The 70,928-nt window shown below is 44.8% G+C and overlaps 2 protein-coding genes and 1 long non-coding RNA gene across 4 annotated transcripts in view; all 3 read left to right on the top strand.

Moving 5' to 3' along the window:
- The first annotated feature begins 16,297 nt into the window (after positions 1-16,297).
- LOC116626635 (zinc finger protein 709-like) lies at positions 16,298-22,553 on the top strand. The gene is made up of 3 exons (XM_032396056.1): positions 16,298-18,404; positions 18,606-18,666; positions 19,398-22,553. Exons 1-3 carry the CDS (start codon positions 18,260-18,262, stop codon positions 21,133-21,135), a joined length of 1,944 nt encoding a protein of 647 aa, XP_032251947.1. The 5' UTR covers positions 16,298-18,259; the 3' UTR covers positions 21,136-22,553.
- Positions 22,554-33,521: 10,968 nt separating this feature from the next.
- On the top strand, positions 33,522-53,026 carry LOC116626690. Its single transcript, XR_004298305.1, has 3 exons — positions 33,522-34,666; positions 51,179-51,386; positions 52,596-53,026. It is a non-coding gene; the product is annotated as an uncharacterized LOC116626690 (long non-coding RNA).
- Positions 53,027-67,984: 14,958 nt separating this feature from the next.
- Positions 67,985-70,928, top strand: part of LOC116626624 (zinc finger protein 709-like) — a 25,685-nt gene continuing 22,741 nt past the window's right edge. For both annotated transcript variants that reach the window (XR_004298300.1, XM_032396042.1), the window contains exon 1: positions 67,985-69,151. The gene's annotated coding sequence lies outside the window, so the exon portion shown is untranslated. The remainder of the gene's footprint in view (positions 69,152-70,928) is intronic.

Genomic DNA, 70,928 nt, shown 5'->3' with positions numbered 1-70,928 from the left:
CTAGACTCATTATTGCGTCTGGAGAGTCACGTTTAAGTGCCTGTGTTTGCAAAAAAGGATCAGAATTTTAGGACTGGACTTGCAGCACTGTGTTCGAAGGCGCGTGTTCCCGGACACGGCGCCTTCTGGCTGGCGTTAGGCTCAGACACCTAACCTCCGGCCCCGCTGTCACTCAGGCGTGAGGGGGCGAGGCCTTGCGAACTGTCCAATCAGCGGCGGCGGCGGCTAGGCGGTGGGTGGGGCGACGCTCCGCAACCACCCCGGACGTCGCTGCTCTTTTCAGCCTCCCTGGGGATCGCGGGTCGCCAGTATTTAAAGGTGCCACGTTGCTCTGGCAGCGTTTCTCTCGCGCTGTGAGCTCTACCGAGCGACGCGTTGTAAGGAGGGCCGCCGGGGGACCCAGGAAACCTAGAAATGGTGAGCGTGCCTCGTGGGGTGCAGAGACGGGCGCTGAGGGGCCGGTTGGAACCGGCCGGAACTGGCTTTGGCGGGACCCCCGCGGTCGTCTCTGGAGTCTGCGGACCCGAGTCGGTCGGTGGCGCCCCTGGGACCTCGGTCCCCTCCGGCGGGCGGCTTGGGTGCTGGGCCGGCAGCGGGGACCCTGGCGTCCGGGCTGCTCCGTCCTGTGCGCGGCGACTTCGGCCCCGGATCCTCAGGGCAGCTCTGCGCCCGCAGCCGCGTCTCCTCCGATTGAGCGGTGACCGCGGGGAGGGTCGTCAGGGGACCGTCGTGGCTCGTTCTCGTTCGTGCGTGGGAGGCGCTGTGGTCTGTGGGGTCCCCAGTCCGTTCTTTTCCCCCACGGGGGGCCCGTTTCCTCCTGAGCGTTCCAGATGTTTGGGAAGCAAGGTCTGAAACCTCTGACCCTGCCCCCCCAGCCCAGCTCTCCCTTGGGCAGGCAATAAATACCTACTTTTCCAGTTCCTTCCCGCCTTCCCTAACGCCAGCTTCCCTTTTCCATTTCACAGCATCATTGTCAACCGTTGATCCCATGGATGTATTTCAAACAGACCCAGTATTTTAGTTGTTGATTATTTAGCCACAGTCAGTGAATAGCTGTTTGTTTGGTTGTTTTGTTTTATTTTTTTGGTTTTTTTCCCTGTGTGGATATTTTACTTGAGAGAAACGCCGAGAATAATCACCTGGAACTACTTTGTATGAAATCCTTGTGCCTCTCCCCCCAGGATCTTTCCTGGGCACAGACATCCTGTGGGAAGTACTTTGGGTGGCGGTACCTCTTTGAGACTTTCCCGGGTGTTCTGTCCTGTCAGCACAGTTCCAGGTCAGCGCTGCCCCTCTCTGAGTAAGTCACTTTTAAAAGATTTATTCACTTTATTTTAGTCTTAGTTTTTCAATGTATAAAACTTCGTGTACTCAACAGAGCTTGAAACACAGTATGAAGTATTTCTAAAGAGGCAAGAAAGAGGTAATTTCAGAAAAATATGCCGGTACTACATTGCATGTGTTAAAAATTCTTGTTTCCCTTTTTTCCTCCCAGCGTGGCTAGTAATACTCTGAGGCCTTTTATTTTTAAGTGAGTTCAAATGGATTTTCAGGGCTTAGATTTGCAGACCAGAAGTGTTCAAGTATGATTAAGTTCATAAAAGTTACTTGCCATGGAAATAATAATTAACACCTTCCCCCCCCCAGGAATGCAAGAATTACTTGTGAGGGTTCTTGTTGAACTAGCAGAGTGCCTTGCAATTTTCTTCCCTCTTTCCCACATAAACACTGGGTTTGAGTGATTTTGCTGGACTCTTCAAACTGTGGGTTCATGTGATTTAAAATATCAGTGTTTCCAACTCACTTTTAGGGGGAAGCAGAAACCTGAGATTAGTGTCTCTAAGCTAAGACCCCCTTATTAGATCCTGTTTTGTTTTGTTTTAAGGTAAACTCTATCCAACGTGGGGCTTGAACTTACGACCCCCAAGATCAAGGGTTGCGTGCTCTACAGACTGAGCCAGCCAGGTGTCCCTTAAACTACGAGCCCCTTAAGCCCGCGAGGGCAAGTACTTGAAGGCCCAGTTGTTCTTGGATCCTTCTCCCAGCAAGTGTCCTACTTGCTCACACCCACCATGGAAAGAGCCCTTTATTCAGATTCGTGGAAATCTGGGATAGCGCTTGCATCAGTGGGTGGATGGGGTGATGAGGCAGTGATGCCTTTCAGAAGTTGTAGCTGTGTAGGTGTGCTCAGAGTATCAATTAGGTACATTGAGAACGTTTGGGAGTCAGGAGTTCTGTGTTCGGCATTAGGATCAGTGAATGGGGAGGTTCTTTGGGTCAGAAGCTTGAACTGAATGGAAGCCTGAGGAAGGGAGCAGTTCCCTTATGCCCCGGGGAGGGGATGGTGTGCAGGGCTCCCAGGGTTCATTCCCGTGGCTGCTCAGGTGCCCTTACCCTCCCTCACCAGGGCTTCTGTCTCCACCAGGAGAGTCTAGAATGTGGAACCTTCTGAATGTGGCTTTCCTTCTGTCCTGGGGGAAGTAGGCTGCTCATCTGTGCTGAGTCCAATATTTGTTTCCTGGATTCCTTTCCTGATCAAATGGTGCAGCCCTTTGGCTCTGGTTTCCCTCAGCACTTGGGCTCCTCAACTGTAAGTTGATTGAGAGATAGGGTAGAAAGCTAGAAAATTAGGGAAGCCAAATAGATTTTGTGTTCCATTTAGGCAAGAGAACCTCAAATGGGAGGTGATGTATTTAAGTTCTCAGGTACGTACTCCATTTTGGTGTGAGGAAAGCTAGAAGATTAGGGAAACCAAGAATTTGTGATCTGTTGAGTCAAGTGAACATCAAGATGTGAGATGAACGTGTTTCAGTTCATCTAACGTGTTAAGTCATTTTTCATTTTTAGATTAGTTTGTGAATGTGCATGTCCTGAGGCTACATTGTGAAAAAAGATGAGATGCCATGGTGCTGGGGGGGGGGGGCCCTTTTCCCGTACCCTTAGGCTCCCTCACGAGCTCCTTGGGTGTACTGAGTGAAAATCAGTGGGAGTTCATAGAGTTTAGGGACGACAGCACCGCATTTGTACATGTTGGAGCTCAGGCAGAGTTGCCCTGCTTTTCATGCCTTCCCAGCATTTGGAAAGCGGGGCTGTAGAACAAGGCTTTGAGTAGAAGTTTCTCCTCTCTTCTAAGTCTCAGGATGCTGGCCTCAAAGAGCTTCATAGTGGGTTATTGAAATGAGTTCAGATTAATGAAATGAAAGATGTTCTGTTTCTTTCATCAGGGATGAATATTAATGCATCTGTCTTCATCTTTTTTTGCCTTGTAGACTTCTTTTTAAAGAGCAGTGATGTTTACAGAAAACTTGATCAGAAAGTGCAGAGATTTCCCATATAACCCCTCTGCCTGGACACTGTCTCTCTCTCTCCCCCCCCCACTTCTTTTTTAACAAAACACATTTGTTTGTTTGTTTGTTTGTTTGTTTGTAATCTCACCCCCAACGTGGGGCTTGAACTCATGACCCTGGGATCAAGAGTCACATGCTCTTTCAGCTGAGCCAGCCAGGCATCCCTGGTGTGTATTTTATGTCTTGTATTACTTTGGTGCATTTGTTAAATTTGATGAGCCAACTTTGAAGTAGTTTACATTAGGGTTAACTCATATAATCTCAGGTCTTTAGCTAACATGAAAAGATATTTTTCATCATTTCTGTAATATATAGGATATTTTCATTGTCCTAAAAACCTCATGTGTCTCCCCCCCTTCATTCCCTGGCAGCCAAGGATCTTTTAGTGTTTTGTACTTTTATCTTTTCCAGAATGTCATATGCTTGGAATCATAGCGTGTAGCCTTGTCATATTAGCATCTTTCACTTAGGGATATGATTTTAAGTTTTTTGGCTTTGTAATCGCATTTATATTTATAACTGAAGGATATGTCATCCTGTGGATTTACCAGTGATTGTTTATCCATTTGCCTGTATTTGTTTGTTTGTGTTTGTTTTCTTAAGTAAACTCTGCCCCCAACGTTGGGTTCGAACTCACAACCTCAAGATCAGGAGTTACATCTCTACCAACCGAGCCAGCCAGGCATCCCCATTTGCGTATAATTTGTGCTGATCTCAGCCTGTCTGTACCAATTGTTGTGGTTGGACTGGTCCTTGTGGTTCCTGCTGTGCTCGTAAGACTCCCTTCAGCAGTAACCACCAGGAAACTTGGAAAAAGTTTTTTTGTATAACCTAGAGGATCTGGAAATTATACAGCACTCCCGGGGCTACACATCAGTGTTCCCAGCAGAGAGAGACAGCATACAGGCCTGTGTTCTTATTATTTTATTGGGGTGGGGGGGGATGGTCTGTGGTTTTACTGGCTCCTCATTATTGGTGAATTTAAAACTTAAGAACAGGAATTTAAATCACAAGAGAAAAAAACAAGTGGCCTGAATGGTCAGTTATCAAAATCAACCAAGATCTCTAAAACAAGGAGGTGGTTTGGCTCTTTATCTAGTCATGTGGCTGGCAATGTGTTTATTCTAGATACTGTCTTTGAAGTGAATGCCTCAGCAATCAAAGCTTAGGTCAGGCACTTGCATTACAAAAAAGACAAAAACCCCAAACTGTCCTGCCTTAAGTTACAATCCATCCGGTGATGCAGATGCATTAGAGTCGATGGGGAGGACATTAACTAACTGCCTGGTTAGCTGATCTGCTAAAAGTCAGGGGTAGGGTCTGTCCAAACCCAGAAAATACGCCTCTATGTAGGATTATAGTAGCAAATTCTGTAATAATTGAACAGGCAATAGTCTGAAGTCCAGTCTATAACCATTGTCCCAAACTTGAAGAGTCCCGCAATAAAACTAACTCAGTGATCTCTGGGGCCCTGGAAATCCTTTCAAAGAATTGGGTAATATTGTGGAATATTTTAACATACGGGCCATCTGGTGTAAGTAGGTTTGAACTCGTCCTGAGTTGGTAGATTAGTTCCACAGCTCGTTGATCTAGTTTCTTACTCCTGAGAATGGATCAGTTCAGTTGAAGGTTGGGTCTCATTTCAGGAGGCAGTGATGCAGGCGGGCTGCCAGAGTTAGGCCGGAGTGGTACAAGTGTTTGCGGCAGGTTTTATTAAGAGGTATTTCTGGGGGCGCCTGGGTGGCTCAGTCAGTTAAGCGGCTGCCTTCGGCTCAGGTCATGATCCCAGGGTCCTGGAATCGAGCCCCGCATCGGGCTCCCTGCTCAGCGGGAAGCCTGCTTCTCTCTCTGCCTGCCACTTCCCCTGCTTGTGCTCTCTCTCTCTCTGTCAAATAAATAAATAAAATATTTTTAAAAAGAGGTATATCTATGGAAATAAAAGAAAAACTGGTTAATGATTGGAGCAGATTATAATCCCAGTTTCTAAGTTCTGGAGGCAGCCAGTCAAGATGCTTCTAGATGTTGGGATTGAAGCATCTTTAGACGGAGTGAGGGCAGGCACGGGCAATCTGATAGATTTTCCTGCTTTACAGTTTGAATGTTTTGTGACCTTTCTGAGTGGCCCACATATCACCTGCACGGAGATTGACCATACGTATATGAGCTGTTGTAGTGGTTTCCCTCAAGTTTATATCAAATTAGCTTGCATGCATTTGGGAAGAGGGCAGTTTTAGTTCTCAGTGATTCCAAGTCAGAAGAATGGGTGAGGGCTCCTGGTTGGCTCAGTCGTTAAGCGTCTGCCTTCTGCTCAGGTCATGATCTCAGGGTCCTGGGATCGAGCCCCGCATCGGGCCCCTGCTCAGCGGGAAGCCTGCTTCTCCCTCTCCCACTCCCCCTGCTTGTGTTCCCTCTCTCGCTGTGTCTGTCAAATAAATAAAATCTTAAAAAAAAAAAAAAAAAAAAAGAATGGGAGAAAAACTGGAAACATCAGTTTGGAGAGTTGTAGCCAGATACTGGAGGAAACAGTTTAGCATCCAGTTCAGTTTATAGGTAGAAAACAAAACCTCAAAGACAATGAACATAACTAGAATCTAATGTCTATAAAGGTGTATTAATGACTTAATTTTTATCTGCATAGTCACCCCCATTGCTATCAAAGATAACCATAGTAAAACTAATTTGTTTGCAAATGAAGTCTAGTTTTAATAAATTTGGTCTGATGCTTACATAAGTGCAATAAGAATAGTGATTGACCATATAGAATGTCTTTTTTTTTTAAGATTTTATTTATTTGAGAGAGAGCACCAGCGAGCGCATGAGCAGGGTGGGGAGGGGCAGAGGGAAAGGCAGACTTCCCACTGAGCAGGGGAGCCACACACAGGGCTTGAACCTAGTACCCCGATATCATGACCTGAGCCACCCAGGTGCCTACAATGTCTTAAGTCTGCTTTGTTGGAACTTTTCATAAAGAAGCTCAGGTTGGACTTTGAAAAATCTCTTGCAGCTAGGAAGCCAAGCCTCGGACTTAACCCTCAGACTTCGCCTGCGACACGTATTGATTGGGGTTAATTCCCCGAAGTTCCTGCACTTGCCAGGAAGTGACCTTCCCTATGCACCTGCTAAGGCTGCTGGGATCCCTGTAAGGTACCAGGCCTGATTTTTCCACGGGGCTTTATTGGCTCCATAAAGTCAACCTTAGATCCTTAAAACTGTCTGGTCATATCTGAGACTATGTATGTGTCTGTTAAACATGACTTCTCAGTCAAAGCCTTGGTGACATAATCAGTGTTTTCAATTGTGTCTTTTTACAAGGAGACTAGACTGATTTTATGTAAATTAACCATATTGTAATGACAATACAAATACTCACTTCAAGTTTCTGAATTCTGGAGGGATCTGGTAGGGAGAAAAGGTGATTCATCTTTGTTCCCAAAGGTATACTTTACCAAATTGCTCTAAGTCATAGCTAGCTTAAGAGGAAGGGTTTCCTTATATCTAGAAAACAAAAGATTAAAAAAATCCCAGTATTTTATTTTATGTTTTAAGATTTTATTTATTTTTGGACAGAGAGACAGTGAGAGAGGGAACACAAGCAGGGGGAGTGGGAGGGGGAGAAGCAGGCTTCCCGCGGAGCAGGGAGCCCGATGTGGGACTCGATCCCAAGACCCTGGGATCATGACCTGAGCCGAAGGTAGACACTTAATGACTGAGCCACTCAGGCGACCCCAGAAATCCCAGTATTTTAAACAAAAGTCATAAAAATAATTATCCTTATCAGTTCACTCAGCCTGATGGAATTTTTAAAGATTTTATTTATTTGACAGAGACACAGCGAGAGAAGGAACACAAGCAAGGGGAGTGAGAGAGGGAGAAGCAGGCTTCCTGCTGAGCATGGAGCCTGATGCAGGACTTGACTCGATCCTAGGACCCTGTGACCTGAGCCCAAGGCAGACTTAACGACTGAGCCACCCAGGCGCCACCAGCCTGATGTAATTAATTCTTGCTCTTGATCCTTAGTTAGTAGATTTCCGGATCCAGTTTTTCCTTAGCACTGTAAATTCTTACCCAGTTCAGTGCAATGATCTGAAAGTTATCAGAAAATTGTATTCAAGAGTACTTGTCAGAGTCCTTTCCATGGATATCTCTGAGGATGTGACACTTTTGCAAAAGCATCAGAATAAAACAACTGTCTGTAAGTGACAAAAGACTTAAAAATGGCCATGGTTAAAGATCTGATGAGAGTTCGTTGTAATGCAGTTGCCAAGAAAATTTGTTTATTTCTGTGGCACACAACATTCCAAGGTAATAACTAGAATTACAGGTGATCACATTATACCAGGACATGGCAGATTTTTAGGAATTTCATGTAATTTCTAGAACACTTATTTTAATAACATTCACCCGTACCTTATGACCTAAGAACGTTTATCATCACTGACTTGAAGGTGCTTCCCATGTAATTTAACATACCCGTAAGCTTAATGAGTGTCATATCTCTCTCTCTCTGTTTCTTCTGTCTGCAAATGACGCTGGGCAGTTTTAGTTACCTCCTGGGTGTTTACATTTCAAAGGCACGATAAGATTTACATCTTAAAGGGACAGAGAAAGAAAATATACGCTTTCTGGGGCGCCTGGGTGGCTCAGTCCTTAAGCGTCTGCCTTCGGCTCAGGTCATGATCCCCGGGTTTTGGGATCGAGCCCTGTCTCAGGCTCCCTGCTCAGCCGGGAAGCCTGCTTCTCCCTCTCCCACTCCCCCTGCTTGTGTTCCCTCTTTCGCTGTCTCTTTCTGTCAAATAAATAAATAAAATCCTAAAAAAAAAAAAGAAAAAATACCCACTTTCTCCTAGAAGTTTAGTGCCTGTTGGGTGGTTTTGACAGTTCCAATTAAAATGTAGTAGTGCCCCGCGGGGGGCCTGCTTCTCCCTCTCCCACCACCCCTGCTTGTGTTCCCTCTCTGGCTGTCTTTCTCTCTGTCGAATAAATAAAACCTTTTAAAAAAAAAATGTAGTGCCATCCTATAATTAGGGGGAGCGCCCTGCAGGGAATAATTCTCTGGACTCAGGGTCAAATGGGGCCTCTTCGGGGTTGGAAATGAAGCATTTAGGTTGAGGAATTAGTAAACCCGTTGGATCGGGCCAGTTTTGCACAGCAGGAGGTGGGCTCATCTTAATGTTTTCTGTTCGCTGTGAGCCTTAGTGTGATCACTGTGGGCCTGGAGCGAGGCAACACATACCCATGTCTGGAAAAGGTCTCTGGTATGAATATTGGTGGCTCTGGGAGCCTTTGCCTTCCCCTTTCCCTCTTTCTCCTCATCAGGGGTCTTGATAATCTCTCAGGGGATTCCGTTGGTGGCAGGGGATGCCTTGTGAGGCGTGTTTCTTGGTTCTGCCCTGTTGGGAGGGGGGGAGCTGAGGGAGCTTAGGATCTGTGGTATCTCACTGGAAAGAAGCATATAGCCTGGATCGATCTTTAAGAAGCTTAATGGATTTTAGGGCGCCTGGGTGGCTCAGTCGTTAAGCATCTGCCTTCAGCTCAGGTCATGATCCCAGAGTCCTGGGATCGAGTCCCACATCGGGCTCCCTGCTCAGTGGGAAGCCTGCTTCTCCCTCTCCCACTCCCGCTGCTTGTGTTCCCTCTCTCGCTGTCTCTCTCTGTTGAAAAATGGATAAAATCTTTAAAAAAAAAAAAAAAAAGAAACTTAATGGATTTTAGGGGCTTTGGATATACCAGCCAATTGATGTATTTTGGCAGCTGTGGGTAAGAATTCAGAGCCTGTTCCAAGTAATCAAAAACCCACAATTAGCCAATTAATTCCCCTCTCTCCTTCCTAAAATCTTCAAGAAAGGTTTGAATTTTAGTTAAAGTATAGTTTTTGATCTCAGTTTCTGTTTCTTGATTTTTCTCCTGTTACCTTAATCTGGTGTGTTGTTACCAGACACTTCCGGATGATGTCACTGTGAGTCCTCATAGCTAGCGGTTTTCCCCTCCAGGGTGTCCCAAGAGATTTTTCTTGGCTTGAGGCCGGCCTCCACCAGTGTGATATGTACAGGGTCTTTGGGAAAAGCCCTTAGGCCTCTAGAACATAAGACCCGAGTGTTGGCATGTTGGTATGCAAGCCACTGAATAACACCCAGGGAATGTCCATGGGCTTTTGCATTTATCAAGGAGTTCTTAGGTGCTCCTACCAGGTGTTGATGGCATTTATATTTGTCCATTAATATTTTAGCAACATTATGCCAGGAATTGGGCCTGTATCCCATCGAGTCAGGGGATGAAGAGCCACAGCCATGAGTGAAGTTGTGACACAGAGACCATAGGCCTCTGTTTATTTTTTCCTCTGGTGGTGCCATTAGTTTCTGTTTGCAAGACTGTTTCCCTCTTCTGGGTTTAGGACACATAGTCCGGGCATGACCCACTGACTCAGTGGTCACAGGTGGAGTTCTTCCGAACTGCTCACACCCAGGAATATCTTCCTCCTGCCTTTAGCCTGGAGCCTCCCCTTGGGACGTGACGATAGCCTTGTGATTCAGTTCACCCTCCTTAGCTCTCCTGGCCTTGAGGCGTGGAGGACCCTAACGCATAATAATAGTCAATTAAGGCCTTTAGAATTAGTGGTTTAATTGTCTCATGAGAACAGAAGGCCGCACTCAGCGCTGCTCTGGGGAGATGATTTGAGGAGCGTGGCTGCTGTGACCTTTTGGGTTGGATACCGCTGACGCAGTGCGCAACAGAGGCAGCGTGGAAGAGCACCAGCGGTGTGACAGACTCCCAGCCAGCAGTGCTCCCCTTCCAGATGGCGGAAGCTCCCCGAGTTAGGTGCTTAGTAAGCAAGTTGCAGGAAAAAGGGCATTTCTCTTAATGAATTGCGAGGGCAATCATGCAGTCCGGCCAACTGCGCCGGCTATTTTGTGCCGGTCCCAGCCTTTGAATCCCCAGTGCTGTGGTTGGACTGGCCCTGGTGGTTCTTAACGATTGCAAGACACCTGGCAGCACTAACCATCAGGGGACTTTGAGAAAAACGGCTGTTACTTAGAGAACCTGTTAAAGACACAGCACACCTGGGGTCCCACAGGGAGTTCGCGTTAGCTGGGGAGGGGGCCGGGGGCACGCAGGGGGCTTGGGGTCTGCTTTTATTGGGGTGAGGATGGGCCACCTAGGGTTTCATGAGCTTTCTTTTTGGTTGGTGAATTTCAAACCCGAAATCGGGAATTTAAAGTGCAGGAAGAGAAAAAACAAGTGGCCCAAATAGTTATTGAAATCAGTCAAGATGTTTACAACAAAGGATCCTTCAGTGCTGGGCAGTGGCCTGTTCTTTATCTAGTGAAGGGGGCGGGTTGGCAGTGTGTTTATTTGAAATGGCCATCTTTGAAGTGAATGCCTCAGCAATCAGTGCTTAATGCAGGCACTTGCATTACAACAAACAAACCAACCAAAAAAACCAGACCAACACCAAGAGCCTGGTGATAACTTTCTTTTCTGTGCAATTTTCCAATGACAGGGGATTTTAGATTGTTTTCATGCACTTCTTTACCATTTCTATAGCATCGCTGAAGTGCACGTTCAGATCTAGTTCCCATTTTTAATTGGATTGTTTGTGTTTTGTTGAATTTTAAGAGTTCTTTGGATGTTTTAGATACCAGTCTTTTATTAGGTAAGTGATTTACAAAGATTTTCTGCCAGTCCGTGGCTTGCGTCTTCATCATCTTAACAGTCTTTTCTCTGAGCAGGAGTTTTTCACTTTAATGAAAACAAATTTATTTTTTTTTCTTTCTTGGATCTTGCTTTCTCTGTTGTGTCCAAAAGGTAATCACCAAGATGCCCTAGATTTTCTCCTACGTTACGTTTTAGGAGTTTTATAGTTTTATATTTTACACTAAATCTGTGATCCATTTTTATTTAATTTTTGTGAAAGGTGTAAAATCTTCATATAGATTTTTGTGTGTGTGCTTAGGGTTGTGCAGTTCTTCCTGCACTATTTTTTGTTGTAAAGACTACATTTACTATTTTTTTAAAAATATTTATTTGACAGAGAGAGATAGCCAGAGAGGGAACACAAGCAGGGGGAGGGGCAAAGGGAGAGGGAGAAGCAGGCTCCCCACAGAGCAGGGAGCCCAATGCGGGCTCGACCCCAGGACCCTGCGATCATGGCCTGAGCCGAAGGCAGAGGCTTAATGACTGAGCCACCCAGGAGCCCCAAGACTACATTTACTATTGAATTGCATTGCCTTTGGTCCTTTCTCAAAAGATCGATTCTGTATACGTGTATGGATCTGTAGAAAGTAATTGACTTTTATTTTTTATTTTTTTAAAGATTCTATTTATGGGGCGCCTGGGTGGCTCAGCCATTAAGCGTCTGCCTTCGGCTTGGGTCATGATGGTCCTGGGATGGAGCCCTGCGTCGGGCTCTCTGCTCAGCGGGAAGCCTGCTTCTCCCTCTCCCACTCCCCCTGCTTGTGTTCCCTCTCTTGCTGTCTCTCTCTGTCAAATAAATGAATAAAATCTAAAAAAAAAAAAAAGATTCTATTTATTTGACAGAGAGCACAAGCAGGGGGAGGGACAGAGCTTAGTGCCAGTCTTCAGGAGGCTGGGCTGAAGTGGGGGAACGCCCAGAGGTAGGGTCAGCACTGTACCAGAAGGCCCACCCCAGTGCCCCCACCCACTGAATCCTATACAAACCAGTTGGCCTCTGGGGCTGCACTGGGACAGCTTCAGTCCTTGGCCCCTCCCAGGCCCCACTGGGAACCTTCCTGCGGCAGCGCCTGGCCCGGGTTCTCCTGGAGGCGGGAGCCCTCAGGTGTGGGGCCACGAGGGCTGGTGGGCCTGGGCCTGTGGGGCAGCTCCCGGCAGGAGGGGCCGCTGTACTCTGCCTCCAGAGTGGCTCTCGCCACCCTCGGGACTGACCTGTGGCAGCTGCTGAGCTGAGCCTACCAGGCTGGGGAACATGGCCATCCTGGCGCCAGGCCCACAGCCACTCCCCGAGTCCGGGCCTGATGAGGCCCAGCTGGGCCTATCTGCTGGCAGATTTTTTTCAAATAAATTTTTCTTTATGATTCATAAAGAAAATGTTTTATTATTATTCATGTTTACTCTAGCTTACTTTAGTGGAAGATTATATTATATAGTACATGTGACATGAAAATTAAATGTTAATCGACTTTATGTTGTCAGTAACACTTCTGGTCAACAGTAGGCTGTTAGTAGTACATTTTTGAGCAATCAGAAGATATACCAGGGGTGCCGGGGTGGCTCAGTCGTTAGCGGCTGCCTTCGGCTCAGGCCATGATCCCAGGGTCCTGGGATCGAGCCCCACATCGGGCTCCCTGCTCTGCGGGAAGCCTGCTTCTCCCTCTCCCACTCCCCCTGCTTGTGTTCCCTCTCTCACTGTCTCTCTCTGTCAAATAAATAAATAAAATCTTTAAAAAAAAAAAGATATGCCCAGATATTTGACTGACCAGGGGTCAGTACCCTAACTCCTGAGTTGTTCAAGGGTCAACGTCAACTGTAGTTTAAAGGGTTTTTCTTGGGATGCCTTGGTGGCTCAGTCGGTTGTCTGCCTGCCTTGGCTCAGGTCATGATCCTAGGGTTCTGGGATTGAGTCCCGCATGGGGCTCCTTGCTTAGCGGGGGGGCCTGCTTCTCCCTCTAGGTCTGCCCCTCCCCCTGCTTGTGCTCACTTGCTCGCTCGCTCTCTCTGACAAATAAATAAGATCTTTAAAAAAAAAAGAAAAGGGGTTTTCTTGTCATTGGGACTCTTGGAAATTTTCTCCATAGACAGTCTTGTCTTTTGCCACAAAAACAGATTTATGGGGAGAGACAGAGGGAGAGGGAGAAGCAGACTCCCTGCTGAGCTGGGAGCCTGATGTAGGGCTTGATCCCAGGACCCTGAGATCATGACCTGAGCCGAAGGCAGACGCTTAACCATCTGAGCCACTCTGGCACCCCACAAAAACATTTTTATTTTTATTTACTTTTAAAAAGTTTTATTTCTTGCTTCCCAGTCTGCATACTGTTATTTTTTTGTTTTGTTTTTTGTTTTTTTCCTTTCTGGGTCTAACTCCAGTACAAGGTTGACTAGGATTGGTGAGAGGGGACATCCTTGCATTCTTCTTGATGTTACCAAAAACATCTAGTTCTTTCAGCATAGTGCACTTGTATTAAATAAGAGTCCACTTGATGTAGAGGCAGGTGTGGGAAGAGGGGAAGCATTCTCCACTCCAGTGATTTGTTTTCTAGTTGAGCCTGTGTACCTGGACTTGACCTTCTGTGGTATAGTGAGAAAGGTATGTCATCTTTGTCCCTAGTTCCTAATAAATACCTCTTGAAGCTCTTGGAATTACTTGAGTGATAAGGGTGATAGTGTCTTTTTTTTTTTTTTAAGATTTAATTTATTTATTTGACAGAGAGACAGCGAGAGCAGGAGCACAAGCAGGGGGAGTGGGAGAGGGAGAAGCAGGCTTCCTGCGAAGCAGGGAGCCCAATGCGGGGCTCGATCCCAGGACACTGGGGTCATGACCTGAGCAGAAAGCAGACGCTTAACTTTTTTTTTTTTTTTTAAATAACAAGGCAACTCTTGGCCAACTCCTAGATAGCTTCAGGCTGGGGATTGGACACCAGGAACACGAAGCCTTGATTAGGGGCCTGGGACTTTGAGCCCCAGCTCCCAGCCTCTGGAGAAGAGGGGCTGTAGAGTTAATCACCAATGGCCAGTGATTTAATAAATTGTGTCCATTTAATGAAATCTCCATCAAAATCCTTAAAGACCTGATTTAGAGGGTGTCCAGGTTGATGAACACATCTAGGAGCTGGGAGATTGGCGTGTCCAGAGAGGAGGTGGCACTCTGCAGCCAGCTCCCCCCACCTCCACTCCCCTCACCCATATGATCCCCTTAACTTTGACCTATGCATCACTGCCTTTTATCTGTTCCTGAGTTGTATCCTTTATAGGAAGTCATTATAGTGACGTAAAGGGTTTTGCTGAGTTCTTATATCATTTTGGTAAGTCACCAGACATGGTGGCCCACGGAGGGAACCTGAGCGTGTAGGCGGGCTGAGCACACCATCTGTGGCTGGCGTCTGGAGTGCGGCCGGTGTGTGGGATGGAGCTCTTCACCTGTGGAGTCGGACGTGAACTCTGGGTGTTAGTGTTAGGATTGAACCATTGGACACCTGTTTGGTGACACAAGAGTTGGAGAAGTGGCATTGGGACAGACAGCACCCATTTGGTGTCATGAGGGGGAAAAAACCCCTTGTCATCCTCAGAAGTGCTTCACCTTTGGGAGAAGATAAGGCTAGACTCAAGTTGGCTATTTCCTTCCTCCCAGGTCAGATAGGCTCTGGGAAAATTCCAGTCAGTGACAGTCTTGTGAAATAGATTGTTTTGAGGTCAGGCCTTGTTAAGAAGCATAGAATATTCCAGACATACTTTTAAATGGCTACTTTTTTGTCTTTAATTTTGGAGACCATGCTTTACCCTGGTACCTCAGTTCTGTGATGGAGGAGTTGTTGATTTCAAGTTTCTTGCCTTTTGTCTTCTGAGGACTGGAAGCCAGCTTCTAAGCTCCTTACATGTAGTCCAACCAGAGACCAGAAGTCTCTGATTCCTCTTTTTGATGTTCGACTGCTGACAGCTTTCAACCCTTATTCATTTATTAGAGAGCGTGAGAGAGCACAAGCAGGGGGAGCAGAGGGAGAGGGTGTACAAGTAGAGGGAGAGGGAGAAGCAGACTTCCCGCGGAGCAGGGAGCCCTACGTGGGGCTCGATCCCAGGACCCTGAGATCGTGACCTGAGCCGAAGGCAGCCCTTTAACCGACTGAGCCACCCAAGCGCCCCTCTACCGAACATTTTATTTCCCTATTACCAGGGAAATACCATCTCATTACCAGGGTGATGGACATTTTTAATCTATGGTATTTATCTTCTGTTCAGTGTGTTTGACTTTTTTTCCTTTTGAATATGCATCTATTCATTTTAACTCTGCCAATTGACCTTTTATATTGCAGCTGTTGTTGATACTTTTCCTTGTTTGTCTTTTAATTATTTTAATTTTAATAGAGTAGAATTTGCCTGTCTCTGATTTTATGGCTTAGTATTCCTGTGTCAATAAAATCTCTATCTGTGAATTCTTTTTTTTTTTTTTAAAGATTTTATTTATTTATTTGAGAGAGAGAGAATGAGAGAGAGCACATGAGAGGGGGGAGGGGCAGAGGGAGAAGCAGACTCCCCGCCGAGCAGGGAGCCCGATGCGGGACTCGATCCTGGGACTCCAGGATCATGACCTGAGCTGAAGGCAGTCGCTTAACCGACTGAGCCACCCAGGCGCCCTATCTGTGAATTCTGAAAGTTTCCTCGTTTTATCTTGCACATTTAAATCTAGAATGAATTGGCTATTTTCCATGGAATATTGGGGGAATACAGTGCATTTTTCCAAGTGATTAACAGTGTATGCCTGCCCGTGTATGAAGTGTTCATGATATTTGCCACTTACCTTCAGTGACTGCTGTGTCCCTAACTTTTCATATTAAATGCCAGCCTATTGAAGGCACTTCCTACCCTTGTCTGTCTGCTTATCGCTCTGCTAGTTAGTACTGTATTGTCTGGAATAGTATAGCTTAACAATCCTTCATGTGTGTTAGGTAGACTACCACCTTGTTCTTCAGAAGACTCTGTCCATTTCTTGACATTTATTCTATCTATTGGGCTTGGAGGAGTACTTTTGTTGACTGAAGAATCTGGGGGATTATGGAATTTTATAAAAATACTACTTGGGGGACACCTGGGTGGCTCAGTCCGTTAAGCGTCTGCCATCGACTCAGGTCATGATCCCAGGGTCCTGGGATCGAGTCCCACATCGGGCTCCTTGCTCATCTGGGAGCCTGCTCTTCCCTCTGCCTGCCGCTCCCCCCTGCTTGTACTCTCTCTTTTCTCTCTTCTCTCTGACAAATAAATAAAATCTTTACAAAAAAATACTGTTTGGGAGTGGTGACGTCTGGGTGACACTGAGTGCTTGTTAAGAACAGTTGGCATCCGTTCACTTATTTTCTTCTACTTTGACATTAAGCAGCAATTTTTACACTTTTCTACGAGGATCATTAAACGAGGATCATTAAACTGGCTTTAGTCTACTTTGGTGTGAGTAAATTAGTAACAAGCTTTCAAATGTCAGTGTAATCACGTAGGATGGGCTCAGTTCTTCAAGCAACAAGTTGTGAGTACACATGTAAATTATTGTCTACTAGGGAAGCTTTGTAGAGATTCAGCATCTGGAGTGTTTGCTGGGGGCTGGTCATGTCAACACTGTTTGCCAAACCTGTAACAAATTACAGACTCTCAAAAGGCAGATAGGAGTTTCATGTATGGACTCTGAAAAGGAAGATAGGAGTTTCATGTACCATAATGTTTGCGTTAGCGCTTTAGGCACATGGAGGCCCACTAATCTGTAGGGTTGGTGGGGTCAATCCCAAAACCAGTTCCCAGATAGCAGCAAAGGATGAACTTTGTCATCCAGGATTTCTAAGGGTAAGCAGTCTCAGGCCTGCTAATGTTCACTCTCTTCTGCACACTAGCTAGTAGTACTTTTTATGAACATGCTCTGCAGTTCCATTGTGGAAAGAGTTACTAGGACTGACCCAAGCAGCTCATTACTCCCTGGACCCACAACAAGAGAGGTGTGCCTTGTTTGCTGTCACTCTACTGAATAAGTCAGTTCTAGCATTAGAATTGCTGGGTGGGAGCTTTTCTCTGTTCCCTACGCATGGGTATCATTGGATGATCTCTTTCAGGGATCAGCATTTAGGGGAATTAATCACTGAGGGATTCCTGTGCTTGGGATGGGCTGTCCTGCTGCCTTCCCAGGAGAGGAACTCAGAAATGAGTGAAGTTGGGAGGAAAGCCTCCAGAGTGGCTGGTTAGGTCTAATCACTTGCAACAGAAATCAGAAAAAAGGGATTTGGTGGGGTTTTTGGAGGAAAGCACTGTTAAACTCTGTTTCACATTATGTGCAAATTCACTATGAGTAGTAGTGTGGAATTCAGTGAAGCCCCTTGGCAAATTCCATGCTTTAACATGTTCCTCAAGGTCACCAAGGCCCTGGTTACAGTGGTATGATTCTGTCAGAAAATCTCTTCTGGTATCTTATCATCAGTATATGTGCCTTTGTGTCCTAAAAATTGGTGGGAGGCAACTCTGAGGCTCATGAATATATGGATTTGGGGGTTGTCCGAAGTTGTCACACCTTTTCCTTAGTCTGAGTTGTATATTTTGAATATCTCCCTGGTCCATGAAATGAAACAGAGCATAGAAGGTAAAACTGATTCTGTGATATATATTATACAAACAAATTATAATTATACTCTTCTATGAAAATATTGTTGTTCATGCAGCTGGATGTGACTGTTTGTAATGGCCTGGAGGACTTTAGGATATTATGGCCAGCTGGATCTTGTAACAGTTTGGATTCTCCTGGCTTTTCATGTTTAGAGATGGGAATAGAAGAAAAGGCTTCCATTTTTTTTTTTCCCTGTTTTTGTCTATAAAACATCATGCACTTGTGACCCTGTGCTTCATGGAGTGCTGTGTGATGTTGTGAGTATTTAAGAAGGAGATGAAAGTTTTTCTCACAAGGAATTGATAGTCTTAAGATGGAAATATTTCTTTTATTTGCATAGCATTTCTCCGAGGGGTTCTGTTCCCTGACAGTAGAGAGACATGGACACTGGAAGTGATCACAATAAAAATGTAGCAATAAATTCCTGTGTTCATGATGCTGTTCTTAAATTCATGAAGTGAGTGTGACCAGAGAGGAAGAGTCTGATGACCGAGTCATAGAATAAATGTTGAGAAATCAAAGTCCTATGTGAATTTCTTACGAATTGAGTAGAGATCTCCAATGCTGTCTCACCCATCCTCCTGTACACATGCATGGGATGTTTCAGGACTCAGTGGCCTTTGAGGATGTGACTGTGAACTTCACCCTGGAGGAGTGGGCTCTTCTGAATCCATCCCAGAAGAAACTCTACAGAGATGTGATGCAGGAAACCCTCAGGAACCTGGCCTCAATAGGTAAGGGTGACGACATCCTTACGAGTCTGTTAGAGAACCAGTGTGATTTGCTCATCAGGGCTGTTTTGAGAGATGAAATACGGAAAGGGAATATGTTGGTAAATAAATCAGCCATGGTGACCTCACTTTCATCATGGACCTAGAATCTAAAAAACTTAATAATTCTTTATAATTTATGATTTTTCCTGGTCTGCATTTTAGGAGAAAAATGGGAAGACCGTAATAGTAAAAGTCTGTATGAACATCAGCAGACAGATCTAAGGTGAGTCCCACTCACATAAGAACAGTGTCTCTGGGGGCACCTGGCTGCCTTAGTTGGTAGAGCATATGACTCTTAATCTCAGGGTTGTGAGTTCAAGCCCAAAGTTGGGCGTGGAGCCTACTTAAAATTAAAAACAAACTGTTGTCCCATGAGAAAATCTTTGTCATAATATTAAAAAAAAACAAAACAAAACAAATCAGACCATTTTCAAGTTTATTTATTTTTAGGATTTTTTTTCTTTCTTTCTTTTTTTTTTTTTTTAAGATTTTATTTATTTATTTGACAGAGAGACACAGCGAGAGAGGGACCACAAGCAGGGGGAGTGGGAGAGGGAGAAGCAGGCTTCCTGCTGAGCAGGGAGTCCAATGCGGGGCTTGATCCCAGGACCCTGGGATCATGACCTGAGCCGAAGGCAGACGTTTAACGACTGAGCCACCCAGGCGCCCCAGGATTTTTTTCCATCAAAAGTTTTTTCTCTAATATGACATAGATGTTCAATGTTTGAAAAATAATAACATGTTCAAAAAGTATTCAGAAACCCCGTTTATGATTATCCCTTTTGATCATAGCTGTGATCGACTCCTTGCAGAATGGTTAGCACGTACTCACTTTCAAACAATCTGAAAGCACAAAAAACACACGTTTTTTGAAAATGGTAAAAGTCATTGAAATAACTTAATAAATATGAAATTATTAAGAAGCCATTAATAACATGCTTCTCATTTTTACAGCAGGCCTGTGGTAGAGAGTCCCTGTAAAAATAAAGAAGGTAGTCCGTGTGGAGAATTCTTCATCCAGAATCCAAATCATAAGCAGATAAAGAAAACTCCTACTGGAATAAAACTGCGTAAATGCAGTTTTTGTGGACAAGTGTTCAGGCATCATTCATCCTTTAGCAGGCATATGATCTCTCACACTGGCCACAAACTATATGAGTATCAGGAATATGAAGAGAAGCCTTATAAATGTAAGGAATGTGGGAAGGCCTTCAAGCATCGCCAATCCATTCGAGTACACGTAAGGACTCACACTGGAGAGAAACCGTACAAATGCAAGCACTGTGGGAAGACCTTCAAGCATTGCCAATCCATTCGAAAGCACGAGAGGATTCACACTGGAGAGAAACCCTACGAATGCAAACAATGTGGAGAAACATTCAGATATCGCCACAACTTTCAAAAACACGAGCGAACTCACACTGGAGAGCAGCCCTATAGATGTAAGCACTGTGGCAAAGCCCTCAGTTGTCTCAGTTACTGTCGGATTCATGAAAGAACTCACACTGGAGAGAAACCGTATGAATGTAAGCAATGTGGGAAGGCCTTCAGTTATGCCAGTTACATTCGAATCCACGAGAGAACTCACACTGGAGAAAAGCCCTATGAATGCAAGAAGTGTGGGAAATCCTTCAGTTGTCCGAATTATTTTCGAAAACACGAAAAGACTCACACTGGAGAGAAACCCTATGAATGTAAGCAGTGTGGCAAAGGCTTCAGTTGTCCTAGATCCTTTCGAAGTCATGAAAAGAGACACAGGGGTGAGAAGCCCTATGAATGTAAAATTTGTGGTAAAACCTACAGTTGTCCCATCTACTTTCGAAATCACGAAAGGAGACACAGTGGGGAAAAATCCTACGAATGTAAAATATGCGGCAAGTCCTTCAGTTGTCCAAAGTATTTTCGAAAACACGAAAGAAGTCACACTGGAGAGGAACCCTGCGAATGTAATGAATGTGAGAATACCTTGAGTCCTCTCACCATATTTCAAACACACATGATGAAGCACAGCGAAGGTGGACCTTATAAGTGTAAGGAGTGTGGGAAAGTCTTCGATTGTCCCAATAACTTTCGATGTCATGAAAAGATACACAGTGGAGAAAAGCCATATGAATGTAAGGAATGTGGCAAAGCTTTCAGTTCGTCCATGTCCCTTCAAAACCACGAAAGAAGTCACAGTAGGAAGAAACCTCATGAATGTAAGGAATGTGGTAAAGCCTTCAGTTTTCCCTGTTCCCTTCAGAAACATGAAAGAAGTCATACTGGGGAGAAACCGTATGAATGTAAGCAGTGTGGGAAAGCCTTCACTTATCTCAGTTCTATGCAAAAGCATGAACGAACTCATAGCGGAGAGAAACCCTATGAATGTAAGCAGTGTGGGAAAGCCTTCATTTATCTCAGTTCTATGCAAAAACATGAAAGAACTCATAGCGGAGAGAAACCCTATGAATGTGAGCAGTGTGGGAAAGCCTTCATTACTCTCTCAAACGTTCAGAGGCACATGATCAAGCACACTGGAGATGGACCTTGTAAGTGTAAGGAGTGTGGGAAGGCCTTCGATTGTCCTAGTTCATTGCGAACCCATGAACGTACTCACACTGGGGAGAAACCCTATCAGTGTAAACATTGTAGTAAAGCCTTCACTCGTTCTAGTTCTTTACGAAACCATGAAAGAACTCACAATGGAGAGTAGCCATGTGACTGTAAAGAATGTGGAAAATTCTTCAGTTCTAGTTCTTTCTGAATACATGAAGTAACTCACACTGGAGAGAAACCTTATCAACACAAACAATATGGTAAAGTTGTTACTCCCTGTGATGTTCATATACGTGGAATTCATACCAGAGACAAACTCTCATTGTAGGGAAAGTCGTGCAAACTTTCATTGAGGACACAAGAGAGTGCACATGGGGAGAAACCATATAAATGTAAAGAATCAGGGAAAGCCATCCATGCATTTCCATGGGAAGCTACAGAAGAACTCACACTGAAGAGAATTCTATTGAATGTAAACATTGTAGGAAAATTCACTTTCCTCACCTTCTTACAAAACCATGTGAGAATGTATAATACCTTATAATGAAAAGTAAGGGAAGCTTTTTAATTAAAAAATATTTTCAAAATAATTTGAAAACTGCACTGGAAAGAAACAATATAAGTAATATAGGTAAGCCTGGTGCAAATTACTGTATAATAAATACTCCCCCAGATTCACAACGTGAAAGAAATGTTACTAACGTTATACATATATTGTCTTCATCAGTGGCTTATTCTTTATTCTCCAGTTTTATTGAGAAAAGTTGACCTATTACTGCATAAGCTTAAGACATGTAGCTTGATGGTTTGATTTACATATATTGTGAAAAAGTTACAGTGGCTCATTATCCAAGTGATTCTCTGTTTTGTGGATTGCTGCTTAGTTTTGCAAGTAAACCCTGAGGTGGGAAAATATTGTAGGTACTCATTAAGCAGTGGTTTCTAAGTTTAATGGATAATTTTTCCCCCTCAGTAAAATGCTAGTGTTTCAGTTTTGAAGACTGTTTCATCCATGGATGAACTGAAGTATATTTCTTAACATGCAAGTAGGTTTAATTTTTATATAATTTTTTCATTTTAAGGATAGGGCTGTTGAGCAATGACATGTTATCCTTAAAAATAAACTGCCAATTATTTTTCCAGCAAAAATGGGCTTATAGCAGAGAAGTGCAATTCAGGACGAGGAAGCTACACAATGCCATAGGCAATTCTGGAGAACAAAGGAGAGGAATGCTGTCCTATAAAAGAAAGCAGGGGACTTGGAAGGGGCTGTTATGAACAAAACATTGGTTGGAATAAACTGGGAAGTTCAAAACGTAGTGGCTTCTCATTGGCTGAGTCGTGACTGTCCTATTGGCTGGGCTGTTGCTGGGTGAGGAGGAACCCTTTCTTCCTCCTGCTGGGATAACAAAGTCACTGACGTGGTATTTCGAGGTATGTCTCTTCCTGTTGAGTTTGCAACTGAGGAGGAGTGGTAGGGCTGGGATCTTGCACTACTGAGTTCCTGATTCCATTTTCAACAGGTTTCCTTTTGTTAGTTTTTACATTTCTTCTTTTGCTAATCATGAATCAGGTTTTCCAGGGACATCTGGGTGGCTCAGTCGGTTAGGCGTCTGCCTTCGGCTCAAGTCGTGATCCCAGGGTCCTGGGATTGAGTCCCGCATCAGGCTAACTGCTCGGCGGGGAGCCTGCTCCTCCTCCTGCCTGCCACTCACTCTGCTTGTGTGCGCTCTCTCTCTGATAAATAAAATCTTTTTTTTTTAAGATTTTATTTATTTGTCAGAGTGAGAGCTGAATTTGAGGGAAAACTTTCAGGCATTCCCCCTCTAAAGTCTCTACCTTCTCAAGGTCAGAAGTGGTGGAGATCATCTTGGAGTGTTGAGCCAGCATCACCTTATTGGGTACATTGTTTTGTTTTTAAAGATTTTATTTATTTGTTTGAGAGAGAGAGCCCGAGCAGGGGGAGGGGCAGAGGGAGAGGGACAAGCATACTCCCGGTTGAGCAGGGAGCCCAACATGGGGCTCAGTCCCAGGACCCTGGGATAATGACCTGAGCTGAAGGCAGATGCCTAACCGACTGAGCCACCCAGGTGCCCCAGTAGTGGAGATTTTAGAAGTTCTGGTAGGACTGAGTTGTTATTTGGCCCAAACCAGAGTTCTGTTAATCAGACCAACAATTGCTAGATTTCTAATATCTTTTATTTCCTGGGGCCAATGTTTGGGTGTCTCTTTAATTTTTCTGATTATCATTTGGGAGAATATCCCTTTGGAGCATGACGGAGGTTTGGCTATTGAGTTCCTTGAGTGGCTTTTTTTTTTTTTTTTTTTTTGGTGGAAATATCAGTGAGGTGGTTTCCTTTGGCATCCAGGGAATTGAATCTGGAATGCCTGGGAACGTTAATAATAGCCAGAGCATCTGGTTAATATGTGACATCTAATAAATTTTGAGCATACGAGACATTTTTAATTTTGCTTTTTATTGGAGGGAAGGACACCTTGTTTTCATAATAGTGTGAGGTCATGAGCTACCCCAAGGGCATATTGACATCAGTACAAGTGTTTGTGCTTTTGCCCTTGGATAATGTATAAATTGGTGTATGGGCTTACCTAACACAGCCTATTTGGCTGAAATAAAAGTGCTGCCTCAGGGACTTCAGAAGGAGTTGTAATAGCGTACCCAGCACAGTGGTTTTCATCTTTGAAATAGGAACCATCAGTAAACCATAAAAAATCTGCATTAGTTAGAGGAGTTTGGTGTACATTTCCATGGGGAGTCAAAAGGTAATTTGTCAGCATTAAGCAGTCATGAGGGATCTTGTTTGGATCCAAAAGTAGTCCTTGCCCTAAATATCAGATGCCCTAGGGGCATCTGGGTGGCTCAGTTGTTAAGCGTCTGCCTTTGGCTCAGGTCATGATCCCAGGAGTCCCGCATTGGGTTCCCTGCTCTGCATTGGGTTCCCTGCTCTGCGGGAAGCCTGCTTCTCCCCTCTCCCGCTCCCCCTGTTTGTGTTCCTGCTCTGTCTCTCTCTGTCAAATAAATAAATAAAATCCTAAAAAAAATAAATATCAGATGCCCTAAATATCAAACTTGAATGAGGAAACCGCAAGTTTTTGGGGAGACTTTGTCTCTTGAAGGCCAAAAGTGTTTGTAAAGTTTTATTTATTTTAGAGAGAGACACGTGTGCGCACAAGCTGGGGGAAGAGCAGGGGGGGGGGGCCGACTCCTCGCTGAGCAGGGAGGCAAATGCAGGTCTTGATCTGGGATCATGACCTGAGCCACCCAGGTGCCCTGAAGGCCAAAAGTTACGACGGATGCATGCTGTCTCTCCTGTGAAAGGGAAGCAGAGCAGCTAATCATCTACATCTGTAAGAAAGTAAGAGCCTGCAGAAAACTTTATATCCTCTGAATCAGCTTAAAAGGTTTGTGAAAGGTTAAGGACTGAAACCTGAGGCATGACTGTCCAGGCGTATTTCAGTTCTCAAGTGAAAGTAAAAAAGATACTGGCTATCTGTATCACCTGGAATACTAAAAATGCACTGCATAGATTAATTCTAGTGAAAAATTAGCTTTCAGTGGGGAGGGCTGTATGGGAGTTAGAACCATGGGGGGGCTGAGGGATAACGATGTTATTGCTTGGAGGTCCTGTACAAACCCTCATCTTTGCCCATTGGTTTTATTCACAGGTAAAGTAGAAATAGTACAGGAACCTGGTGCAGGGGATAATGAGGCCCTGGGCATTGGCGATGGTTTTGGGCTTGATGCCTTGAAGGGCTTCTTTATTTATAGGGTATTGATTAATTTTGGGGAGAGGTTTCGAGGGATCTGTCTGGATTTTGATGGTACTGTGGATTCTACCAACATCAGTTGAAGATGTGCCCATAAAAACAACGGTAGCAGTTCCAATAGGGACCAGTCATCATTGTCTCCAGACTCAGCTCTGGTGCCTTCAGAGAGGGAGCAAATAAAAGGTGCTTAAAGGTCATATAATTCAGCAGTTTAGCTGTTTTTGATTACTATAGTCAAGCTCTGGAATTATTTCCCCATCTGGGAGGAAGAAAGTCCAGGTGATACTTTTTCCTTTTACGAAATCTTGGCGCAATATACAAATGGGAGCAAGGAACTCAGGAGGAAAGGGTGTGCATCTCTCAGAGACAGGAGCCTGTTGAGGTTTATTAGATACCCTGTTGGCATTGTTTTAGCGCTCTGAGGCAGGGGCTGCTTTACAGCAGCAGGCTTGGGTACTGAGAGCATAGCTCCATTGTCCCAGGATCTGGAGAGAGTTTTCCAAGTCACTTAGGAGAAATGATTGGGAAGAGCTTTGATAACTTCTCAGAGGCCCGTCACAGGGAATTTGGAGCACACTGGAAAGACTGACTAGTGGCCTGGGAGCACCCGGAGCACTTATATTTGTAACGATCTTTTTTTCCAGTGACTGGGCTCTTTGCAATAATCACAGAAACTAGAAGGTTTTTGGTTTCGTTTAGGGGCCTTCATTTGCCAGACTTGACCATTGAGAATTTTACGGTCTTCCTTGTAAGTGAGTAGGTAGTAAGTGTGCTGATTTGTCAGATCTGGGGTGGACATAGTTTCCCATTCCATTGTGGTCCTTTTAACTAAAGGAGAAAGATCCTGGTTGATAAACACAGGGTTAAGTGCTACCCTGGATTCAACATAAAGATCAGGACTTTTAGAAGAGTTTGTGCACGTGTGTGGGGGAGGGGCGGAGGGAGATAATCTTTAGCAGGCTCCACGTCCAGTGCAGGGACCAGTGCGGGGCTCGATCTCACAACCCTGAGATCATGACCTGAGCCTAAATCAGGAGTCAGATGCTGGGGCTCCTGGGTGGCTCAGTCGGTTAAGTGGCTGCCTTTGGCTCAGGTCATGATCCCAGGGTTGTGAGATGGAGCCCCACGGCAGGCTTCCTGCTCAGTGGGGAGTCTGCTTCTCCCTCTCCCTCTGCCCCTCCCCAATTCATTCTCTCAAATAAATCTTAAAAAAAAAAAAAAAAAGTCAGATGCCCAACTGACTGAGTCACCCAGGTGCCCCAAGACCAGGTATTTTTTTAAAAGAGAATTTGGAATTGACTAATGGTAGTGAACAGATTCATCAGATTTTTGTGTGCAAGCCTCAGTTTTGTTTCAATCAACAGGATTAGGAAAGTTGCTGTATTTGCCTAGTGGAGATTTCCAGTGAGAGTTCTAGCATTTTGCTAAAATATAGGGGTTTATTTCTCTAGATCCTTCTCAGGAGGTTCTCTTCCGGTAGTTTTATCCATTGTCTGGCCTGGCCCTCATGAAGCATGTGGACTGGTGTAAAGCTGGGAAACCAGGTTGGTAAGGTTGAATGACTGTCAAACTCTTCAGCAAACCTCTCAGGGCCCTCAGTCATTTTAGGAACTACTTTAGCTATAGCTTGCAATTCACCTTTAGTCTGGGGAACATAAGAAATTTGGATCCTCAGAAGGCTTAACTTTAAAGGTGTTTTTTTTTTTTTAAGATTTTATTTATTATTTATTTGACAGAGAGCACAAGCAGGGGGAGTGGCAAGCAGAGGGAGAGGGAGAAGCAGGCTCCCCACTGAGCAGGGAGCCTGATGTGGGGCTCAATCCCAGAACCCTGGCTGGGATCATGACCTGAGCTGAAGGCAGATGCTTAACCAACTGAGCCACCCAGGTGCCACTAAAGGGGCAGATTTTAATAGCTTCAGGAGAAGTGGGATTGGGGAGTCAGAGCAAAAGGATGTTCTGCAGATTAAATGGAAGAAAATGGTGCCAGAGGGGGAGCCTGAGCACAGAGAGGCTTCCACATGTCTGGAGACAGAAAATGCAAGAGGGTAAAAGAGGTCTCAGAAGCCATTTTGATTTTTTTCAGTTGTTTGCTTCAAGTTCATTTAGGAGTATTTTATTAAGAGGAAAACTTAGAATCCTGATATTTTCTGGAAGCCCAAAGGTACTAATTAAAATAGGCTTCTTATTTTATTTTTTTGTAAGCCATGTTTAGTTTAATTTTGAGAGAAACATTTTTGGGGAGAACAAGTTCCCCATAATGCCCATTGAGGTTCTAAAAAAAAAAAATTACTTTAGATTAAATCCATCCACTTAGAAATGCATATGAGGAGGGCCCATTGTTTCTTATTTTTATTTTTTAGATTTTATTTGTCAGAGCACAAGCAGGGGGAGTGGCAGGCAGAGGGAGAAGCAGGCTCCCCACTTAGCAAGGAGCCTATCAGGACTCTGGGATCATGACCTGAGCCGAAGGCAAACTCTTAACTGACTGAGCCACTCAGGTGCCCCTATTTTTTATTCTTTATACTCATTTTTGTCATGAGACTGGTTTCTCTCATTCATAATACCAAAAACTTAATTCATTTTTTTCCAGTGTCCTCTTCCCAAAGTCCACTAGGATCACATCTATAGTCAGAGAGAGTGATATATAATGATTTCTAGCTTTAAGAGTGACAACAAAATAGAAAAGACTGGGGGGTGTAACAGTAACAGTGCACTCAAAAGGATTTCTTAACTGGATTTTGTTTGTGTTAGATGAATGCTGTTCAAGGAAGCAAGATTTTTGGTTTGAGTTTTTTTTTTTTTTTGTATCGGATACCCTAAGGAAGTGAGATTAATTCTTTTTTTTTTTTTTTTTTTTTTTTTTTTTAGATTTTTTTTTTTTTCGAGAGAGAGAATGAGAGACAGAGAGCATGAGAGGGAGGAGGGTCAGAGGGAGAAGCAGACTCCCTGCCTAGCAGGGAGCCCGATGTGGGACTCGATCCCGGGACTCCAGGATCATGACCTGAGCCGAAGGCAGTCGCTTAACCAACTGAGCCACCCAGGCGCCCTGAGATTAATTCTGTCTTGGGCAGTTACAGTAGTTTTTATCTAGAAGGCAGAAGGAATGGCTTGATGCTAAACCTAATTTGTAAGAAGCACCATTTACATTAGAAGAGGGGAATGTTGATCATTTTTAGTCTTTGGAATGTTCTCCCTTATTTATAGAGACATGGTTGCAGAAAGCATTTCTCTTGATCAATCGTGGTCAGAGAGTAGTTTTGTCTGATGATGTGATACTCTTCTCTTCAGTGTATGTCTAGGCCTTGTAGACAGTGCAAAGTTCAGTTCTTAGTCCTTTGGAACAATTTTGCTTTTCTAGTTTTCTAGTTACTGAAATAATTTCATGCAGTGCATTGGATGCTTTGCATAAAGTACCTTACCTAAAATGCATGTATTACTAATCACGCATTTCTTAGCAAACTATATGACTTTTGTTACCTCTTCTATGAGTCAAATGAGGCTTGTAAGTTTAGGTAAATTGCCAAAGAACACAAACAAAGCAAAAGACAAAGTCAGGATCTCTTTTCCAATAAAGCCTTTCTTGTTCAGGTACTACGGTCCTGGGACTAATTTTTCAAGATTCCTCATATGCTAGACAGTATGGACTGAAAAATAGCCAATTTAGCACAAATACTCAAAGCACTCTAGGATGTGGATATATAGGCATGAAAGAAGTTTTGGGTCTTTTTTTTAAGATTTATTTATTTTAGAGAGCGCGAGCGTGCACGTGAGTGAGCCAGGGGAGGGGCAGAGGGAGAGAAACAGACTCCCTGCTGAGCGGGGAGCCCAACGTGGGGCTCAGTCTCATGACCCTGTAGTCATGACCTGAGCTGAAATGAAGAGTCAGAGGTTCAACCAACTGAGCCACCCAGGCACCTAAGAAAGAAGTTCTTGTATTGTTGGTGCTTATGTTTTTGTGAGATAAGTGAGCTGGTTCAATGAGAAAGCTTTGCTTTCTAGGTAGAAAATTAAAGGCATTGAAGGAATAGAAATGCTAGGTAAGATAGGGAAGCTGGGAGGTGCGATGTATATCTTGTCTTTGGAGGTAGGGGCCTTAGTGGGTGAGAATATCCTTGATCATTTTCTTCCCACTAATACAAATTAAACTGTATGAGGAACTGCTTCTGTGTGAATGGAAACAGTGGGCAGCAATACCTAAAGTCCTGCATCCTGGGATTAACAACAGTCGTTCCCCAGAAAGATTAAGGTATAGACATGGTTCTTCTTGGTGTGTGTGTCTGTGTGTATTCTATCTACTTGGGAGAAATTGCTGATTGTATGACTGGTAAGAAGATATAATAGATGAGCTTGGAGCATCTTATAAAATTGGAAAGTGCTTAAATAAACCACAATTGAGATGATACGTCAAAGGGACACAAGAGCCAACTGAGAGAGATCCCAAATGTCAGAGCTGCAACAATTCGAGCAAAAAAAGTGTGTTGCTTTATATAACAAAGTACAACATAAATATATGTGAGCACGATGGTTCTTGTGATGAGTGGATAAATGCAGGAAATAAATCAATATGCAGATGCCATGATTTACTGCCTCAGGATACAGAAATGCTTTCTGGTGTTCTTTTTCAGTATGTTTGTTTTACCGTTTAACACTTGACCCTTTAATCCATATAGAATTTATTTAGATATAGTAGATAGCAGAGTTAGAGATTAGCACAATTTATCATATATTTTATTAGATCCTTGTATCTGTTTGTAGACCTTCAAGGGATCATCTGAGTAGCTCACAGCTTTGCAACATTGACACTGCTGACCTTTTCTATCAGACAATGTTCTTTGCCAAAGGGAACACGTGTTGTGTGTTAGAGGATCCCTAGACATCTGCGGCAGCACAACCACCTCCCCAAGTCATGACAACCAAAGGTGTCTCCAGGGATTGCCACATATCCCCGAGTGGCACAACCCCCTCCTTGCCCCATGACAAACAACGGGTCCGTTCCTGTGGTGGCAACAGACCATTAAATGATCGTTTCTCATTATTTTTGTACTTGGCGCATCTGGGGAAACTTGAACTTCGTTCTTTATTTGCACTGATTTCCTGACTACCCTTTGGACTTACTTGCAGAGATATCATTTAGAATTATTTCATTATGGGGCAGAAAATAAGATCCTCAGGCAAATTTGACTGGAATTAAATTCTTTAAGTTTTGTGGCTATATGTAGGGAGATGTGTATCATTGAATTCAGGAGTCTTCCACGCACCAAAGTTGACTTGGAGGTGATGCGTCTGTCTCTTCCTCAGGAACCACTAGACTTTTCTCCACATAGATCCTGCACATGGTGTAGACTGTGACCTTCAAATTTTATATATATTTTGCAAGATGCGATTTTAGTCTAATAATCTATGTTATGTGTGTGGTAGGTATTTACACAATGTTACACAATGTTCAGCCGAAACCAAGAGTGGGTCACTTAACCGACTGCGCCACCCAGGTGCCCCTTTACTGTAGATTTGAATAAGGCTAGAGGGGAAGAATAAAGATGTTTCTGAGTCACACAGAGGAGCCCACCCTAGGCAATGAACCATTTGTCCCAATTTCCCAATCAGAGGTGAAGTGTGTTCAGTGGCAAAGCTTGGTCTGAGTCTGGCAGCCTGGTGCTGAATCTGAGCCACCCCTACTGATGGCCTTTGTAATGTGAGACAGGTCACCTCACCCTATACCTCAGTTTCTTCTCTCATCAAATGGGATCATATTAATACTTCCTTACTAAGAAGTCTGTGAAGATGAAGAACAATGAGCCGATCTACCTATGGTGCTGAGTGGAGTGCCTTACACTTAGTAAGCCTCCCTAATGTGTCTATTATTAGTGTGAGCATTCCTGTTACTACTCTCATCGTCATTGTCCTCATCGTCTCTATAAAGACTTAGGATTAGGAAGCAAAACCTCTCTCAATGGTGTGTATGACATTTTACACTACAGATGAATTGATGTCCCTGGACATGTAAGAGTGCACCTGGCCTGTGAAACTCTGGGAGGTAATGCCTTTAATAACATTCTGTGATGACTATTTTGATTTCTTGTTTGGGTGGTACTTTCCCATACTTTGAAACATTCACTAATTTGTGCCTTCCCCATCAGAACAATTTGGTTGATTCTTCCTCCTACTGCCACCTAAAACACCATGTTAATATTTCAATCAGATCATGAAGAAACAATTTTAAAAAATGCAAACCAAGGGGGCATCTGCTTGGCTCAGTTCACTAGAGTATGCAACTCTTGATCCCGAAGTCATGAGCTCAAGCCCCATGTTGGGTAAAGAGCCTACTCATTAAAAAAAAAAAAAAAATCCAAACGCATATCTTTTTTTTTTTAAGATTGATTTATTTTAGAGAGGGGTGCCTGGGTGGCTCAGTTGGTTAAGTGTCTGACTTTGGCTCAGGTCATGATCCCAGGGTCCTGGATCAAGCCCTGTGTCAGGATCCCTGCTCCCTGCTTGGTGGGGAGTCTGTTTCTCCCTCTCCCTCTGCCACTCCCTCTGCTTACGTTCTCTCTGTCTCTCTCTGTCAAATAAATAAAATATTGTTTAAAAAGAGCGCGGGTGGGGGTAGCCTGGAGGGGCAGAAGGAGAGGGGGAGAGAATCCTCAAGCCAACTCCCCTTTGAGCGCAGAGCCTGACCCAGGGCTTGATCCCAGGACCCTGAGATCATGACCTGAGCTGAAATCAAGTTGGCTACATACCAACTGAGCCATGCACCCCAAAACACAAACCTGTATCTTGATGTCCTTCCATTTAAAGATAGTTCATGCTTTCCACCACAAGAGGGATCGGTTGCTACCTTGTCTTTCATTCAGAGCTGAGAGCAACTTCTTGAACCTTGGTTAACTCATTGCATTCGGGGCATAGTTCAACGTCATGGGAAAAATATCTCCATATGTACAAAGAACACCCTGAGTACTGTAAGTGGAGCTCTTTGTTTGGCTTAGGAGACCATTTTGTAGACTGGGTCTTGAGTTTTCATAGGCTTTCCTCAGTGCAGGTGGATGCACCAACACTCGAGTACATTATGGCCCTCATGTTGCCATGATTAGAGGTCAACAACAACCACCTGCTCTTACCAAACACAACCTCAAGATAACATGTCTAGTATGCCAATCACAGTGATAAAAGGATAAAAGGGCCTTTGAGAGCACCGTGATGTGACCTCAGGACAGGACCAGACTGTCCCTGTTGTTACCTGAGCAGAACAATTCATTATATATATTTTTTGTTTTTAAGTAGGCTCCACACCAAGCCTGGAGCCCAATACGTGGCTTGAACTCACGACCCTGAGATCAAGACCTGAGCCGAATTCAAGAGTCAGATGCTTAACCAACTAAGCCACCCAGGCACTCTAAGAAGAATAATTCATGGCTATTTGTGCAGGAAGCACATCAGCATTTTCTGTCCAGATGGGGTCACTACTGGAACTGTACAATTCCCATGGGTGCCAATGAAAGTAGGGCAGGGAAATGCAGAGGTGAAATGTAGCTTTTTCAGCACCATCTTCCTGATGCTCAATGGTAATGAGAGAGGGGAGCCAGACTTACGCATCTTCTCTGGTGAATGCACATTCTTAATGTTTTATATGAGGTGGAGATGAGTTAGGAGATAAAACCAAAAAACACAAAAAACAAAAACCAGAGGTGTTCCTGACTTTAGGAAAAAGGTGATTTCCTGGAAACCAGCTCCCAAACTATTGTTTTCCAGATAGATCTGAAAGGGACGATGAAAAGCATACTGAAATGGAAGTATCTTCTCCATCTCCTGATTCTTGAGGCTGAATAAGAACTTTTCTTCTGTTGTCTGGGTGACTGGCTGATGACGTTACTGCCTGCAGTGTCCGCTTTGTGGGAGGAACACTGGCTGAAAACTGGCCTGCCTTGTCTCTCTTCATTGAGATCAGTTATGGTTCTTTACCTCTGCCCCTCGGTTGCCACCTGATAGACGGCTTCAGGGTTGCTTTTAATCCCTGGGCATGGTGGAAATACTGCTACAGTCTAGGAGGATTTAGGTGGCTCGGTTTGACTCAGATGATCTTAACGTGACCACTTTAGAGAATTGAGAGGTAGTGATCTCTCACAGAGTGATTCCATCATTGTCAGAATGAAGGCTACTCCCTAGTATCCCAGACTCACCCATCAGCGGGATTGTTATTTTGATGAAACCCAGTTTTCTGGGAAGTCTCATTATAGATGGGATTAACTGGTGTAATCACAAGAAAGGAATGGATCATGACCATGCAGAATGATTGGATCACCGGTGAGAAAGAGTCCCTGCTTATATTTGCACATGGTATCTGCGTTTTCATGTCAGAAACATTTTCTAGGGGCACCTGGGTGGCTCAGTCGGTTAAGTGTCTGCCTTTGGCTTGGGTCATGATCCTGGGTCCTGGGATTGAGCCCCACGTGGGGCTCCCTGCTCAGTGGGGAGTCGCTTCGCCGTCTACCCCTCCCTCTGCTTGTACACTCACTCTTAAAAATAAATCTTTTTTTTTTTTTTTAATTTTATTTATTCATTTATTTGAGAGAGTGAGAGAGCACATGAGAGGGGGGAAGGTCAGAGGGAGAAGCAGACTCCCTGCCGAGCAGGGAGCCCGATGCAGGACTCGATCCCGGGACTCCAGGATCATGACCTGAGCCGAAGGCAGTTGCTTAACCAACTGAGCCACCCAGGTGCCCCTAAATACCTCTTCTTAAGTTTTGGTTTGTTTTGGTTCCAGTGTTGTTTTCTGACTTTGAAGTTCTGGAAGGATGCCCACCTTTTGCATCCCTGGTACTGTGCTTGTGAGCTTTTTGGGCAAAATCATGACAGAGTCCAGTTGTCAAGAATCAAAGATCAAAATGGAGCTGTCTCCCGGATGCACAACAAAGCTAATTGCTGAGACAATAGGTTTGCGGCAAGGAAAAATTACTTGATTTGCAGCCAAAGGAAGAGACGTGAAGAAAAGCCTCTAGTTCACCTCCCTGAAGAGGGAGAAAACAAGTTTTTTTGTGTGTGTATGTTTAATAATCAGGGGTGTGATAATATACATTTCGATGAAAAGGGTGGGGAAATTTAAGATTATGCATGAGGAAAGATGGAGCATGCGCATTGAACTAATATAGGTAATACTCTGCACGTTAAGGTGGAGACAACACCAGGAAGAGGCTGAATTCTGCTCCTGAGGTCAAGAAGTTGTCTTAGGACGAGGAGGAGGCGCTTTGGCCATGCTCTGAGAGCCGGTATAAACTGGATGGGGTCTTAGGCTGGGTTAGTTGGTAAAGGAATGTAGGACCTTGCCTATTCCTAGGCCGGAACTATATTAGTTTACCTTGAGCCCTACTTTTGCAGAGATAGCTGGTGGATTTTACTGAGGTCTGAAGAGACACAACAGCTGATAAGGGCTAAAAGTCTCCAAGACAAGCTTTAAATTTCCTGCTAGTTTCAACCTCATGAACGCTATGGTGCAGGGTTTCAGAGCTAGCCTAATTATTGCGCCTAGAGAAGTGACTTTTAAGTGTGTTTGCAAAGAAGCGTCAGACTTCTAGGAGTGTCCTGGCAGCCCTAAGTTACAACGCACGTGTTCCTGCACAGGACGCCTTCTGGCCAGGTTAAGCTCAGGTACCGAACCCCCGCCCTGCTGTCACTCAGGCGTGAGGGGGCGAGGCCTTGTGAACTGTCCAATCAGGGGCGTCGGCTGGTCGGTGGGTGGGGTGTTGCTGCGCAACCGCGGCGCGGGGCCCTGCTCTTTCCAGCTTCTCTGGGTATCCCAGGTCATCTGATTTTAGGGGCCACATTGCCCTGGTCTTGTTTCTGTTCCGCTTTGGTGTGTATGTTCGCAGGACTTGGAGGCCATTGGGTAGCGCAGGAAATGTACAAATGGTGAGTGCGCCCGTGGTGTCTGGTGACGGGGTAGAACGTGTCACTAGCCGCAGGAGCGATCCCGCGGTGGTCGGACTGATCTCCCTGGTGTCTTCTCCGGAGTCTGCGGACCCGAGGCCCCGGTGGCGCCGCTCGGACCTGAATCCCTTACGTCGCGTGGCGTGCCTGCGGGGACCTCGTTCCTGCGCACCCCCACTTCGGCCCCGGATCCTCAGGGCAGCTCTGCGCCCGCAGCCGCGTCTCCTCCTGAGCGGTGACCGCGGGGAGGGTCGTCAGGGGACCGTCCTGACTCGTTCTCGTTTGTGCATGGGAGGCGCTGTGGTCTGTGGGGTCCCCAAGCTCTCCTTTGTCCCCACCGGGGGCCTGTTTCCTCCTGAAAGTTCCAGATGTTTGGGAAGCAAGGTCTGAAATCCACAACCCTGTTTTGCTAGCCGAGCCCTCCTTACGGCTGGGAGGAAATGCCTGGACTTCAATTACCTCCCGCCTGCCGAATTGCCAGATTACCATCTTTCATTCACAGCATCATTACCAACTGTTTGTTCTCCGTGGTGCAGTTCTAACAGTCCCAGTATTTTATTTTATTTTTATTTTTATTTATTTATTTTTTTAAGATTTTATTTATTTATTTGACAGAGATAGAGAGAGAACACAAGTAGGCAGAGGGAGAGGGAGAAGCAGGCTCCCCGCAGAGCAGGGAGCCCGATGCGGGACTCGATCCCAGGACCCTGGGATCATGACCTGAGCCGAAGGCAGCCGCTTAACCGACTGAGCCACCCAGGCGCCCAGTCCCAGTATTTTAATTGTTCATCATTTCCCCACAGTGAATGGATGGCTCATTTTATTTTATTTTATTTTAAAGGTTTTATTTATTTGTTTGACAGAGAGAGACACAGCGAGAGAGGGAACACAAGCAGGGGGAGTGGGAGAGGGAGAAGCAGGCTCCCGGCTGAGCAGGGAGCCCGATGTGGGGCTCGATCCTGAGACTCCGGGATCATGACCCGAGCAGAAGGCAGACGCTTAGCGACTGAGTCACCCAGGTGCCCCTGGATAGCTCATTTTAAATGGTTTATTTTTTGTTTGTGGATATTTACATCCGAAGAAAGCAAAGAATAACTACTTGGAACTACGTTTGTGAAATTCTTGTGCTTTTCCTCCCGGGATCTTTACTGAGTGCAGGCGCCTGGGTGGTTCAATGGGTTAAGCAGCCGACTCTTCGTTTCGGCTCAGGTAGTGATCTCAGGGTTGTGAGCTGGAGCGCCCCCACCAGCTCCGGGCTCAGTGGGGAGTGGCTTCAGGAATCTCTCCCTCTGCCCCTCCCCCTGCACACGCTCTCTCTCTCTCTCTCTCTCTCTCTCTAATAAACCTTTAAAAAAATAAAAATTATTTTTTAAAAGATTTTATTTATTTGTCAGAGAGAGAACAGGAGTGGGGACAGCGGCAGGCTGCGGGAGAAGCAGGCTCCCTGCCGAGCAAGGAACCCAGTGCGGGGCTGGGCTCCATCCTAGGACCCTGGGATCATGACGTTAGCCAAAGGCAGACGCTTAACCAACTGATCCACCCAAGGGTCCCCAAAAATTAAAAAAAAATTAAAAAATTAAAAAAATGATTAAAATATCATTTTAATCATTTATTTTTTAGTTGTTTTTTTTTTTAAAATAGGCCTTATTTGGGGCGCCTGGGTGGCTCAGGTGGTTTAGTGTCTGCCTTTGGCTCAGGTCATGATCCCAGGGTCCTGGAATCGAGCCTCACATGGGGCTCCTTGCTGGGCAAGAAGCCTGCTTCTCCCTCTCCCTCTGCTTACTGCTCCCCCTGCTTGTGTTCCCTCTGTTACTATCTCCCTCTCTCTGTCAAATAAAGTCTTTTAAAAATAGGCCTTATTGTTTATTTTATGTAAGTTCTACACCCAGTGTGGGGCTTGAACTCAGAGCCCCAAGATGAAGAGAGGCATGCTCTCCAGGCTGAACCAGCCAGGTGCCTCTGCTTGTATTAAAAATTCTTTTCTTTTTTTTTAAGATTTTATTTATTTATTTGAGAGAGAGAGAGTGAGAGAGAGCATGAGAGTTCTGTGGGTCATATTGAGCTATCAGAGTGCCTTACAATTTTCTGCCCTCCTTATATAAACACCAGGTTTGAGTAATTTTGCTGGATTGTTCAAACAATGAGTTTGTGTCACTTAAAATATCAGTGGTGGTCCAAAGCACCTCCAGGGGGAAGCAGAGGCCTGAGGTCAGTGTTTCTAAGAGGAGGCTTCCCCTTGAGCTTGAAAAGGGAAGTAGTTGAAGGCCTACTTGGTCTTGGGGAGCCTCCTTCTGCTGGAGTCCTCCCTGCTCATACCCAGCATGGAAGGAGCTCTTTATGCTGAGGGAAGTTACAGAAGCCAGCAAATCTGGGGATGCACATGTGAAGGTGGGTGTGTTCAGGCGAAGGGGCCATGGCAACCTTTATGAGGCTGTAACTGTTGTTCCTTTGGGCCTTTTCTAGACATAAATTGGAGTTCTTCATAATGTAGGTGCACCTCAGTGTAAATTGTTTGCATTGAGAAAGTCTGTGAAAGTCAAGTTCTGTGTTCTGGATTAGGGTCATTGACTGGGGAGGTTATTTGGGGCAGCACCTTGAACTGAATCCTGCTGAGAGTTTCCTCACCTGGGAGAATGGAAGCCTGAGGAAGGGAGCGGTTCCCTTATGCCCCGGGGAGGGGACGGTGTGTGGGGCTCCCAGGGTTCATTCCCGTGGCTGCTCACTGACCCACTCCAGGGCTGCTGTCCCCACCAGGAGAGTCTAGAATGTGGAACCTTCTGAATGTGGCTTTTCTTCCTGGGGGAAGCACGCTGCTCATCTGTGCTGAGTCCACTGTTTCTTTCCTTTGGATTCCTTTATTGACTGAATAGTGCAGCCCTTTGGCTCTGGTTTCCCTCAGCACTTGGGCTGCTAAACTGTAAGTTGACCGAGAGAGATGGTGTGGGCAAAGCTAGAAATTTGTGGAACCAAATAGAATTTATGTGAGATGTGAGATGCATTCATTTAAGTTCTCAGGTCATTTTTATTTTTGGATCAGCTTTTGTTTGTATGTGTCCCTAGAGAACACTGACATTCAACAGGCTAAAACAATTGAATTCCTATTTTTTAAAATTTTATTTTACTTGAGAGAGAGAGTGCGTGCACTCACACACACACACACACACACACACACACAAAAGTGGGGGCAGGGACAGAGGGAGAGGGAGAAGCAGACTTCCCGCTGAGTGAGGAGCCCCTTGGCGGGGCTCAGTCCCAGGACCCTGAGATCATGACCTGAGACAAAGTCAGATGCTCAACTTACTAAGCCACTCAGGGGCCCCTGAATTCCTATTTTAATTGATGTGAGGAAAACTACTGAAAACTTATGTAAATCTTTGGAAATCCAATGCTTAGGAGCTAAACTCAAACCCCTAAAGGATTAGAATATGCTACTTATTCCTGAAAATAGAAAATATCCCGAGTAGTGATTTAGGGGAAGGACAAAATACAATGCCCTGTGTGGTGTTAGAAAGAGACTTGAGGGGGCACCTGGGTGGCTCAGTCGTTAAGCGTCTGCCTTCGGCTCAGGTCATGATCCCAGGGTCCTGGGATCGAGCCCCGCATTGGGCTCCCTGCTCGGCGGGAAGCCTGCTTCTCCCTCTCCCATTCACCCTGCTTGTGTTCCCTCTCTCGCTGTGTCTCTCTCTGTCAAATAAATAAATAAAATCTAAAAAAAAGAAAAAAAGAAAAAAGAAAGAGACTTGAGGACTGCGGGGGGAGAAAGAGACTTGAGAATTTTCCTTTTGTATGATTTACACTTTTGTATCTGTTAGTGTTATAAGGAATTAAATCTTAGAATGGCTTTTTAAAGAAGATTTTATTTATTTATTAGAGAGAGAGGGGAGGGGGGCGCAGAGGGAGAGAGAGAATCTGGAGCCGACTTAGCACTGAGCGTGGAGTCCGTCATGCAGCTGGATCCTGGGGCTCGATCCCATGATCGCAGGATCTTGACCTGAGCTGAAATCAAGAGTTGGACACTTAACTGACTGAGCCACTCAGGCGCCGCTTAGAATAGCTTTTTATGTATAAAAGTTAAAAATAAAGAATATAAATATGCCTTTATTTTAAATAAATCTGTAAGATAAGAAGTCTAACTTAAGACTTAGTGCTCATAAATCCTGGACCCCTCCAGCACTGTTAACCTAGCCATCCCAAATAATAGTTTTGATCATTTTTTGAGCCTCCTGTTAGGGTTCCTTTTTTTTTTTTAATTTAATCTCAATGAATTAATATATAGTGTGTTATTAGTTTCAGAGGTAGAGTTCAGTGGTTCATCAGTTGTATATAACACCCAGTGCTCATTACATCCTGTGCCCTCCTTAATGCCCATCACCCAGTTACCCCCTCCCCCCAATCACCTCCCCTCCAGCAGCCCTCAGTTTGTTTCCAACGATTAAGAGTCTCCTTTGGAAAAAAGAAAAAAAAAAAGTCTCTTATGGTTTGTCTCCCTCTCTGATTTCATCTTGTTTTATTTTTCCCTCCCTTCTCCTATGCTCCTCTGTTTTATTTCTTAAATTCCACATGAGTGAAATCATATGATAATTGTCTTTCTCTAATTGACTTATTTTGCTTAGCATAATACCCTCTAGTTCCATCCATGTCATGCAAATGGCAAGATTTCATATTTTCTTTCTTTTTTTTTTTTTTTTAAAGATTTTATTTATTTATTTGAGAGAGAGAGAGCATGAGAGGGGGGAGGGTCAGGGAGAAGCAGACTCCCTGCCGAGCAGGAGGCCCGATGCGGGACTCGATCCTGTGACTCCAGGATCATGACCTGAGCCGAAGGCAGTCGCTTAACCAACTGAGCCACCCAGGCGCCCAAGATTTCATATTTTCTGATGGCTGAGTAATATTCCATTGTATATCTATACCACATCTTTTTTTTTTTTTTTTTTAGATTTTATTTTATTTATTTGAGAGAGAGAGCACAAGAAGGGGGTATGGTCAGAGGGAGAAGCAGACTCCCTGCTGAGCATGGAGACCCATGCGGGACTTGATCCAGGGACTCTGGGATCATGACCTGAGCCAAAGGCATTTGCTTAACCAACTGAGCCACCCAGGCACCCTATACCACATCTTCTTTATCCATTCATCTGTTGATAGACATCTGGGCTCTTTCCATAGTTTGGCTACTGTGGACATTGGTGCTATAAACATTGGGGTGCAGGTGCCCCTTCAGATCACTACATTTGTATCTTTGGGGTAAATACCTAGTGGTGCAATTGCTGGGTCGTAGGGTAGCTCTATTTTTAATGTCTTGAGGAACCTCCATACTATTTTCCAGAGTGGCTGTACCAGCTTACATTCCCACCGACAGTGTAGAAGGGTTCCCCTTTCTCTGCATCCTCGCCAACATTTGTCGTTTCCTGACTTGTTAATTTTAGCCATTTTGACTGGTGTGAAGTGGTTTCTCGTTGTGGTTTTGATTTGTATTTCCCTGATGCCGAGTGATGTTGAGCATTTTTTCATGTGTCTGTTGGCCATTTGGAGAAATGTCTGTTCATGTTTTCTGCGCATTTCTTGATTGGATTATTTGTTCTTCAGGAGGGTTTCTTAATATTAAAACAAGCAATTGAAAAAAAATAATAAAACAAGCCATTGCAAGTGCATATTTTCTTTGCTATGTTTGTTCTTGCAGTAAGTCTTGAGGCTCCACATTTTTGGATGTTTGAGTGCTGAGAGCTTAAGCCTCATCCTGCCCTCTGCCCCTTGTGTTCCCTGCTGGATGCACTAAAGAAAAAGCCTGGGTAGTCTCTCCTCTAGAGCTGGTGGGAGATTCCAACCAGAAAAGCCCCTGCCTGTGTTTAGAATTCTTGCCCTTTCTCCACTCCCCAACCCCACTGAAAACCCAGGCCAGGGGCCGCGTGGGTGGCTCAGTTGGTTGAGCATCTGCCTTTGGCTCAGGTCATGATCCCAGGGCCCGGCTCATGGGGAGCCTGCTTCTCCCTCTGCCCCCTCCCCCTGATGGTGCTCTCCCTTTCTCTGACCAAAAAAAAAAAAAAAGACTTACAGGATACTGGAGGCCTCACTATTGTCAAACTAAGGTTGTTTTTCCCTCTAGTAAGGCATTAACATTAGGACAGTTGGGAGCTTCCTGGAGGAATGTTATAATCTGCCTACCTCAAGCATTTGTCAATGGGTTGCAGGTTATAAGGACATTTAATTTTATCTACGTTTCCTTATGCCTTTGTTTCCCACATCAAAATGAGTGAATTGAAGATCTAATTGGCTTTATTAAATGATTCATGACTGGCAGCATCCCAGCTAGCAAGTAGAGGGGAGTTCTGCTGAGTAAAATGAAAGTTGTTAAAGGCAAAGAAAGGAATTAATTAGCAAGGAATGCATTGTTTAGACAAGGCCACCTTCCTAAGGGGAGGAGAAGGGGGTGTATCAATGAACTTCCTAGTACTGCCCAGGAAATTCCATGTTGACTGATTAAAAGGTTATATGGGGGGTGGGGGTTGAAACTGCATGTAAGTTGGGTGTTAAGTTTTAGTTTATTGACTTGGGGCCTTAACCTATGTAATTACATCAGGGGCCTGTGGTTTCTTTTTAGCTGTGTTTGTGATAGGGCTTAAGATCAGATGAGGGAAACAAAGGCAAAAGAAAAATTATTATATTTCCTCACTGGGTGGCTCAGTCGTTAAGCGACTGCCTTCGGCTCAGGTCCTGATCCCAGGGTGATCCCCTGCGCAGCCTGGGGACTGGGATGCGAGCCAGGACCCTGGCGCCCTGTCCCGTCACTGCGTGCGGCGTGACCACGGGGAGGGCCGTCAGGGGACAATCCTGACTTGGTCTCCGGGGTTCATGACTGGGAGGTTCTATGGTCTGTGGGGTTCCCTCCTTTCTCCTCAGGGGGATCCGTTTTCTCCTGCGTTTTCCAAATGTTTGGTGAGCAGGGTCTGAAACCACGACCCTGTCTCCCAGTCTAGTTCTTCCCAGGGCTGGCAGTAAATCCCCAAATTCCCAGATGTCTCCCCAACTTCTCAGACTCCAGTTTCCCCCTCTCAGATTCACAGCATCATCAACTATTTGTCCTACAAGTGGGGCTGTTGTGGAAACCCCACGTTCTGCTGCCAGTACCCAAGAGAGGAGATTGGAAAGGAATTTGAGCTTTATTCAGGAGGTTTGGAGGTTTCTGTCTGGCCCAGGGATTTTTAAAGGCGTTTAGGGCAGCTAAGCGGTAAAGGGAATGCAGTAGTCCCTAATATTTCTTAATTAGGTGCAGAAGTGATAGTACCAGCTACAGATGTCTCAGTGCTTGGAGGGGGTCTGGTTCCTTAGCGCAGGGGAGGGAGGGGTTGTGCAAGGGGGTCTGGTTTCCCTCTTCCCTGCCCTGCCGGAGTGCTCTGTTCTTTCTAGGAACTAACGCAGGATCTGTGGATATCCAAAGAAAGATTAAGCATGCCGGCCAATCAATCACCCGGGGAAGGGCATTTGCTAAAGATTAAAGACTATTAGGTTGGCCAGAGGGGCTGCGGCAGCCTCAGGGCATTTCAAACAGCCCCAACTCTTCCTTCCTCCCCTCCATTTGAGAGAGAGAGAGAGAGAGCGCGCGCGCATGAGGGGGAGGGTGGTGCTGGAGAGGGAGAGGGAGAAGCCGACTCCCTGCTGAGCAGGGAGCCGGGATGCGGGGGATGCGGGGGATGCGGGGGATGCGGGGCTCATCCAAGAACCCTGGGATCATGACCTGAGCTGAAGGCAGACGCTTAACCGACTGAGTCACTCAGGTGTCCTGGAACCTACCTGTATTTAGAGTGAAGTTGTGAATGAGGCTGGGGTTGCCCCAGCATTAGGTGGAGTATTGGGGTGCACAAGGATGATTATACTTTGTGAATGAGGTGAATCCATTGCATGGTCACTTCTAAAGAGCAGGGTTTGGGTTTTCTTTTTTTTTTTTTTTTTTAAGATTTATTTTATTTATTTGAGAGAGAGAGAACGTGCATGAGAGCATAGCTGGAGGGAGAGAGAATCTCAAGTCGACTCCACACTGAGCACAGAACCTGACGCAGGGCTCCATCCCAGGACCCCGAGATCATGAACCATTATTAACTAATTTAATTGAAGTATTGGAAACCATTGTGAGAAATCTATTTAGGAAGGAGTGATTAGCCCCAGGCTTCTCCTTTATTTGCTCTGTTCTTAAACCTAGAAAGAAGGAATGATGCCTCACTATAGAAAGTCCGAGGTCTGTCCTTGCAAAACAAAACCACAAGAAACTGGATCAAAGCAGACAGGCCCAAGATGGCTGACAGAGTAGGCCAGAGTTCACCACATTATTCCTTCATTGTACTCCATGACCATGCTAAAAGCTTTTCCCTAAGGGTGCCATGACAGGAAACCTCTGACCATAAGGAAGAAAATGTGTAACCCACATTCCTGGAAGAGACCACCCAGCTTTCAAGGAAATGCCCACCAAAGTAATGAATGTTCCACCACCTTGTTAACAAGTGTCAAAAGATAGAAACCGAAACCCCAGTGGACACAGCTCTCCTGGAGCTCACCTGCTGAGAGTATACCTTTATTTTAAATAACTTTCCTGCTTGTAGTGCTCTTAGCTGTGTTGGATCTGTGCTTGAATTCTTTCTCATGACGAGACAAAGAGCCTCTGGCAACATCTTTTGGATGGGCTGGGTCTAGGCCTCAGGGCCTAAGGTCTCCCCAGTCTACCTGGCAACCTTCGCAGCCCCTGGGATGATGTCGGTTACTCCATCCAATCAGCAACGGGTACACATCACAGATGTGGCCAAGTCTGTTCTGTTCAGTGCCTATTTTCACATACTCTTGAATGTGTCAGGCCTTCCTCTCTGAAGTGACTCGAGACACCTTTACCTGGTTGCCCTCGGGGAGCCTCAGCAGCCTTGCCATCCACAGTCTCTGTGGGCACGATCTGAACTGCATCCCCCTTGCTCCAAGGAGCACAGATAGGGCCTTACTAATGGCATCGTTCTCTGAGGACATGTGCTTCATACTCATTCAGAGCATACAAACAGTGAAGAAGGAGCTCTCATAAAGTGGATGGGCCATTGACCCACATAGGCTGTGAGGCCCTAATCCCGTGGTTAAGTTTCTGAAAGACAGCTGCTCCTTCCCTGACCCTATGAGGAAGTAGGTGTAATCCCTTTCAGCAAAGGCAACATCTGCTAGGTTCCTTGGTGTTTGGGAGGCAACATATTCCGTGTTAACAAATTTTGCTTGGGGCCATTTAGGCTGTTAATTGCAAATTGGCCCTTCTTGAGGTCACCCCTATCACAGAAGGCTCTAGAATGTGTTTGCATTGCTCTACGCAGGCACTGTGTTACTGTCCTCGGGGTCTCCTTCAGTATAGAGGCTTCAGGATTTCCTCTCCCCCCTCCCCCCGCTTGTGCTCTCTCTCTCAAATCTTTTTTTTTTTTTTAAAGATTTTGACAGCGATAGAGGGAACACAAGCAGAGGGGAGTGGGAGAGGGAGAAGCAGGCTTCCCGCTGAGCAGAGAGCCCGATGTGGGGCTCAATCCCAGGACCCTGGGATCATGACCTGAGCCGAAGGCAGACGCTTAACGACTGAGCCACCCAGGCGCCCCTCAAAATCTTTAAAATAAAATTGCATATATATTGTGTTTACTGAGCCTCTTTATTTGGGAGAGAGAGGGAGGGGGGGAGTACAAGCTGGGGGGGGTTGGGGAGTAGGCAGAGGGAGAAGCAGACTCCCCACTGAACAGGGAGCCAGGACCTTGGAATCATGACCTGAGCGGAAGGCAGACGCTTAACTGACTGAGCCACCCAGGTGCCCCATACTGAGCCTCTTTCTTAAATAAAGCATATTGTTGCAATGTGAATTTCTACTAATTACTCTCAGATAGGAATTTAAGGTGAGAGAATTCTAGGTTGCCTTTCAACAATAGTACCTAAGATTATAGGTAGTGTTTTTTCCTAAATCAGTTAATATTTTAAAATCTTTTAAAAAAAGGAAACAAGTTTTGGTTGGTAAGGACATGAAGACAACATTTGTACTCTGCCAAAGGGAGTATATATTGGTATAGCCATTGGGGCAAACAGTATGGAGTTTCCTCCAAAAACTGAAAATAGAGCCAACCATATGGTCCAGCAAACCATGTTCTGGTTATATATCCAGAAGATAGGAGTTCAGTACCTGTAAGATGTCTGCATTCCCATGTTTATTACAACATTCACAGTAGCCAAGTTACGGACACAACCTAAGTGTCTCGACACATGAATGGATAATGAAATTGTCGTATGTGTAACAATATTCAGCCTTAGCAAAGAAGGAGATCCTGCCATTTGACAACATGAATGAATTTGTAGGACATCATGCAAAGTGAAATGCATGATCTCACTTCTTTTTTTTTTTTTTAAGATTTATTTATTTGAAAGAGAAAGAGAGAGCACATGAAGGGGGGAGGGTCAGAGGGAGAAGCAGACTCCCTGCTGAGCAGGGAGCCCGATGTGGGACTCGATCCCGGGACTCCAGGATCATGACCTGAGCCAAGGCAGTCGCTTAACCAACTGAGCCACCCAGGCACCCCGCATGATCTCACTTCTATGTGGAATCTAAAAAGTCATATAGAAGCAGAGAGTAGGGGGCACCAGGGTGGCTCAGTCAGTTGAGCCGCAGACTCTTCATTTTGGCTCAGGCGTTGATCTCAGGGTTGTGAGTTCCAACCCTACGTTGGGCTCCATGCAGGGCATGGAGCCTACTTAAAAAAAAAAGTAGAACCGTGGTTGTCAGGTGATGGTAGATGGGGGAAATGGGGGAGTTGTTGGCCAAATTGTACAAGGTTGCAGTTTTATAGGATGAACAAGTCTATAGAGATTTAATGTATAACATAACTATATTTAAAAATACTGTATTAGATACTTCTAATTTTTTTTTAAAGATTTTATTGATTTATTTGACAGAGGGAGAGTACGAACAGGGAGAGAAGCAGGCAGAGGGAGAGGGAGAAGCAGATTCCCCACTGAGCAGGGAGCCCCATGTGGGGCTTGATCCCAGGACCCCGGGATCATGACCTGAGCTGAAGGCAGCTGCTTAACCTAGTGAGCCACCCAGGCGTCCCCCAGCTTACTTTTGGAGGGCTTTTTTTTTTCCCCTAGGAATAACAGGACTTCACCATTTCTCATCCTATCTCCAGCTACCCATTATATGAGGTTGTATTGTACATGAGTATGCTTGAGAAGTGGGAGCATGCTTTTTGCACTCCGCCTCTGCTCATGTTACATAGGCTTTAGCAACGGGTATGGTATGCTAATACTGGGACCCTGATCACCCTTGCTTCAGCTCCTAAGTTGGTGGTTCCATGCTACCAAGAGACAAAAGCAGAACATCAAGCTGCTGTCCCTTCCCTCCACTGAGTAGTTAGTTCCTAGAAAGAGAATGTAATTCAGACAGAAGCTTGCCATTGTCCCTACCCATGCTCCAAGGCTCTAAGCAGAGAAATTATGCCTGATGGTGAGGGGAAAGCAAGCTATAAAACAGCTTGTAATCTCTTGGCAAAGACTTAACTTCAGTTACTACAGATTACGAGAAGTACAAGCCAAAGCCGGGAAATAGACACAAAAAATTGGCAGGAGATTTGTGGATTTAATGAAGATCTGGTCTCTAGGCCAGCTCATTCACAGGAGAGAACGAGGGAATAAGACGGCTAAGAGGAGTCTGCTAAGGCTCAGAGCAAATATCAAACACTACCCCCAGGTAGTACTACTATAAAGGATCCACAGTATGTTTGGATTAGTTTGTAGGGCAAATTTGTCCCGGGACTTGGTTGAAAACAGTAGAGCCATCTGTCAGCAATTAGTCCATTTTATCAACTCAGTGTGGTCCAAGAAAGAGTAGAAGAGATTCCTGCCAATACCAATGTCATAGATGACGGCGGACGTAGTCAAAGCTGTATACCCCCTTCTCTGCCAAAGAGCAACATCAGAGGCTTAACACTGTCAGGCAGAAATAGACTTCGCCAACACAATCAGGAAGTCATTAAACAACAAAAGACAACACTAACAAGGCCTGGAAGAGTGAAGCATACCCACAAAGTGCAATATATTATCTCAAATGTCCAGTTGCAACTAAATCATGAGAAATGCTGAGAAACAGGAAGGTATGACTCGTACGCTGGATGAAAAAGCAGGCATCAGAAAATGCGTATGAGAGTTTAACAGATGTCAGATTTAGCAGAAAAAAATATTTCAAAGTAGACATTACAAGTATATTCATAACTAAAGGAAAGCATGATTAAAGGAGTAAAGAGAATGACCTCACCACCCTTAGGAATTCTATCAAAAACAAAATAACAAGGTTGGTGAGAGTGTAGACAAATTGGAATCCTTGGACACTGGTGGGAATAAAAATTGGTGCACCTGCCATGGAAAACCATATATCACTTTCTAATAAAATTACTGTATGACCCAGCATGTTCACTTCTGGGTATATACTAAAAAGAATTGGAAGTAGGTTGTCAAAGAGATTTGCATATCCATGTTCATAGCAGTATTTTTCACAGCAGTCAAAAAGTGGAAGCAACCCAAGTGTCTATTAATTGATGAACTGATAAACGAAAAGTGATATATACATATAATGGAATATTATTGAGCCTTAAAAAAGAAGGAAATTCTGGGGCGCCTGGGTGGCTCAGTCATTAAACGTCTGCCTTCGGCTCAGGTCATGGTCCCAGGGCCCTGGGATTGAGCCCTGCATCGGGCTCCCCGCTCAGCCGGAAGCCTGCTTCTCCCTCTCCCACTCCCCCTGCTTGTGTTCCTGCTCTTGCTGTGTCTCTCTCTGTCAAATAAATAAAATCTTTAAAAAAAAAAAAAGGAAATTCTGACACAGGCTGCATGTGGACCTTGAGGCCATTATGCTGAGTGAAAGAAGTCAGACACAAAAGGACAAATAACGCATCATCCCACCTATATAAGGTATGTAGAGTAATCCAGTTCATAGAGAGGGAATGTAGAGTGGTGCTTGCCGGGGGCTGCAGGCACGGGATATGGATACCTTTTATTTAATGGGTATAGAGTGTCTGTTTTACAAGATGAAAAGAGCTATGGAAATGGATGATGGTGATGGTTGTACAATGTAGTGAAGGTATTTAATACCAGTGTACTCTGTGCTTAAAGATGGTCAAGATAGGGGCGCCTGGGTGGCTCAGTCGTTGGGCGTCTGCCTTCGGCTCGGGTCGTGATCCCAGGGTCCTGGGATCGAGCCCCGCATCGGGCTCCCTGCTCTGCGGGAAGCCTGCTTCTCCCTCTCCCACTCCCCCTGCTGGTGTTCCCTCTCTCGCTGTGTCTCTCTCTGTCAAATAAATAAATAAAATCTTTAAAAAAAAAAAAAAAAAAGATGGTCAAGATAGGGGGCACCTGGGTGGTGCAGTTGGTTAAGCAACCAACTCTTGATTTTGGCTCAGGTTGTGATCTCAGGGTCCTGAGATTGAGCCCCATGTCGGGCTCCATATTGGGCGTGGAGCCTGCTTAAGATTCTCTCTCTCCCTCTCCCTCTGCTCCTCCCCCACCTCTCTCTCTAAAATAAATAAAATCTTAAAAAAAAGAGAGAGAGATGTATGTGGAGGCCAGATCTGGTATGAGGAAATGTGGCTGGATCCCACTGACTGGCTACTGCAACCCTATTCCCAGCCTCCTCCTCTCTTTTTCTTATTTGAGAGTATGGGTGGGGAGAGGGGCAGAGGAACAAGCAGACTCCCCACTGAGCGTGGAGCTCAACATGGGGCTGGAATCCAGAACCCTGAGATCATGACCTGAACCGGAGTCAGACACTTAACCAACTGAGCCACCCAGGTGCCTCTCCATCCTCCTCCTTTCATTGACTCCACTCTGGAGGCTAGAAATATGAAATACACTAATTATCACTTCCCTTACAGTATAACATGGTTTGGCCAATGAGCCATAAGTCCCCAGAAAGATTTTTGTTTTTTTCTGATCTAAAATGCATATGCAATGGGCGCCTGGGTGGCTCAGTCAGTTAAGCGACTGCCTTCGGCTCAGGTCATGATCCTGGAGTCCCTGGATCGAGTCCCGCATCGGGCTCCCTGCTCAGCAGGGAGTCTGCTTCTCCCTCTCCCGCTCCCGCCTCTTGTGCTCTCACTCTCTCTCTCAAATAAATAAATAAAATCTTAAAAAAAAAAAAATAAAATAAAATAAAATGCATATGCAATTGGTGCAACACTTTTTTCCTCCTTTCTTCCCACATGTTTGAATACAAACAGGATACCTGGAGCTGAAGCAGCAATCCTGGGACCACAGGGCTAAGAGCATCAAAGAGTTGCCAATGGAAACTGTTTGTTGAACAGCTGAATCTAAGCCGCACTTTGCCTGCCTTTGGGCCTCTTGTTAAGTAAAAAAACAGGCACCTAGTCGTTCAAATCATTCTTTACTCATCAGTAGATATAACTTCCCTCAGTTTAAGAAGTTAGAAAAAAGATTGGCCAAGTGTATTCTCCACCATACAAAAGTAAGAAAGAGGAGAATAAACTTAGAAATCAAAAACAGTAGTCCTGGGGCACCTGGGTGGCTCAGTCATTAGGCGTCTGCCTTCGGCTCAGGTCATGATCCCAGGGTCCTGGGATCGAGCCCCACATCGGGCTCCCTGCTCAGCTGGAAGCCTGCTTCTCCCTCTCCCACTCCCTCTGCTTGTGTTCCCTCTCTCGCTGTGTCTCTCTCTGTCAAATAAATAAATAAAATCTTAAAAAAAAAAAAACAGTAGTCCTATTATGCTGTTAAAGCATATGGACATAAATTCTAAATAATGACTAGAAAAATTGATATCAGTTGCTTTTGGGGGACAGGAATTAGAATTAGGGAGGTATTGTAGGAGATCACTTTTTTTTTAAGATTTATTTTTTTGGCGACCACTTAAAAAATTTATTTTTAATTTTTAAAATTTATGTGAAAGAAAGAGAGCGGGGGGTAGGGGCAGAGGGAGAGAGAGAATCCCAAACAGACTCCCCACTGAGCCTGACACGGGGCTCAATCTCAGGACCCTGAGATCATGACCTGAGCAAGAGTCGGACACCCAACCAACTGAGCCACCCAGGTGCCCCGAGACCACTTTTTATTTTTAGAAGTTTTATGGTATTATTTGATTCTTGAACTCTATAAATATATTACTTTGATAAAAATGTAAATTAAACAGAATTTAAAGAGTGAATGGAAAGTAGATCTACTTTGACCCATCTTGATATAGTAGAAAGAATATGGAGAGTCTTGCCTCTACTGCTTACTATTAATACAATCTTGGGCGATTCATTTAGCCTTTAAGTCTGGGTTTCTTCCATTGTAAAATGGGGCATTGACTTGCACAACTACTGTAGGAGGGGGCAGGCTCCACCCTCCTGGGATAGAGGTGTCCACTCCCACCCCCGTAACTGCTCAGGTAGGACCCCCAGAAAGACATGTGCAGGGTAACTCAGCTTCTGGATTCCCTGGTTTCCATTCTTGATTGAAAGAGTTGTTTGGGTTTTGTATTTCTCTAAACCATAAGCATTTGGGTATTTTCCGTAGTCTGAAGGTCCCTGGTCATTAGTCAAACTTTGAGAATTTCAAGCAGAAAACAGGTAAATGTTGGATTTGAGAGCATTAAGGACAAACCTCTCTACGTCCACATTTGAAGATAAAATGTATTTCTTTTTTTTTTTTTTGCATTTCCTTCTTTTTTTAAAATTTTATTTTATTATGTAATGTTAATCACCATACATTACATCATTAGTTTTTGATGTAGTGTTCCGTGATTCATTGTTTGCGTGATAAAATGATTTCTTTATGCTTTGAACATTGTAAACAGATAAACTACAAAAATAAAACCCTGGAGCACAATTCAAAATCATGAGCATAATTAAGCTCTCATATTGTTGTAAAAATGACAACAATGTGCAGGGGATTTTTTTTTTTAATTTTTATTTATTTATTTGACACATAGAGACACAGCGAGATAGGGTACACAAGCAGGGGGGAGCGGGAGAGGGAGAAACAGGTGGGAGGGGAGAGGGAGAAGCAGGCTTCCCGCCGAGCAGGGAGCCCGATGTGGGGCTTGATCCCAGGACCCTGAGATCATGACCTGAGCCGAAGGCAGACGCTTAACGACTGAGCCACCCAGGCGCCCCTGTGCAGGGGATTTTTGTCAAAAAAACCTTATGTGGACATTTCTTAGAAACATCCTATTAACTGTGTTTTCAAATGACTTGTATACTAACAAATGTTACTGTCTTTCTTTTCACTTCCTGAGAGCATATATTAAAATATCCCTTGTCAATGATGGGCATTTGGATCCACTTTGGTACTTTTTCCATTTAACTATTGTGCATTCTGAGTCAGTATTGGTACATGGTTGCAAGTTCAGGGATTTCTTCTCAGGCAAATTTAATTTTTATTCTTATATATTGAAAATGTTTGTCATTAATCTGACTTCTCATTCACTCATAATACCAAACACTTAAATCATGTTTGTGTCAGTACCCCTTGCCAGACCCACCAGGACATACCTGCAGTCACGGAGAGCAGTGTACCCACTCGTCATCAGCAGGACTGCAAAGGAGAAGTGACTGTGGGTGTATCAGTAAGAACGTATCCAAAAGGACTTCTAGAATTTGGACCAGTGTTAAGTGATCTGAACGATAGTTCGTGAAGGAACACATTGCTGTCTATTGGATGCTGTGAGGAGGTAAATGTAACTGTGATTGGTAATCATAATTGTTTTGGAATGTTTGGTCATTTATCCCTAATGCTTTCCTTGCTCTAAATAAAGTCAGATATACAACCCCAGCCCATCAACTGAAGCCAAATACTCTTTCCTTATTCCCTGAATGCTTCCCTCTATAACAGTCTGCAGCCCTGCTCCTTGCTTTGCGTTCTCTGGACTATTTATTTATTTAAGATTTTATTTATTATTTGTTAGAGAGAGGAAGAGAGAGAGCACAAGCAGGGGGAGCGGCAGGTAGAGGGAGAAGCAGACTGCCGCTGAGCGGGGAGCCCGATGCGGGGCTTGATCCCAGGACCCTGGGATCATGACCTGAGCCGAAGTCAGACGCTTAACCAGCTGAGCCACCCAGGGGCCCGGTTCTCTGGACTCTTTAGAGTGGAGACTGCCCACTTCATGAAGCACGAAATAAAATTAGCTTAGAGCAACTAGATTATTCTTGTTCACTGTTTTAACTTATCTAATGAGTCAACGGAGGCCTGCATCTTTTGATACAAAAGGACAAAGACAGGACCAGGATTCAAAGTAGGCCTTTCTTGTGAGGAGCTGTGTCATAATGTTAACTTTTTTGAGTGTCCCTTGTCTACCAGGCACTCTAGACTCAAAACTATAGAGACATTAAAAAAAAAAAAGTTCTTATAGTCCTGGTACTTTTAATTTTATGGGGAAGGAGACATTTTTAAACAAATGATAAGGTTTGGTTTATTAGGCAGAAATAAGAGCTTTGAAGGTGAGTTCACAATGGCATGTGAGATAACAGGACCCAGGGGTGTGTTTTCTGTCTTCTCTAGAAGGGTGGTGGCATCAGTGATTAAGGATGTCATCATGAAGCATTTCTATTCCCACCACCTATTACATCTTAAATTAACGCTGTCTCAGGAATTGCTCAGGTGTGAGTGTATATAGTATGTATGATACAGACAGACCTGCCTTTATGGAGGCAAGAGTAATGATTCCTATAAAAATAAAGGTATTCGCACACACATTAGGGTGAGTGAGAGAAGAAAAACCAAAACAGAAATGAGAAGTGTCTGCAGGAATGTGAGGAATGGGATCCCTTGTGCACTGATGGTGGGAATGCAAAATAGTGCAACCAGTATGGGAAAATGTATAGTGGTTTTTCAAAAAAATTAAAAACAGAATAACCATTTAATGCAGCCATTTCATTTCCAGGTGTATACCCATAATAGTTGAAAGCAGAGTCTCAGAGAGATATAAACCTATGTTCACAACATCATTACTCAGACTGGCAAATGGAAGTGACCCAATGTACATCAACTGATGAATGCAGGAGCAAAGAGCTGTGCATACATACAGTGGAACATTATTCAACCTTAAAAATAGAGGACGTTCTGACCCATGCTACATGTTCAAAAACTGTGGTGCTAATAGGCTGTATTGGTCAATATACTGAAAACCATTGAGTTGTACACATTAAAGGGATGTGTTGTATATCATGTATATTGTACCTCAATAAAGCTAAATAAATACCTCGGATAAATGCACTGAGTTTTGAACTAATGTGCTTAGTGAAGTAAGAGTTTTCAAGTACAACCCACATTTATGTAACTTTTTGTTTTTTCTAACATTGGTGAAAATAGGAATTCAGGTGCCCTAGGGATATCATAAAGTTTACATTTCAAAATTTTTTTTTTTTTTTTTAAAGATTTTATTTATTTTTTTATTAAATTTTTTTTTTTTTTTTTTTTTTTTTTATTCATGAGAGTCAGAGAGAGCGAGAGAGAGGCAGAGGCAGAGGGAGAAGCAGGCCCCCCGCCTAGCAGGGAGCTCGATGCGGGACTCGATCCCAGGACCCCGGGAGCATGACCTGAGCCGAAGGCAGACGCTTAACCATCTGAGCCACCCAGGCGCCCAAAGATTTTATTTATTTATTTGATAAGAGAAAATGAGAGAGAGAGCATGAGAAGGGGAGGGTCAAAGGGAGAAGCAGACTCCCTGCTCAGCAGGGAGCCTGATGTGGGACTTGATCCCGGGACTCCAGGATCATGACCTGAGCTGAAGGCAGTCGCTTAACCAACTGAGCCACCCAGGCGCCCTACGTTTCAAAATTTCTAGGCACACATTCAAAAGCTGAATTTCAATGGACACCTGGGAGTTTTAATGAGCACATCTCACAGCTTATGGTTGGAGGAGTAGAGTCCCTGTGCCGAGGCTCAGGCTGTGGGGTTCAAACCCCTAATAGGGCTTGGGAAGTCATGGAATTCTTCAGCTGAAGTACCACGTGTTTGCAGGTGAAGGGGTGGGTGGAGCCTCGTCTCTGCCCACAGTTAAAGTTACCAATATGGAGCCAGTCTTTATTGCATACGGTAATATTTTTTAAAAAAGATTTTATCTATTTAACAGAGAGAGAGCACCAGAGGTGGGGATTTATTTAAGAGAGAGAGAAGCAGACTCCCTGCTGAGCAGGGAGCAGGGTGGGGGCTCCATTCCAGGACCCTGGGATCATGACCTGAGCTGGGCAGACGCTTAACCAACTGAGCCACCCAGGCGCAGCGGGGTGAGGTAATTTTTAAGTGGGTTTGTAAAGAAGGGTCACAGCTCCATGAGTGGCTTCGCAAACTCATGCCAACCCCAGAACACCCCCTGGTCCCTAATGGCCTGGTCAGGCGCCCCTCTTGCTCTGAACAAGGGCGTCGCTCCACTGGAACGGACTCTGGGACTCCCTGCGCACACCTGTGTCCCCACGTTTAGAGGGAGCTGCAAGAAGGCGCCACTGTCCCTCTAGGGCCTGGACCAAGTTTTGTCTAAAAGCGAACGTCCAAGGAGGGGACGGGTTCCCGACCACCCGCAGAGACGGCTGCGCCTCAGCAATCGGACCTCCCGCCCTGTTGTCACTCAGGAGCAGAGGGGCGGGTCCTTGCGAGCTGTCCAATCAGGGGCGCAGCAGGGGCAGGTGGGTGTGGCGACGCTCCGCAGCCGCGTGGACGCTTGCGGTCGTGCTCGCGGTCAAGTCTCACCTGCGCTTAACGGTCCCAGGTGGCTCCGCTGCCGCGTCAGTGGCGCGGTGACCTGCACCGGCTGCGGGAGCCGTAGGGACGACGCCGGCGGACCGAGAAGCCGGGAAATGGTGAGCGTCCTGTTCGGTCCCTGCGCGCGGCCGCGTCTCCCCCGATCGTGCAGTGATCACGGGGGAGGGTCGTCAGGAGACAGTCCTGACTCGGTGTCGGAGGTTCGTGCGCAAGAGGTGCTGTGGTCCAGGGGCCCCAGTCCTTCCTTTCTCCCGAGCGGCCCCCGTTTTCTCCTGAGTGTTCCCGATGTTTGGGCGGCAGAGGGTCAAATCCACGACCCTGTCCCCCAGCCTTTCCTTTCCTCGGACTGGCAAATGCTTGTTTCCAAATCCCGCCCCGCCCCCCCAGACGCCAACTTCCCCTCTTCAGTTCATAGCATCAGTACCAACTGTTTGTTCTCCGCGGTGCAATTCGAACAGACGCAGTATTTTAATTGTTTATCATTTTCACACAGTCAATGGATGGCTCATTTTGAAAGGTTTATTCTTTGTTTGTGGATATTTTACATGAGCGGAAGCAGAGAATAATCACCTGGAGCAACTTTGCGTGAAAGCCTTGTGCCCCTCCCCCAAGATCTTTCCTGGGCTCAGCTATACTTTGGAACTTTGAACATCCTTTGAAACTTTCCTGAGTGATCTGTCCTGACCCCACTGCCCCTTCTTGGGTTTGTCACATTGAAAACATTTATTCAGTCTTTTAAAGTCTCTGTTTTACAATAAATGTAAAATGTATTTAATCAATAGGTCTTGAAAAACATTATATTTCCAAAGAGGCAAGAAAGAGGAGAAATTCGGGAGAAAATAGTACTATATTGCATGTGTTAAAGTTTCTTGTTTCTCTCTTTCTTCCCCTAGGCGGTGGAGTTTGTTTCTGAGGTCTGTTCCTTACTTTTGGGTGATTTCAAATGAAATTCCAGGGCTTAGACTTGCAACACCAGGGTGTTCAACTGTGATCGTTTATAAAACGGTTTCCTGCCGTGCAAATAATAATGAATTAACATCATTATTTTCTGAAAGCACGATGTACTTGTGGGTTTTCTTCTTAGAAAAATACCTTACAGGGGCGCCTGGGTGGCTCAGTTGTTAAGCGTCTGCCTTCGGCTCAGGTCATGATCCCGGGATTCTGGGATCGAGCCCCGCATCGGGCTCCCTGCTCAGCCGGAAGCCTGCTTCTCCCTCTCCACTCCCCCTGCTTGTGTTCCTGTCTCTCTATCTCTCTCCGTCAAATAAATAAATAAAATCCTTTAAGATAAAGAAAAATACCTTACAGTTTTCTTCCCACCTTTTTCATAATCGCTGGGTTTGAGGGATTTTTTTTTTTTTTAAGATTTTATTTATTTATTCGAGAGACAGGGAGAGATCGCAAGAGAGCGAGCAGGGGGAGGAGTAGAAGCAGAGGGACAAGCAGCGCCTGGCGCAGAAGCTGTAGCAGGGGCCCAACTTCACCACCTGAGATTGTGACCCCAGCTGAAATCAAGAGTCAGGCTCTCAACCACGAGCCACCCAGGTGCCCCGGGTTTGAGGGATTTTGCTGGATTGTTCAGACACTGGCTTTGTGTTAAAGTATCCGCGGTGGTCTAGAGCAACTCTAGTGGGGTCAGAGGCATGCAGTCATTGGCTCTAAAATAAGGTCCATCTCACCCCCAAAGCACTTCAAGGCCCAGTTGTTCTTTCTGTGGGGCTCGCCTTGCAGGTGTCCTACCTACTCACACACACCTGAGAAGGAGCCCTCAATACTGAAAGTACAGAGCCCTGGAAAGCTGGGGATGGAGGTGCTCGGGGTGGGGGTGTTGGGGGATGTTGGGGGGTGAGACACTCTTTCTGAGGTTGTAACGTGTTCCCTTGGGCCTTTTCTAAACATAAATTGGAGTTTTGCATCCGCAATGTAGAGGAACTCAGAGTGTAAATTGTTTGCATTGAGAAAGTCTGTGAAAGTCAAGTTCTGTGTTCTGGATTAGGGTCAGTGACTGGGGAGGTTATTTGGGGCAGAACCTTGAACTGAATCCTGCTGAGAGTTTCCTCACCTGGGAGAATGGAAGCCTGAGGAAGGGAGCGGTTCCCTTATGCCCCGGGGAGGGGACGGTGTGTGGGGCTCCCAGGGTTCATTCCCGTGGCTGCTCACTGACCCACTCCAGGGCTGCTGTCCCCACCGGGAGAGTCTAGAATGTGGAACCTTCTGAATGTGGCTTTTCTTCCTGGGGGAAGCACGCTGCTCATCTGTGCTGAGTCCACTGTTTCTTTCCTTTGGATTCCTTTATTGATTGAATAGTGCAGCCCTTTGGCTCTGGCTTCCCTCAGCACTTGGGCTGCTAAACTGTAAGTTGACCGAGAGAGATGGTGTGGGCAAAGCTAGAAATTTGTGGAACCAAATAGAATTTATGTGAGATGTGAGATGCATTCATTTAAGTTCTCAGGTCATTTTTATTTTTGGATCAGCTTTTGTTTGTATGTGTCCCTAGAGAACACTGACATTCAACAGGCTAAAGCAATTGAATTCCTATTTTAATCGATGTGAGGAAAACTGCCCAAAGCTTAGTGTAAATCTTTGAAAACCTAGTGCATTTAAGGAGCTAAACTCAAACCCCTAAAAGCATTAGCATATGCTACTTATTCCTGAAAATATCTTGAGTGTGGATTAGGGGAAGGACACACTGTTGATGGAAGATTGTCAAGCACAATGGTCAAGAAAGAATTCTTGAGATGTTTTATGGTGCAAAAAGGAGTTTTTTTTAGAGCATGGGGACAGGACCTGTGGGCAGAGAGCCGCACTGTGATTGTGAGGAGTGACTGATTACATAGGGTTTTCTATCTTTTGGAGGTGAAGGTGATGTTAGGGCCCCAGGAAATTGAGTCTCTAGGTTCCTGGGGCCTATTATTAAGATGGTGTTTTTCCTGTAAATCATTAAGACAGTTACCAACTAGAGTGTAGTTTCAGGTCCTAAATGACTGTGATCTTTATCAGCTGAGCATTTGTTTTTCCCCTGCCTTTGTTCTTGGGCAGTTACTAGTGCCTGAGGAATGTTATATGTATATCCCACATTAAAGGGGGTGGTTTCGGGGTGTCTGCTCGTGTTTTGCCCTCGGCTTGCCTTTAGCTCTTTCAACAGTGATGCTAGTTTGCTCCTTGGTGAGTTACAGTAGAGACTCAGCCAAGGGGAGTAATCACACAAAGAAAACTATTTGCAACAAATAAGGAGATCACTGGGGATAATTTCCAAAGCCTTGTCTCTGTGCAGCGGTGAGTGGGTTCCTTCTCTTTAGGGTTAGGATGAATATCCAGAAAGGAGAATTTTTTCCTTGTATGTAGAGGTGGGCATAAGGTTTCACATGGGTCTTTTTTTTTTTTTTAAGATTTATTTATTTTAGAGAGGGCACAAGTGCGAGTGGGGGGGAGGGGCAAAGGGAGAGAGGGAGAGAGAATCCGCAAGCAGACTCCCTGCTAAGCCCAACACAGGGCTCCATCCCAGGACCCTGAGATCATCACCTAAGCTTAAACCAAGAGTCCCCCGCTTAACCGACTGAGCCACCCAGGTGCCTCAAGGTTTCACCTCCATCTTAGGAAACATGATTGTGCATACAGTGTGTGTTAATGAGTTTGTGCTCTTTCTTGGTTGTTTTTTAGTTTAGTTTTTGTTTTTTTTTTTTAAGTAGGCTCCACATCCAGTGTGGAGCCCAACGCAGGGCTTGAACTCACGACCATGAGATCAAGACCTGAGCTGAAATCGAGTTGGTGGCTTAAGGGACTGAGCCACCTAGGCGCCCCTTGGGCGGAGATTTTAACATTATAATGAAGTAGAGGTAACTGTTGGACCCTCTGTGGTCCATCTGCTCAGGTGTCAATCCTGTCTAAGCCACCTGAGCTCTTCTTGTTTGCCTTAAAAGGTAAAGTTCACATTCCTGTGACGAAGGGGTGGGGTTCAGAGGGGGTCTCACTGGTGACACTTTTACCCCCGTTAATGCTATTGGGCACAGTTTCAATCCTGCAAAAACAAGAATGTCTGTTAGGTGAGTCTTTACTTTTGAAACAGCACTGGGAGTTTTACCATTGATTTACTGTCTCTGACGCTCTTAGGCTATTTCCTGTCTGGGTAGAGACTGTTAGTTTTTGCATTCCTTCTCTTCCCTTAAAACCCTTAACTCCTGAAGTTTTTGTATTTCTGGGTATTTACCCAAAGAATGTGAAAACACTAATTTGTTTTTTGTTTGTTTTAAGATTTTATTTATTTATTTGACAGAGAGAGACAGCTAGAGAGGGAACACAAGCAGGGGGAGTGGGAGAGGGAGAAGCAGGCTTCCCGCCGAGCAGGGAGCCCGACGCGCGGCTCAATCCCAGGACCCTGGGATCATGACCTGAGCTGAAGGCAGACGCTTAACGACTGAGCCACCCAGGCGCCCCTGGAAACACTAATTTGGAAAGGTATATGCACCCTTATGTTCATTGCATTATTTGCAATAGCAAAGATACGGAAGCAACCTAAGTATTCATTGATAGATGAATAAAGAAGATGTGAAAGATAGATATAAAATGGAAGTCTAGTTACCATCTGTCACCATACAAAAGTATTACAATTTGACTATATTCTCTATGCTTTATTTTACATCTCTGTGACTTAGTGTATTTTATAACAGGAAGTTTGTACCTCTTAATAACTTCTACTGATTTCATCATTCATCCTATCCTCTTCCCTTTTGGCAACCACCAGTCTGTCCTCTGTATTTATATTTCTGTTTTGTTTTCTTCATTTTGTTTTTTAGGTTCCACATACACATGAAATCATGTGGTATTTGTCTTTCTCTGACTTACTTCACTTAGTATAATACCTTTTAGGTTCATCCATGTTGTCACACATGGCAAGATTTTATTGTTTTTTGTGGTTAAATTGTAGTCCTTTTTGTCTTTTTGGTATTAGCCATTCTGAGAGATGTGAGGTGATATCTCATTGTGGTTTTGATTTGTGTTTCCCTGATGATTAGTGATGCTGAGTTATCTGTTTCTGTTGGCCATCTGTGTGTCTTTGGACAAATGTCTCTTCAGGTCCTTTGCCCATTTTTATATTTTTATTCTTTTTAGAGATTTTATTTATTTGTCAGAGAGAGAGAGAGCACAAGCGGGGGTGGGGGCAGCAGGCAGAGGGAGAAGCAGGCTCCCCGCAGAGCAAGGAGCCCAATGGGGGACTTGATCCCATGGCCTGAGCCGAAGGCTGATGCTTAACCAACTGAGCCACCCATGCGTCCCCCTTTGCCCATTTTTAAATCAGATTTTTTTGGTGTTGAGTTGTATGAATTGTTTTTTTTTCTTTTTTTAGATTTTATTTATTTGAGTGACAGAACGAGCACGAGAGACAGCACATGAGCAGGGGCAGAGGGACAGGGAGAAGCAGGCTCTCCTGCTAAGCAGGGAACCCAACATGGGGTTCAATCCCAGGACCCTGAGATCCTGACCTGAGCTGAAGGCAGATGCGTAACTGACTGAGCCATCCAGGAGCCCCAAGTTGTAAGAGTTCTTTATATATTTTAGATATTAACTACTACTTCGATATAGCATTTGCAAATATCTTCTCTCATTCAGGAGTTTGCCTTTTCATTTTGTTGATGGTTTCCTTTGTTGTAAAAATCTTTTTACTTTCATGTAGTTGCACTTGTTGATTTTTGCTTTTGGTGCCCTTGCCTGAGGAGACATCCAAAAAGATACTGCTGAGACCAATGTCCAAGATTTACAGCCCATGTTTTTTGTTTGTTTGTTTGTTTGTTTTTTATTTTTAGGAGTTTTAGTTTCAGGTCTTACCATTTAGGTCTTTAATCCATTTTGGGTTTATTTTTGTATGTTACATAAGAAAGTGGTCTGGTTTCATTCTTTGCATGTTGCAGTCCAGTTTTCCCAACACCATTTATTGTCTTTTCCTTATTATATATTCTTGCCTCCTTTGTCATAGATTAATTGACCATTTAAGTGTGGGTTTATTTATGGGCTGTATTCTGTTCCATTGATGTCTTTGTCTGTTTTCATGCTAGTGCCATACTGTTTTGATTACTGTAGCTCTATGGTATAATTTGAAATCTAGGAGCATGATACCTCCAGCTTTGTTCATTCTCAAGATTTCCTTGGCTATTCAGAGTCTTTTGTGGTTCCATAAAATTTTAGGATTATTCTATTTCTGTGAAAAATGCCAAAAATGCTATTGGTATTTTGATAGAAATTGCACTTAATCTGTAGATTGCTTTGGGTAGTATGGACATTTTAGTAGTATTAATTCTCCCAATCAATGAGCATGGTATAGCATTACATTAATCTGTGTCATCTTAAACTTCTTTCATCAGTTTATCATAGTATTTAGAGTACAGGTTTTTCACCTTCTTGGTTAAATTTATTCATAGGTCTTTTTATTCTTTCAGATGCAATAGCAAATAGAATTGTTTTCTTAGTTTCCTTTTTTGATATTTATTGTATAGAAATGCAACAGATTGTATATTAATTTTATATCTTGCAACTTCACTGAATTCATTCATTCTAATAGTTTTTTGGTGGAATCTTTAGGATTTTCTATATATCATATCATGTCAGCTGCAAATAGTGATAGATTTATTTCTTCCTTACCAATTTGGATGTCATTTATTTATTTGTTTGTTTATTTATCTTTTTTCCTGTTTATTTATTTATTTTTAGAGGTGGGGGAGGGACAGAAAGAGGGAGAGAAAGAATTTTAAGCAGGCTCCACGCCCAGCATGGAGCCCGATATGGGGCTTGATCTCCCTTCTGGCCTGCTAAGTTTCTGCTGAAAAATCAGCTTATGGTCTTATGGGTGTTCCCTTATATGTAACTAGTTGTGTATCTCTTGCTGCCTTTAAGATTTTCTTTCTCTTTTATTTTTGACATATTAATATGTGTCTTTGTGTGGACTTCATTGGGTTCATCTTGCTTAGGGCTTTCTGTGCTTCCTAGACCTGAATGTCTGTTTTCTTCCCCAGGATAGGGACGTTTTCAGCCATTATTTCTTCAGATATGTTTTCTGTCCCTTTCCCTCTCTTCTCCTTCTGGGACCCCTATAATGTGAATGTCAGCATGTTTGATGTTGTCTCAGAGGTCCCTCAAACTATCTTCATTTCTATTATTCTTTTTCCTTTTTTGCTCTTCAGTTTGGATGATTTTCACTACCTTTTCTTCCACATTGCTGATCTGTTTTTTTGCATCCTTTAATCTGCTGTCAATTCCCTCTCATGTATTTTTCATTTCTTATTAGTATTCTTCAGTTCTGATTGGTTCATTTTTAATATTTTCTCTTTGTTGAAGATTTCACTGTGTTCACCCATTCTTCTTCTGAGTTTGGTGAACATATGACCATTACTTTGAACTCTATCAGGTAGATTATCTCCATTTCATTTATTTCTTTTCCTGAGGTTTTGTCTTGTTCTTTCATTTAGAACTTATTCTTCTGTCTCCTTATTTTGCCCGGTTCTCTGTGTTTGTTTCTGTATTTTAGGTAGATCAGCTATGTCTCCTGGTATTGAAGGAGTAGTCTCATGTAGAAAGCACCTTTTGGGGCCCAGAAGTACAGTTCCCCTAGTCAGCAGAACCAGGCACTCCAGTGGTGTTACCTATGTGGGCTGCCTATGCCTTCCTCTTGTGGATGGGCCATGACTGCTGCAGGCATGCTTGTGGGAAGGCCCCGCTGTGATTGCTGTGGGCACACTGGTGTGCGGGGCCTCCAGCACTCACCAGTACAGGTGTTTGGAGGGGCACCAGTCCTGGCCAGGGCTGCGTGCTATGTGTGGTGGTGGGGATGGGGGCAGGAGCTTTGAAGGGTGTGCTGGCCAAGGCCACCTCCTGGATGTGATGGTGCAGTAGCTGCTTTTGGGGGGCTTTGGTCCTAAGATGTGTCAGGGTGGCACCTGCCGGGGTGGGCAAGTTCAGCAGGGTGGGTCTGCAGGGGAACACCAGGGTGAGGTGAACAGTGCTAGCAAGGTAGGTGGAGAGTGTCAGAACTGGCACCTGCTAGCATTGGTCAGCTAGTCTGAAGGAGCACAAGAAAATTGTTCCCAGCAGGGCCTTCTTCCTTGGGGAACTTCCTACAGATTCCTGCCCCTTTGGCACAGTCCCTAAAATTAGTCAGTAAATCTCTTTTACATATGGCCCAGGTGCTTTTCAAACTGCTGTCTCTGTGCTGGGTCTCTGAGTGAGTTTGTGCACTGGTCCTTTAAGAGCAGAGTCTCAGTTTCCTGTAGCCCACCAGCTCTCCTGGAGTTAAGCCCCACTGATTTTCAAAGCCCCTGGAGTTAAGCCCCACTGATTTTCAAAGCCAGATATTATGGAGGCTCATTTTCCTAGTGCCCGTCCCCAGAGCCAAGGGTGCCTGATGTGGGGCTTGAATCCTTTCCTCCTCAAGGTGGACATTTGTGCCTGTGATAATTTTCCCATTTGCAGGTCCCCCACACCAGGGGGACTGCATCTCAGCCCCTTCTACCTATCTTTTTTTTAAGATTATTTATTTATTTATTTATTTATTTGACAGAGAGAGAGAGAGACACAGCAAGAGAGGGAACCCAAGCAGGGGGAGTGGGAGAGGGAGAGAAGCAGGTTTCCCGCTGAGCAGGGAGCCCCATGCGGGGCTCGATCCCAGGACCCTGGGATCACAACCTGAGCTGAAGGCAGACACTTAACTGCTGAGCCACCCAGGCACCCCCAGTCATTATTTCTTTAAATAAGCTTTCTACCGCCTTCCAGGACTTCCATATTAAATATGATATTTCTCTTGATGGTGTCGCATCAGTCTTATAAGCTCCCTTCATTCCTTTTCATTCTTTTTCTTTTTATTCCTCTAACTGGGTAATTTCAAATGGTCTGTCTAGAGTCTCACAGATTCTTTCTTCTGCTTGACCAAGTTAGCTCTCAAAGTTATGTATGGCATATTTTATTTCAGTCATTGTATTCTTCTGCTCCAGAATTTCTTTTTGGTTCTTTATGATTTTTATCTGTCTCTTGAACTCATTTTTCTCTTGTATTATTTTCCTGATTTCATTGAGTTGACTATCTGTGCTCTCGTGAAACTTGTTGATCTTCCTTAAAACAATTATGAGCTCTGTATCTGACAATTTGTAGATATCCATTTCTGTGGAATTGGTCACTGAAAAATTATTGTGTTCCTTTGTGGTATCATTTTTCCTTGTTGTTTTGTGTTTCTTGAAGTCTTGTGTTGCTGTCTTTGCATTTGAAGAAACGGTCAGCACTCACAGTATTTACTGACTGACTTTGGGAGAGAAACACCTTCACCAGTCAGCCCAACTAGATATTCTGAGGCTGTCTCAAACCTTTTCTAGGGATACACCCACATCATGCCTCTTTTGCCTCTTTGGGGGAAATTCTTAAGGCTATATGCCTTCTCTTGCTCTTTCAAAGCCAAGATGCGGGCTGACAGCTTCTCATCTGTTTTCCCTAAGGTTGTCCCGAAATACTCAAGCGTCTGTGTCTTCTCCCAATTCCACCAAGTCAGACTGGCTGGATGTACATGCTTGGAAGACATCTGTTTGTGCTCATCATCTCAGGGTATGCAGGGAGCTAGATACAGCGTGGGGGTTGAGGCATGTGGAGCATCAGGCACACCCATAAGCCAGTTGGAAATGTCCCCAGCAGCTGGTATGTGAGCCTCTTGATGGTGTTTTTAGCAGACAGCAGGGTCTGCAGCACTTTTGAAAATTTCCAAGTCCTGGATGGTAAGAGTCCTGCAGATTTGCCAGTATCAGCCTTCCAGCCACTCATCCATCCTGACCCCCTATATATTTTTTAAAATATTTTTATTTATTTGAGAGAGAGAGCGCACACAAGCAGAGGAAGAGGGAGAAGCAGACTCCCCACTGAGCAGGGAGCCTGACGCAGGGCTTGATCCCAGGACCCTTGGATTATGACCCAAGCTGAAGGCAGACGCTTAACTGACTGAGCCACCCAGGTGCCCCTCCCCTACATATTCTTAGAGAAGAAAGCAATGGGTCCCTTGTGCAGTGTCCTATACCACTGGGGAAGCCAGTGCTCAGTCACTTTGCTCTCTCTTTCCCTATGGAAGGAATCCCAGGCCAAACTGAGGGGGTCTCAACAATGAGGTGTGCTACTTTGAGGGAGGGGTGATGCAGGTGAAGTGAAACTGGTCTTCTTACTATCTGCAGTCTGCCTACTCTCAGTTTATTTGCTCCAGTTGTGTGCTGGAAATTCTCCCCTGGACTTCCCAAAAGCTATTCTCTTCTTTGGGTGGTTGTCCAAACTGGTGCACTGGGAGGAGATTTGAGTAGAAAAGTCTTATTCCACCTTCTTTGTAACATCACTCTTTTATTGACCCAGACGTAATTTAGAACTGTGTTGTTTAATCTCAGAGTATTGGGCGTTTTCCAACTATCTTCCTATTATGGATTTCTAGATTAATACTATTGTGTTTGCAAGCATATTTTGTATGAGTTCTTTAAATTTTTTAAGCTGTGTTTTATGTCCCAGAATATGGTCTATTTTGGTGAATGTTTCATGTGAACTTGAGAAGAATGTATATTCTGCTGTGTTTGAATGAAGTGTTGCATGGATTTCAATTATATCCCCTTGTTTGATGGTGCTATTTAATTCAACTATGTTTGTTATTCTGTAATTATTCCAAAGTTCTTGGATTTCTGTTCTTTATTCTTTTTATTTCAGCTTCAAGGACCCTATTGACATCTTCTTTAGCTCACTGATTCCTCATACATTTCCACTGTATTGATGAGCCCCCCGGAGGAATTTATTTATGTTCTGTTCTTTTGGGTTTTTTAATTTCTTGTGTTTTCCTTTTGATTCTTAGAGTTTCTACCTCTTCTTACATTACTTATCTATTCTTGCATTTTATCCACTATTTCCATAGATCACAAGCATATTAATCATGGTTACTTTACATTTATGGTCTGATCATTGTAACATACTGCTACATCTGAATCAAGTTCTCTTGCTTGTCCTATTTCCTGAAAATGTATTTTTTAAATCAGTATGCCTTTTAACTTTTTGTTGAATGCTGGACGTGATGGACTGTGAAAAAGGAACTGAGGTAAATAGGCCTTTAGTGTGAGGGTTCATGTTTATCTGAGTAGGGTTTAGGCTCTGTTTACGATCTGTTGTGGCTGTCAGAGGCTAAAATATTCTCAGTTATCCTTGCTTTTGTCACCCATGTTGTCCTTAGGGTTTATGGAGGCTTCTTAAACAAGTTCTGAAATGTATAGTTCTTTTGGTTTATTCCAAACAGGAGTCTTCCTGATGTAGTGGAATGTTGTGGGTAGAGAGGAAGTGTTCTGTATCCTATGATCTGGTCTTAGTATTTTAACAAGCATGTGTCCTTGGACTGTGACCTTCTTTGGTGTAATAGGAAAGATATTTGGTCTTTGTCCATGGTTCCCAGCCAAGACTTCCTAAAGCCCTTGGACTTTCTGAATGATAAGGGTGACAGGAGCATCTTATGTTCTAATGAGGTAATTGTTTGCTGGCCCCTAGATAGCTTCAGGATGGGAGTTAGTCACCAGGAAGACCGAACTTGGATTGGAGGCTTAGAACTTTTAGCCCAGTCCCCAACCTCTGGGGAGTGGGGAGGAAGGAGTTGGAGATGGAGTTATTTGCCAACTGCCAATGATTTAGTCATTCATGCCTATGTAAGGAAACTCCATAAAACCCCCTAAACCTCAGGATTCAGGGGGATTCTAAGACACCAATGTGCTGGAAGTGTGTTGTATCTGGAGAAGGCATGGAGGTTCCTACCTCCGCCATGTACTTTGCCCTGTATGCCCCTTCCATTTGGCTGTTTCTGACTTGTATCTTTTATAATAAATCAATAATAATAGCATTTTATTAGTTCTAAAGTGTTTCTGTCAAATTAACAAACACAATCCAGGGAACCTTTGAATTTGTAGTTGGCCATGCGGAAATGTGTGTAGCCAGCCGCCTCTCCCCCATTTGTGGCTGGCATCCGATGTGGGGGCAGTTTTGTGGGACTGAGCCCTTAAACTGTGGAATATGATGTTAACTGTATTTTGTGTTAGAATTAAATAGAATTGTTGGGATGCCTGGGTGACTCAGTTGGTTAAGCATCTGCCTTCGGCTCAGGTCATGATCCCGGGGTCCTGGGATCAAGCCCCACATCAGGCTCCCTGCTCAGCAGGGAGCCTGCTTCTCCCTCTGCCTGCTGCTCCCCCTGCTTGTGCTTTCTCTCTCTCTCTCTGACAAATAAATAAAATCTTAAAAAAAAAAGAAAAAGAATTAAATAGAATTTTAGGCCACCCTTACCCTTAGAGTTGGAGAGTTGGAGAACTGGTGTTTGGGAAACACACCATGTATTTGCTCTCGGGAGTTAGAGAAAAAAACAAAAACCTCTCAACCTCACAAGTATTTCTAAGTGCCCCCTCCCCTCAACTTAGGTCAGGTAGGAAAGCTAAAGGGAACTCAGGTTGGCTGTTTCATCCCCCCACCTCCTCACCCCTGCTGTGTCAGGTAGGTTCTGGTAAACTCCCAGTCAGTCAGGCTCTTGAAAAGCAGATTATATTAAGGACAGGCCTTGTTAAAGAGAATGATATGGGCATATGTCAAAATGGCTATAGTTCTGTCTCTCTTTCCAGTTCTGGAGACAGCAGTTTGCCCTGTGATTAATGCTTTCATAGTTCCGTGGTGTTGATTTTAAGTTTGTTAGCTTTTTTTCCAGTGAGGATAGAAATGTCACTTCTAAGTTCCTTACATACCAGATGACAAACCAGAGGTCTCTGTTTTTTTGTTTTTTGTTTTTTTTTAAAGATTTTATTTATTTATTTGACAGAGATTGCGAGAGCAGGAACACAAGCAGGGGGAGTGAGAGAGGAAGAAGCAGGCTCCCTGCTGAGCAGGGAGCCCGATGCGGGGCTTGATCCCAGGGCTCTGGGATCATGACCTGAGCTGAAGGCAGACGCTTAACGACTGAGCCACCCAGGTGCCCAGAGGTCTCTGTTTTTTAATGTTTGCTGGCTGACAGCTTTAAAAGCCTCATTCCTCCTCCTTCTCCTTGTGCCCTGCATCTGAACAAGGTAACAGGAAAGCCTGCCTGCTCACTGCTTTGGCGCCGGCAAGAGATTCAATCCCGGGAAGCCCTTGCCCTTGTGCCCAAACTCTCACTCTAGATGGCCCCTGAACTTCAAGAAAGAACCTAGGCCAGGCTCCTTTCCTTGCTCTTTCTCTTCTTTTTCTTTCTTTAAAGATTTTATTTATTAATTGGGGGGGGAGCAGAGGGAGAGGGAGAGTCTTAAGCAAACTCTATGTTGAGCGCAGAGCCCCACATGGGGATTGATCTCATGACTCTGAGATCAGGACCTGAGCTGAAACCAAAAGTCAGTTGCTTAACTGACTGTGCCACCCAGGTGCCCCCTTTCCTTGCTCTTTCAAGGCATTTCCCACCTGCTTGGGAGGCCTGCCCTCCCTGGACACTTCCATTATCAAAGTAATTAACCTTTTCATTTGTTCCTGGAAGGGATATGTTGTCAACCAAACCTAGAGTGGGGGCCCACCTGACTTTACCAGTGACTATAACAGTTATAGAGAGGGTAACATGGCATATATATTGTAATACACTTTGCTTAATTATTCTATTAATAAATACTCCAGATCTTTACATATCAATACATGCCACCCTTTGTTTTTTAAAAAAAGTAGGTATGAAGATGAGTTTATCCAGGCAATTCTTTCTAAATAGACAGTTGGATTTTAACCAATTTTGCCACCAAAACCATGAGTGAAAACTCAGATTGCCAAATTACAGAACAAACATACAAATTATGTTCTTTTCAAACAGAATTTCTTAAGATTTTTATCATCAAATATATTGAGGAAAGAATGAACAAAATGTTTTGCAGTGGGATTTGCTAATAATATAAACATCCTTGAAGTCATCATCAAGATTCCTAACTGTGGGCAGTAGGGAGGGTCTCCTCATGTTCTCCTCCCTGGCTCACCTCTGTCCTGCCCCATAGATGACCACTGTCCTGATACTTTGTTTATCCTCGATACCTTTACCATCTATTATTTTTCACTAAGCAGAGTTCTTTCAGCTTTCCTCCTTCAGCCTTTGAACAGGTAAGTATCAATGGAATTACACTGCAAGGTTTTCCAGTGGTTTTCTGCCTCCGTATGTTTCTCACATGCGAGCACCTGAGGCTTCTGGGCTGGTCTAGGACTGTGGGCTCCGAACCTCCCACCAAGCCGAGTGGCCCAAGGCTTCGCGATTCTTTAAATCCAAATGAGTGGGGTTGGGGGGCGTGGTGGGCAGACGACTCCCTGCTGGAAGATGGTCAAAGATCAAAATGGAACCAGACTCCTCATGACCCTCGGTGAGGTCACTTTTGTCCGTGTTTGTGAAGCAGGGTCACGGACCTCGGAGAGAACAGGTCGCAGCCCACTGCCCAAGCAAGGTCGGCTCAAAGACGTGACCTCCGGCCTGCTGTCACTCAGGCGGGCGGGGGCGGGGCCGTGCGAACTGTCCAATCAGGGGAGTCGCCGGAACCGTACGTGCGGGCGACGCGCTGTGGACGGCGGGGACTGTGTGCCGTCGCTGCTGTCCGGCCGAGGTTCGCGTCCCCTCTCGCTGTCCTGAGAGGCTTCGGGAGCTTCCGCCACATCCCCTGTCGCCGTGACCTCCGGCGGCCACGGCAGTCGTATGGTGGTTCGACCCGCTAGCCCAGACAGCGAGCCATGGTGAGTGTGCGGGGCCGGGAGTCGGGAAAGGGGGGCGGTGGGACCGGCTGGAACCGGCCGTGGCGGGACCTGGCCTCCCCGCCGTGAACTCTGCGGACCCGAGGCCGCCGGTGGCGCGGCACGCAGCGCGGGGCCGGGCCGGCTGCCGGGACCGCCGGCGTCCTGTCCTGTCCCTGCGCGGCCGCGTCTCCCTTAGGTTGGGCGATGACCACGGGGAGGGTCATCGGGGGACAGTCATGCCTCGGTCTCCCGGGCTCGTGCGCGGGAGATGCTGTGGTCTGTGGGGTCCCCATTCCTCTCTCCCTGGGGTACCCGCTTTCTCCTCACTTTTCCAAACGTTTGGGGAGTAGGGTCTCAAAGCCGCGACCCTGTGCCCCCTGCCTAGCTCTTCATAGGACTGGCAGTAAATGCCTAAATTTCCAGATCTTTCCCTGCATTCCGAAACGCCATCTTTCCTCTCCAGTTCATAACATCATTATTAACTATTTGTTCTCCATGATGCGTTTCAAATTACGCAGTAGTTTATCATTTATCCACAGAGCCATGAATGGCTCTTTTTAAAGACTTCTTTTTTTTGGATATTTTACATGATTAGAAAGCAGAGAATAATCACCTGGAACTGTTTTATGAAATCCTTGTGCCCCTCCCCCCAGGATCTTTCCTGGACACTGATGTCCTATCGGAAGTCCTGTGAGTGGAGGTTCTTGAAAACTTTCCTGGGTGATCTGTCCTGTCAGCATTGCCCCTCCTTGCATTTGTCACCCTGAAAAGATTTATTCACTTGAGACTTAGCTTGGGGGATCGTATAAAGTATTTCCAAAAAGGCGAATTTCAGAAAAAAAAAATTGTTACTTTCTATTTGTTAAAATTTGTTCCCTTTTTTCTTCTAAGTGGGCATAGTAATATTCTGAGGTGCATTCTTTCAGGTGATTTTAAATGGCATATCAGGGCCTAGACCCGTAACATTAAGTATTCCAATACAGTTGTTTACAAGTCAATTTCTTTTTTTGGAGATAATTGACATCTTCATTTTCTGGTAGTAAAAAGTTGGTTTTCTTGTTGAACTAGTAAAATTGCTTAAAATTTTCTTTCCTCCTTTACACATAAACACTGGGTGTGTGAGATTTTGCGGGATTCTTGAACCACTGGGTTTGTCCTTTAAATTATCAGTGGTGGTGCAAAGCATTGTGATTGGGGAGCAGAGGCCTGAGGCCAAGGACTCCAAGCTAAGGCTGTTTTGAGCTGGCGAAGGCAAAGGGAGTTTCCTTAGGCCTAGATGTTTTTACATGTTTGGGTTTTGCATCCATGATAGAGGTGCACTCAGTATAATTTGTGTATTGAGAAGCTCTGTGAAAGTCCGGAGTTCTGTCTCCTGGACAAAATGTTTATGAATTTGGGAGTTCATTTTGGGTCACAACCTTAAACTGAATCTGCCTGAGAGTTTCCTCATGTGTAATATTGGAAACCTTGGGGAAGGGAGTTCCTGTAATCTGCCAGGAGAGAGGGTGTGCGGGGCTCGCAGAGTTCATTCCTGCAGGTGCTCAGGTGTCCGTGGCCGCCCTCGTTCACCAGGGGCTGACCCGCTGTGGAGGTGCTGTCTCACTTGGGAAGGTCTGGAGCCCGGCTTGGGAGGGTGTGTAATTTCTGAATATGGGTTTTCCTTCTTAACTCTGGGTAAGCAGGCTGCTTATCTGAGCTGATTTGAATGTTTACATTTCTTTCCTTGGCATTCTTTTTTATCTATTGAACATTCCAGTCCTTTCAGTCTAGTTTCCCT

Source organism: Phoca vitulina, unplaced genomic scaffold, assembly GCF_004348235.1.
Source record: "Phoca vitulina isolate PV1807 unplaced genomic scaffold, GSC_HSeal_1.0 scaffold89, whole genome shotgun sequence".
In the NCBI taxonomy this organism is placed as follows: domain Eukaryota; kingdom Metazoa; phylum Chordata; class Mammalia; order Carnivora; family Phocidae; genus Phoca; species Phoca vitulina.
Note: the sequence above shows the minus strand (reverse complement) of the source record. Positions and strands in the feature narration are given on the sequence as shown.

Bases quoted from the DNA above. Each gene is read 5' to 3' on its own strand.
- LOC116626635 (XM_032396056.1), top strand. From the start codon at position 18,260: ATGCATGGGATGTTTCAGGACTCAGTGGCCTTTGAGGATGTGACTGTG. The intron at 18,405-18,605 runs GTAAGGGTGACG...TCTGCATTTTAG, and splicing joins CAGGAACCTGGCCTCAATAG to GAGAAAAATGGGAAGACCGT. The intron at 18,667-19,397 runs GTGAGTCCCACT...TCATTTTTACAG, and splicing joins CATCAGCAGACAGATCTAAG to CAGGCCTGTGGTAGAGAGTC.